General features: G+C 49.3%; 1 protein-coding gene and 1 long non-coding RNA gene across 3 annotated transcripts; one reads left to right on the forward strand and one right to left on the reverse strand.

Annotated features, from left to right (window-relative positions):
- Positions 1 to 14,627: 14,627 nt before the first annotated feature.
- Positions 14,628 to 41,295, reverse strand: RHOT2 (ras homolog family member T2). 2 transcript variants are annotated; one of them, XM_066576730.1, is made up of 20 exons: positions 41,205 to 41,295; positions 34,067 to 34,104; positions 32,746 to 32,804; positions 32,529 to 32,610; positions 31,393 to 31,436; positions 30,327 to 30,380; positions 29,347 to 29,399; positions 29,147 to 29,255; positions 27,971 to 28,072; positions 27,455 to 27,553; positions 27,142 to 27,250; positions 25,678 to 25,798; positions 23,194 to 23,278; positions 21,423 to 21,568; positions 21,240 to 21,340; positions 20,217 to 20,347; positions 19,860 to 19,940; positions 18,785 to 18,907; positions 17,528 to 17,724; positions 14,628 to 15,463 (listed from the first exon to the last, which is right to left on the reverse strand). In XM_066576730.1, exons 2-20 carry the CDS (start codon positions 34,101 to 34,103, stop codon positions 15,346 to 15,348), a joined length of 1,851 nt encoding a protein of 616 aa, XP_066432827.1. In that variant the 5' UTR covers position 34,104; positions 41,205 to 41,295; the 3' UTR covers positions 14,628 to 15,345. The 2 variants fall into 2 exon arrangements, with proteins under 2 accessions (XP_066432827.1, XP_066432828.1); XM_066576731.1 differs by having other exon boundaries at positions 34,092 to 34,104; positions 41,205 to 41,273.
- LOC136577034 (uncharacterized) lies at positions 34,097 to 38,013 on the forward strand. The gene is made up of 3 exons (XR_010786435.1): positions 34,097 to 34,634; positions 36,113 to 36,220; positions 37,200 to 38,013. It is a non-coding gene; the product is annotated as an uncharacterized lncRNA (long non-coding RNA).
- Positions 41,296 to 54,756: the final 13,461 nt, after the last annotated feature.

The following is a 54,756-nucleotide window of genomic DNA, read 5'->3' on the forward strand; positions in this document are numbered from 1 at the left end:
GCCATGTATAAGAGAGCAGAGGGGTGTATAAGAGTGTATAGCCATGTATAAGAGAGCAGAGGGGTGTATAAGAGTGTATAGCCATGTATAAGAGAGCAGAGGGGTGTATAAGAGTGTATAGCCGTGTATAAGAGAATAGAGGGGTGTATAAGAGTGTATAGCCGTGTATAAGAGTGTATAGCCGTGTATAAGAGAATAGAGGGGTGTATAAGAGTGTATAGCCATGTATAAGAGAATAGAGGGGTGTATAAGAGTGTATAGCCATGTATAAGAGAATAGAGGGGTGTATAAGAGTGTATAGCCGTGTATAAGAGAATAGAGGGGTGTATAAGAGTGTATAGCCATGTATAAGAGAGCAGAGGGGTGTATAAGAGTGTATAGCCATTTATAAGAGAGCAGAGGGGTGTATAAGAGTGTATAGCCGTGTATAAGAGAGCAGAGGGGTGTATAAGAGTGTATAGCCGTGTATAAGAGTGTATAGCCGTGTATAAGAGAATAGAGGGGTGTATAAGAGTGTATAGCCATGTATAAGAGAATAGAGGGGTGTATAAGAGTGTATAGCTGTGTATAAGAGAATAGAGGGGTGTATAAGAGTGTATAGCCGTGTATAAGAGAATAGAGGGGTGTATAAGAGTGTATAGCCATGTATAAGAGAGCAGAGGGGTGTATAAGAGTGTATAGCCGTGTATAAGAGAATAGAGGGGTGTATAAGAGTGTATAGCCATGTATAAGAGAATAGAGGGGTGTATAAGAGTGTATAGCTGTGTATAAGAGAATAGAGGGGTGTATAAGAGTGTATAGCCGTGTATAAGAGAATAGAGGGGTGTATAAGAGTGTATAGCCATGTATAAGAGAGCAGAGGGGTGTATAAGAGTGTATAGCCGTGTATAAGAGAATAGAGGGGTGTATAAGAGTGTATAGCCGTGTATAAGAGAATAGAGGGGTGTATAAGAGTGTATAGCCATGTATAAGAGAGCAGAGGGGTGTATAAGAGTGTATAGCCGTGTATAAGAGAATAGAGGGGTGTATAAGAGTGTATAGCCATGTATAAGAGAGCAGAGGGGTGTATAAGAGTGTATAGCCGTGTATAAGAGAATAGAGGGGTGTATAAGAGTGTATAGCCGTGTATAGCCATGTATAAGAGAGCAGAGGGGTGTATAAGTGTGTATAGCCATGTATAAGAGAATAGAGGGGTGTATAAGAGTGTATAGCCATGTATAAGAGAGCAGAGGGGTGTATAAGAGAATAGAGGGGTGTATAAGAGTGTATAGCCATGTATAAGAGAATAGAGGGGTGTATAAGAGTGTATAGCCGTGTATAAGAGAGCAGAGCGGTTTATAAGAGTGTATAGCCGTGTACAAGAGAATAGAGGGGTGTATAAGAGTGTATAGCCGTGTATAAGAGAATAGAGGGGTGTATAAGAGTGTATAGCCGTGTATAAGAGAATAGAGGGGTGTATAAGAGTGTATAGCCGTGTATAAGAGAGCAGAGCGGTTTATAAGAGTGTATAGCCGTGTATAAGAGAGCAGAGGGGTGTATAAGAGTGTATAGCCATGTATAAGAGAGCAGAGGGGTGTATAAGAGTGTATAGCCATGTATAAGAGAGCAGAGGGGTGTATAAGAGTGTATAGCCATGTACAAGAGAGCAGAGCGGTTTATAAGAGTGTATAGCCGTGTACAAGAGAATAGAGGGGTGGATAAGAAAATAGAATGGTGTATATAAAAGAAAAGAGTAGAGTGGTGTATATAAAAGAGCAGATGGGTTTATAAGAGAGCAGATAAGTAGGTAAGAGAGTAGACAGATATACAAGGAGCAGAGTGGTGTATAAGAGTGTATAGTGGTGTATAAGAGAGCAGAGGGGTTTATTGGAGGGACATTCTCATATTCATGGAGTCTCACCTGGAGGCCCCGAGGATCCTGCACCCTGGGGTGTGCCCCTTTGGGCTTCTTGGAAACCTCCCTGTGGCTGTGGCAACCTTATATAAATTGCTGTTTTGTTACGCTAGAAAGGTGATATTGTTGAACTGGAGACACCCTGAGAGGCCGACCAGGAGGGCATGGATCCAGGTGGTAAATTCTGTGATTCCTATGTATATGTTAACGTATATGGCCAGGGGAAGGCAGGAGAAGTTTGATAAGATCTGCGGTGCGTGGGTGAGCTGGTCTGCAACGGTGGGAGAGGGATCTGCCGGAGAGTTGTGAGGGGATGGAGTGAAGAGTACCTGCTTGACCTAAACTCTGTTTTCTATCCTTTTTTATTAAATGTCGCGCTGTGTTGTTTGCGTGGGGGGGGCGGCGGTTGCTATAGTTCTCATTTTTGTTGTTCTTTTCAGACTTAAGGTTTGGGAGCCATTTTCTGTGGTTCTTCTCATGATCAATAATTAATTAAGTTAAAATAAAAATATATAGCTAAATGTTATGATTTATAAGGAATGTACGCACATATGCAAATAATTACGCTCTTTCTGTTTTCATGTACTATGTGGCCCCATTATGATGTGCACTTTCTGTGCCCACTGTTCCTGTTCATTTGTCCATTTTATTCTGGCTAAATAAAGTTTCCTTTAAAAAAAGAAAAGGTAGAGAGGTGGATAAGAAAGTAGAGGAGTGGATAAGTGAGCAGAGGGGTGGATAAGAGAGCAGAGGAGTGGATAAGAGAGCAGAGGAGTGGATAAGAGAGCAGAGGAGTGGATAAGAAAGTAGAGGGGTGGATAAAAGTGCAGAGGGGTGGATAAGAAAGTTGGGGGGGGGATAAAAGTGTAGAAGGGTGTATATAAAAGAGCAGATGGGTTTATAAGAGAGCAGAAAAGTAGATAAGACAGTAGATGGATATACAAGGAGCAAAGTGGTATATAAGAGAGCAGAGGGGGGTGTATAAGAGAGTAGAGGGGTATATAAGAGAGCAGAGCAGTGTATAAGAGAGCAGAGCAGTGTATAAGAGAGCAGAGGGGTGTATAAGAGAGTAGAGGGGTATATAAGAGAGCAGAGCGGTGTATAAGAGAGCAGAGCAGTGTATAAGAGAGCAGAGGGGTGTATAAGAGAGTAGAGGGGTATATAAGAGAGCAGAGCGGTGTATAAGTGAGAAAAGGAGTTTATAGGAGTTCATAGAGGTATATAAGGGTATAAAGGAGAGCAGAGTAGTATGTAAGAGCAGAGGGTTGAATAAGAGATTGAAGGGTACGTAAGTGAGTATAAAGGTGTAGAGGAGAGCAGAGCAGTGTTTAAAAGTGTAGAGAAGTTTACAAGAGAAGAGAAATATATATAAGAGGGCAGAGGACTGTATAAAATGTAAGAGAGACTATAAGAGTGCTGGGGGCTACATCAGATGATAAGGAGTCATGTAGGAGAGCAAAAAAGTACATTAGATTGTAGAGGGGTGTAAAAGATCCACTATATAATACAGCAAATGGGGTATATAATACAGCGGGGTGTTTAACAGATCAGGGGTATATAATAGAGTGTATACACTCATATTCAGTAACATCCCTCCCCTAGAAGTTGTCAGAATCAAATAGGAGATCAGGGGTATATAATGGCTGGGTGTATAAGTGATCAGTGGTATATAAAAGAGGATTGTATAAAAATCAGGGGTATGTAATAGAGGAGTGTATAAGAAATCAGGGGTATACAATAGAGGAGTGTATAAGAGATCAGGGGTATATAATAGAGGAGTGTATAAGAGATCAGGGGTATATAATAGAGGAGTGTATAAGAAATCAGGGGTATACAATAGAGGAGTGTATAAGAGATCAGGGGTATATAATAGAGGAGTGTATAAGAGATCAGGGGTATACAATAGAGGAGTGTATAAGAGATCAGGGGTATATAAAAAAGGAGTGTATAAGAGATCAGGGGTATATAATACAGGAGTGTATTAGAGATCAGGGGTATATAAAAGAGAAGTGTATAAGAGATCAGGGGTATATAATACAGGAGTGTATTAGAGATCAGGATATATAATAGAGGAGTGTATAAGAGATCAGGGGTATACAATAGAGGAGTGTATAAGAGATCAGGGGTATATAAAAAAGGAGTGTATAAGAGATCAGGGGTATATAATACAGGAGTGTATTAGGGATCAGGTGTATATAAAAGAGGAATATATAAGAGATTAGGGGTATATAAAAGAGGAGTGTATAAGAGATCAGGGTTATATAATAGAGGAGTATGTGAGTGATCAGGGGTATATAATAGAGGAGTGTAAAAAAGATCAGGGGTATGCAAAAGATGAGTGTATAAGAGATCAGGGGTATATAATAGAGGAGTGTATGTGTGATCAGGGGTATATAATAGAGCAGTGTATGTGTGATCAGGGGGATATAATAGAGGAGTGTATAAGAGATTAGGGGTATATAATAGAGGAGTGTATGAGTGATCAGGGGTATATAATAGAGGAGTGTATAAGAGATCAGGGGTATATAATAGAGGAGTGTATAAGAGATCATTCGTATATAATAGAGGAGTGTATAAGAGATCAGGGGTATACAAAAGGGGGGTATAAGATTAGGGGTATGCAATAGAGGGGGGTATAAGAGATCAGGGGTATATAATAGAGGAGTATATGAGTGATCAGGGTATATAATAGAGGAGTGTATAAGAGATCAGGGGTATATAATAGAGGGGTGTAAGAGTGATCAGGGGTATATAATAGAGGAGTGTATAAGAGATCAGGGTATATAATAGAGGGTTGTATGAGTGATCAGGGGTATATAAAAGAGGAGTGTAGAAAAGATCAGGGGTATGTAAAAGATGACTGTATGTGTGATCAGGGGTTTATAATAGAGGATTGTATAAGAGATTAGGGGTATATAATAGAGGATTGTATGAGTGATCAGGGCTATATAATAGAGGAGTGTATAAAAGATCATTCATATATAATAGAGGAGTGTATAAGATCAGGGGTATACAATAGAGGGGGGTATAAGAGATCATTCATATATAATAGAGGGGGGTAATAAGAGATCAGGAGTTTATGATAGAGTGGTGTATAAGAGATCAGGGGTATATAATAGAGGAATAGAGGAGTGTATAAGAGATATGGGGTATATAGTAGAGGGGTGTATGAGAGATCATGGGTATATAATAGAGGGGGGTATAAGAGATCAGGGGTATATAATAGAGGGGGGTATAAGAGATCAGGGGTATATAATAGAGGAGTGTATAAGAGATCAGGGGTATACAATAGAGGAGTGTATTAGAGATCAGGGGTATACAATAGAGGAGTGTATAAGAGATCAGGAGTATATAATAGAGGAGTGTATAAGAGATCAGGGGTATGTAATAGAGGAGTGTATAAGAGATCAGGAGTATATAATAGAGGAGTGTATAAGAGATCAGGGGTATATAATAGAGGAGTGCATAAGAGATCAGGGGTATATAATAGAGGAGTGTATAAGAGATCAGTGGTATATAATAGAGGAGTATATGTGTGATCAGGGGTATATAATAGAGGAGTGTATAAAAAATCAGGGGTCTATAATAGAGGGGTGTATAAGAGATTAGGGGTATATAATAGAGGAGTGTATGTGTGATCAGGGGTATATAATAGAGGAGTGTATAAGAGATCAGGGGTATATAATAGAGGAGTGTATGTGTGATCAGGGGTGTATAATAGAGGAGTGTATAGGAGATCAGGGGTATACAATAGAGGGTGGTATAAGAGATTAGGGGTATACAATACAGGGGGGGTATAAGAGATCTGGGGTATATAATAGAGGAGTGTATAAGAGATCAGGGGTATATAATAGAGGAGTGTATAAGAGATCAGGGGTATATAATAGAGGGGTGTATAAGAGATCAGGAGTATATAATAGAGGAGTGTATGTGTGATCAGGGATATACAATAGAGGAGTGTATAAGAGATCAGGGGTATATAATAGAGGAGTGTATAAGAGATCAGGGGTATACAATAGAGGAGTGTATAAGAGATCAGGGGTATATAATAGAGGAGTGTATAAGAGATCAGGGGTATATAATAGAGGAGTGTATAAGAGATCAGGGGTATATAATAGAGGAGTGTATAAGAGATCAGGGGTATATAATAGAGGAGTGTATAAGAGATCAGGGGTATATAATAGAGGAGTGTATGAGAGATCAGGGGGATATAATAGAGGAGTGTATAAGAGATCAGGGGTATATAATAGAGGAGTGTATGAGAGATCAGGGGTATATAATAGAGGAGTGTATAGGAGATCAGGGGTATATAATAGAGGAGTGTATAAGAGATCACGGGTATATAATAGAGGGGTGTATAAGAGATCAGGGGGATATAATAGAGGAGTGTATAAGAGATATGGAGTATATAGTAGAGGGTGGTATAAAGTAGCTGACATAACGACCTTCTCCTGACTGATGCCATGGTCTCCTGTATTGCCTGCAGCCACCGTATCCTCTCCTCGCTGCTGCCCGCACCCTGAAGAGACATTATTATATACTCCTCCAGCTTCACTCTGTGTTTTTCATTATCTTTGCCCTGTTTATTTTGCAGCTAAATACATTCTACTGTTCCCTGCTATCAGCCTCTTCAGACTGATGTAAAGGCACCTTTAGGGCCCCTGCCCACGGGCATTGCGAAGTCCCTCGGCAGATCTCCGCCACGGGAGCTGCCGTCCGGGAGCAGGAGCTGCACACGAATCTCCGCTGGTCAGCCTTATCTGATAGATAGGCTGACCGCCGGGAATCGTGGCAATTCGTAGCATGCTGCAAGTTGCCCACCGCGAGCAGAGAATCGCAATGATTCTCCGCTCATGGACACGGGGCCCGCGCTTTCCATAGCTATGGAAAGCTTCAGCCGGCGTGATTCGCCGGCGGTTTACCGTAGGCGAAATCATGCCCGTGGACAGGCACGCTTACACGGTGCTTTACATGGGAGCCATAGTCGTTCAAATGAATGGAGGCGGAGGGCGCCGGAGATCTCTGCCAGCCTGCATTCACAGTAAGCAGGCAGTCGTTCATAGACGATTACCTACCTGTTCACATGTCCCGACAGGTGAGCTACGAATCAGGCAACTCCGACAAACAAGCGATTTTTCAGTGTCCTGTCAGCAGCCGCTTGTAAAGGTGCCTTAAAGAGACTCTGTCAGCTGAGCTCACGGACTGTAAGTAGGCAACCAGCTAAGTCCGGGGATATGTTATACTCACCTTCCCTATCGTTCCCCCGGTGTCAGCACTGCAAGCTGCCGTTTAGTGATAGGTAGTCCTCCCGTTATACAATTAGAAACGGCAGACTACTTCGCAGCACCTGTCAATGTACTGAGTGGTGGCTTCTAGCGCTGGGAATCATCATGGAGGTAAGTATAGGACCTACATCCCCGGACTTAGCAGGTCACCTACTTTTAGCCCATGAGCTTAGCTTACAGGCCTAAAACTAGCTGACAGATTCCCTTTAGAATCTGTAGGACAGGTGGATACAGTCTACCGCTCCCTGTTATCAGCCATGTCACATGCAGGTCATTATGTTTACACTACGGTCTCAGTGCTATACTTACCAGTAATATGACTTTTCCGCTTCGCAGGGTCATCTCCATGGGGTAGCGGGAGCCCACCATAGGCACACTGACTAATGACTGCACCTGGTCAGGCACAGGATAAATAATGAGGAAAGAACCTATCATAATCTTATTATCTGTACTTAACCCCTTCATTACTCACATTCCGAATATCAATGGTGCCCCAGAGCTCCCCCTGCAGGAGAAGCAGGAAATAGATTCAGATAAAGATTGTATGGCTCATTACTCATTCACATGAACACAATTGTGCGTTTTTTGTATGCCTATATTGGTTGTGCAAAAAATAATATATGGACGCGTGCGGAAAAACACAATGCTTATCACACAGATGCGCATGTAAATACATTTACACCCGTGTGAAGCTGGCCTTAGAGGGAAACTCTAGAACTGTTCCAGAAACAGCGCCCCCCTGTCCACAGGTTGTGTCTGGTACTACAGTTCAGCACCGTTGAAGTGAATGCGGTTGAGTTGCAATACCACATGTAGTCCATAGACAGGGGTGGCGCAGTATTTAGAAGAAAGTTGACATGGTTTCCTAATTTGGGACAACCCCTTTATGTTTTGGATTTCTTACCTCTTTGTCATCACTTCCTCGCATCTTGAAATATGACAGCTTCATCCCTTTAAGTGTAAACTGGTAAGTCCTCCAGTGGAATTTCTGCTTGGGCACCAAAAAAAATCATAATATAACAATGCAGCAAGCTGTCTAGTACACGGGAGGTCCTCACTCCTGCCACAAAGGAGCTGGCAATCTAATTATATGTGGCAACTGCTCTGTCCACATACTTTACACTACAGCACTTCTCTACTACTGCGTTTCCTTGAAAATAAGACACTGTTTTATATTAATTTTTGCCCCAAAAGAGGCAGTGTCTTATTTTCAGGGGGTGCCTTATTATTTACCTCGCAGGCGCTATCCCTCTTGCTGCTCTCTAGGCGCTCCGGCAGTCTTCCGTGTCGTCCTCAGCGCTGAAAGAGCATTCTCTTCCTGGTAACGTGGGTTGAATACCCCGCCTCCAGCATAAGATTGCTGTGATTGGCTCAGGACTGCAGCATCAGCCAATCACAGACATTCAATGATTGACATCATTGAAAAGCTGTGATCAGCTCATCAACCCCGACTGTGATTGGCTGAGGACGCGGTCCTGAGCCAATCACAGCAATCTCTTTCTGGAGGCAGAGTATTCAACCCACGTTACCAGGAAGAGAATGCTCTGCCACTGCTGAGGACGACACGGAAGACTGCCGGAGTGCCTGGAGAGCAGCGAGAGGGACCGGGATGGAGTCAGTGAGTTTTTTTTTTTTTTCATGTAATGTAGCGAAGGCTTCATTTCGAGGAAAGGATTATTTTTAAAGCCCAACCATCCCCCCCAAAATCAGGGTAGGGCTTATTATTGGGGAAACACGATAGGGTACAGCTATGTTCAACTATACTTTACACTGCAGTTCTTCTCAGTTAGGGCGCAACTATATTCAGTTACTCCAGCTCAGTTATATTGTTTGTTGGTAAGTGTGGTAGACTACCGCTTGGTCCACACGGGGCTGTTTTGAAGCGGAATGTCTGCAATGGATGCCGCCATTTGGTGCGGATTTTGAAGCGGGTCTTATTTTCTATTTCTGTGCAGAATTTACCCACTCGTTGAGAAGAGGTGAACTCCGCAGCGGAAAGGGCGATAAAATTGGCATGCTGTGGCATTGAATTCTGCACCACATCTCAATTTATGTGCGGGTTTTAAAAAATAGAAAATTGATTCGCACTCACATGAAACTTGCATGAACATGCAAATGCAATGTGATTTTTTTTAATCCTATAGGGAATAATGGGTGGCAACAGAATAACCTGAAAATAGGACATGCAGTGAGTTTTCGTTCTGGGTTAAGAAAATTAACCCATTGAAACGTCCAACAAAATTTATTGAACCATCAGGGCAGATAATATAGTACATGCAACGTGTTTCGACGCCTAAGGGTCTTCATCAGGTCCAGCAACATTTATTGAACCATCAGGGCAGATGATACAATACATACAATGTGTTTCAAACGTCCAGGGGTCTTCATCAGGTCAAACAAAATTTATTGAAAAGTTAGGGCTGATGATACAATACATACGACGCATTTTGACTCTGCAGTCTTTATTCGGTACCTGATGAAGACCCCTGAAGAGTTGAAACATGTACCTACTGTAGTATCTTCCCTGATCGTTCAATACATTTTGGTGGACATAATTTTCTGGTGTTGGGAGCATTTAGAGAAGCAGCGCCACTACCGGGATTTTTCTACTTGTCATATTGGAGTCGGAGGTAGTTTAAATTCTATGTTACAACTCAAGAGAGATTAAGACTTCTAGCGTATTTCCCCAAAAATCAGACCCTGTCTTATAAAAAATTTTGCCCCAAAAGAGGCACTAGGTCTTACCTTCAGGGGATGGCTTATTATTTTTACCTAGCAGACTCGGTCCAGGTTCCTCCTGCTGCTCTCCACAGCTCTGACGCGCTTTCTGCAGTCCACGGCCGCTATTCAAAAATTCCACCTCCACGAAGTGATGGTTGTGATTGGTTTTTTGACCGATGCTCAGCTGATCAATGCAGCGCTGGATGAACCAATGTGATGGCTGTGATTAGTTTATTCAGCACTGCATTGATTGGTTCTTCCACTGCTGTTCAGCCAATCAACAGCCATCGTGTTGTAGAGGCGGAATTTATGAATTGGCTGAACCGTGGCAAATCACTGCCATCGCATTGGTTCATCCAGGGCTGCATTGATTGGCTAAGTAGCGGACAAAGAACCAATCGTAGCCATAGCTTCTTGGAGGTGGGATTTATGAATCCTGTAACTAGGAACTGATGTTGTATGAGCGGCTGTGGCCTGCAGGAACTGTTTCGGGGCTCTGGAGAGCAGCAGGAGGGACCTGGACCGAGCCTGCTAGATAATGTTTTTTTTTTATGTAGTTTAACTAGGGCTTATATTTGAAGCCTCCCCCCAAAAATTAGGCTAGGGCTTATTTTCAGGGTTTGTCTTATTTTTGAGGAAACAGTCACCTAAAAGGTAAAGATCTGAGTACCTTCCATAGACAACACCTGTGATGCCTAATAAACTGACCCTCACCATATCACCCTTGAAATCCTGAAACCGTGACCTGTTGGGGGCAACTGATGATCAGAGGGAGGAACAATGCATTATGTATGAGCAATTACTCCAATTTAGCCCCATTGTCTGTTAAGGAGTCTGAAATCTACCTTCTGGCTCTTTTGAGGTTTAAGCTGCTTCAAATGGTCCCTTCCCCCATGCTTTCCACTGCAGCTTGACTTGCCCAGATTGGCTGCTTTGCATATAAACAAGCTCCGCAACATGTCAGCATATGCAGAGCTGATTTCCAAGGATAAAATGATTATAACCTACATGGAACTAAACGCTGAGCAAGTAAAGATTACGATCCCCAATAATAATTACAGACTGGCCCAGCGCAGGTCTATATAGCGCGGGCAGCGGCAGGGCACCTCCTGTACATAATCTATGTAGATTAGTGCAGTGTCCGCTCTTCTCATCCCAGCCGTTGTTCCTCACCAGATTTTGCCGCCTCTTCTCCAGAATCCCAGAAATCTCACCGTAGCCCCCCAGGTCCATGTCGCCAGGTGCCGTTGAGTCTCAGCTCACCTGGCACTGACAAGCGGGTATGTGAGGTGGCACCTCCTAGACCCTGCACCAGGAAGATCTTCAGCCACATGAACTTTGCTTTCTTCCTTATAGTTATTGCTTCTATCAAAGTTCACAGTTCTGTCCCTGCTCACCGGAGAGGTAATTCCGTGATGTCACCCTGCGGTCACTGGGATCCGGTTACATAATTGTGGATTATGCAGCCACTTCAATAGTTAAATGATTGATGCCGCCACCGACAGGTTGCGGATTTGGTATAAATTAATGATCACCCCCATTAAGCCTAAAAGGAAACGTTCTCTTAGTGACAAAGAAACAAAATAGGTCCAAAAGCTGCGGTTCAAGGGCCGATGGGGCTATTCTCGTAAAGAATGGCGCTCTGCAATGCACCATTGTCTTGGCTCAGATATGCTGTAATGCTTCCTTTTTCCTGCAAGGGGCGCCTTAAGGGAAATGAGTAAAAATCCCACAGCTCTTGAGATTACCAAGGTAGATTGCTCACTGCTCACTGCCCCTCCTCCCCCTCATATACATTGTACTTCTTTTGTCATTGTTTTTAAGATCTCCGCTTCCGGTCAGTGAATAGGAACATTCTTTACATCTAGAAGCTAAAAACCTGTCCATGTCCTGAATAGCACACATTACAAGAGAGCTAGCTTACACATAAGCTCTCATCCAGGAGAACCGCCGGCTCTCTAGTGCCACCTGTTGGATAGCAACCCCCTGAATCAATGAGGCTTTGTTGTGCAAATTGCTTATGGCTTAATGACTTTGCAGTGCCATTTAATGGAAGGCAGGTGGCGCTGCAGAGGCATTGTATGATTTCCTATTTGCATTCAAGTTTCCCAGAGAGCATTGCATGGCCTATAAGTCTCCTCACTCCTACTTGATGTCTCCACAAGGAGAAACAGTACCACCTTCTAATTTTTAGAGATTTTGCAACATGACTAAGAGCTCTTTTATAGGGGCGCAGAAACACCTGGCAGCCCTCCCAGCGATCGCTCCTGCCATTTACCTCCACCCACAGTAAACAGGCAGATCATAGATCATTGTTTGACGTTTTTGCCTGCACGATCTGAAGATAAGCGAACAAATTATGGCTTGTGCAGTCTCAGCCAGCAGTTACACTGAAAGGTTATCATTTAGATTCCTGCAATCCAAGGAGAATCTGAACGATAATCGTTGCGTGTAAAAGGACCTTAAGGGTCCTGTCACACTGCGTGTAATCGTTGCGGGCGCTCAGCAGTGGAATCATCACAGAAAGTTCACAAAGGCCAGATCCACAAGTAAGGGGTTCAGATCTGCCGTGGCTTTAAACGCTTACGTTTCAAGCGTTGAGTCCCGCGCCATAAATTGGCGTGCTGCGGATTTAGAACCCTCAACATTTTTCAAAAGCATTGCAGATTCGTCGTGGAAGTTTTTTGATCCATGTGAAGATTTTTTTTTAAATCTCCCCCACGTGGCTTGTACTGAAAATGCTGTGGAATTTCCGCCATGTGTAAGGGCCTTAGGGGGCCTAAGAAAACCAATTTCTTGCAACCATCAGGTTGTGGTTGAGATAACTTGAGAGCCGTAATCCGACCTCATACATAACCGTTAGTTCTGATGTGGCAGGGCTAGACTGTAGTCTCCACCCATGTGACCAGTGCTATGGCCCAAGTCATCGTGTACCTCTAGCCTTATGGAAAAGGCACTCCTCTACAGATAGGCTGCAGGGTTATTGCTTCTCATCAGTGTAGAGTAGGGTAGGGTTCTGGTCAGTGGAAGAGGCCTGCGGATGAGAGTCTGCAAGGGAAGTTGCTCCTTGTCAAAACCTGCAAGTTGGCGTAGGGAGTCTGATACACCGCGACAAGCCCTGCACCTGTGTATCAGCACAATATTAATGCTCTCATTTATTATCAGCAAGCAGAGATACTTATCATTTTTAGGTCCAACATTATGTGCCGAGTAATGTATTAATATCTTTAGAGCAGGCGGAAGTTGATTGATTTTTTATTAGTTTTTATCACAGTTCTCCAACTGTCCTGCAAAGATATAGACATACATGATAAAATACTACCTGCAGCCACCACTAGAGAGAGCTCTGCAGATTATATATTGAGCTGAATAACACAGTATACAATCAGTATGCAGTAAGCTCCAGAGCTCCCCCTAGTGGTTGCTGCAGGTAGCAGAATTTTATCATTTATCTTTACGCAGTGTTTTTTGAGCTCTACCTCTGAAGAATGGAGCTCTGACCCCTATAAATATCTATTAAGAAACTCATCGCCACAAAATATTGGACTTATTTATTGTTTAACACCCAAATCCATTTAAGGCCACATTCACAGGCCCATATTATAGGCGCATTTTAGCACCCCTACCATGGACGAGTGGCGCAGCCCAACTGTGGGGCTACTGACCTGAACACACAGCATTATAGACCTGCCAACAGGGCGGGACACTTGTCTGTAATACAGTTGTATGAATGCAGCCTACGACTCTGCAATGCTAGGAAAATGTCCATGGGGTACTTGTCTATACATAATTCAGAAGTCTTGGTTGCTTCGGTGCAGCTGCTGATCCCTGGCTCATCTGTAGTCTGCTGGGGGACCGATGACATCACAGAGATGATGACATGACTGGACCAAAAAGATAAGCAGATGCGGAGCTTCCTTTCTGCAACACAGCCGTGGAGACTACAAAACCACCCCGAACATGTGCTGAGACAGTGTGAACTGCAGAGCTGGGGATAAGGGACCGAACCCAGAGATCTACTAGATCACCTCCACATTCTGCAAGCACAGGTACGCAGCCATCCTTGCCAATGATGGGAGTTGTAGTGCTATCAGCAAAGTGCTAAATAAAATGTGTAAGTGTAAAGCATATCATGTCCCACTGCAGGGAAAAAAATTCATGGAGTCCTCGCAGCACAGAGTATTTTAGGAGGTCACAGTTACATACTGGAAAACAGGAGGATCCCAGCAGCATCGAGTATTCCGGATCGTGCGGGAGATCATGGCATTGTAAAGTGGAAGGAGCCCCTAGTAGCACAGAGAATGCTGATCTCTTAGAAAGTTACTGGGGGATTAGCAGACGTGTGCTAATCTTGAGGGAAGGCAGTGACACATCTGCTAGTACTAGTGAGGACAGGGCTGTATGTGGGGCAAATGTGACGAGGTGATTAGGAACACACAGAGCTACACCGCAGCAGAGTATTGCAGATGATATGTGTGCTGTGCAAAAAAACAATTCATCCTGTGGGAAGCCGAATTCAGTGAGACCCCCCCCCCCCCCCCCCCTAGTGCATTCGTGTATAGCGCTCCCTATTTCTATTGACATAGCCCTTTAACACTTTATACTACTAGATGTGCCCATAGACATCGGGGGGCTGCAGATTTGTGTGTGCAGCAGCCAGATGTTACCCGGGACCCTCAGCGCTCATCACAAGTGATTACAGACGACAGAACATTATAAGTCGTAGATTTCTTTAAAATCACTTTATATAAGTAGATTCTTTAAAGGTGGAACTGTCCGTTCATGTGAGACTGTACACATGGCCAAACGCCACGGAAGACCCTCCGGGACATCGAGGGGCTGCAATGTATGTTAGAGCTGGGGGGCATCAGACCCCGCCAGTACTGCAGACGACTTCTGATTAGTCCATTAGGAAATATGAAAATATATAAACCTGAAGCTTCAGTCACTTTGGTCTTGAGATCACTTGCTCAAAAATGGGAATTCATTTCTAGCTTCACTCCTCCACAGCTGCAGACACTTCACTTACCTTGTACTGATCTCAAATACTGACTTGTACTCCAGACACATCCAAAGCTGCATCCACAAGCCGATGGGCTCCTGGATGGAATCTGGAAACATACAATTGCAGTAAGATGTGAGATCCTGCACCCTCGGCAGAATTCTGAATGCAGCTCTGGCTGTAAGTGGAGTACAAAGCACCATGTAAATCAGGGTCAGTAGAGGTAGAGCAGAGCTCTGACTGTTAGAGGAGTGACCCGACGACGTGTCAGGGAAGAAAGGCTTTAAAAATAATAAAATTAACAACTGGACACGAGAAGTTCACTTGTCAGAGTGTCCCTGTCGTCTGAGCAGAAGGGGTTAAAAGTGACCGGCAGCCGCTTCGCTGGTGGTCACAGTGCTTGTGTGGTAGAGGCTGGTCCGGATCTGCAGATGTATCGCCGGTTATTTGCTGCGGAGTAGAGCTTTATACAGCGTAAACCCCATGACGGCGGCGACGGTGGCTCCCAGCGCCACTCGCAGCCAGAACGACGCCGTGCTGAGATCCGTGTCGTGCAGGTGCCTGCGGAGGGACAAGAAGGAGTCAGGACACGAGGCCACAAAAGCTGAAATAAGGGGAATTTTATTTTAAATGGGTTCTGTCACCAGGTTCATAAAGTTTGCACAGAGCTGGCTGCTCCCCACTCACATCATGCAGATTGACAGTTTTCTCCCCTGATGTGCAAACTTCACGAACCTGGTGACAGAATCTCGTGCAGCCTACAGAGGCGCTATTTTTGTAACCACATTATTGAGGCTCCTGCAAACAGCTTCTCATATCTCAGCTTCCTGAAGCCCCGTGGCATTAGATTTAGTGATCCTTTAAAAGGGGTTGTGCGCGGATATATAATTATCCCCTATGGACAGTAAGGAAGATGACTGTATGGTCAGTGGGGGCCAAGCACTGGAAACACCAGGCATGGAGGCTCTAGTACCCTATTCTACTGCCTCTAGCATGGATACAAGATGTGATACAGGCAGGCATGGAGGCTCTAGTACCCTGTTGTACCGCCTCTAGCTTGGATACAAGATGTGATACAGGCAGGCATGGAGGCTCTAGTACCCTGTTGTACCGCCTCTAGCTTGGATACAAGATGTGATACAGGCAGGCATGGAGGCTCTAGTACCCTGTTGTACCGCCTCTAGCTTGGATACAAGATGTGATACAGGCAGGCATGGAGGTTCTAGTACCCTGTTGTACTGTCTCTAGCTTGGATACAAGATGTGATACGGGTGGGCATGGAGGCTCTAGTACCCTGTTGTACTGTCTCTAGCTTGGATACAAGATGTGATACGGATGGGCATGGGAGGCTCTAGTACCCTGTTGGGCTGCTTCTAGCTTAGATACAAGACGTGATATGGGGCATGGAGGCTCTATTATTCTATTGTACTGCCTCTAGCTTGGATACAAGATGTGATATAGGTGGGCATGGAGGCTTTAGTACCCTGTTGTACCGCCTCTAGCTTGGATACAAGATGTGATATGGTTGGACATGGAGGCTCTAGTACCCTGTTGTACCGCCTCTAGCTTGGATACAAGATGTGATACGGATAGCATGGAGGTTCTAGTACCCTGTTGTACCACCTCTAGCCTTGATACATGTTGTCACACTGGCAGGCCTGGGAGGCTCTAGTACCCTGTTGGGCTGCTTCTAGCTTAGATACAAGACGTGATACGGGGTGATGGAGGCTCTATTATTCTGTTGTACTACCTCTAGGTTGGATACAAGATGTGATACGGGCGGGCATGGAGGCTCTAGTACCCTGTTGTACCGCCTCTAGCTTGGATACTAGATGTGATACGGCGGACATGGAGGTTCTAGTACCCTGTTGTACAGCCTCTAGCTTGGATACAAAATGTCATAGAGGCGGATGTGTTAACTGGGTGAAATCTCTTCTCTGTGTCGTAGAGGCGTCTAGTGGCCAATGAGCTCTACACAAGCAGAAGAAGAGGTCACTACACACAAGGAGCCTCCGAGAGCCTTTTAGCCTTTTATAAGCCAAGGGGGGATAAAACTGTTCATCTAATCCCACCACAACTCTCATCATCTGCATATCTGCCTGAGATGGAACGGCAGGACGGGTTTTGCAACAAAATGACAACTTCTTCTAGGAGCGGGATTGTTTTTGAGTGTATTAAGGCACAACCCCTTTCAATGGAACCTTAAAGCAACACTGCAGGTAAAACAGATACAGGGTGTTATATGGAGTGCAGTGTGGGAAGGCGGAGCATAGCACGGGTATTGTTTGCACATCCTTGTTATGGCTCCACCCCCTCAGACCCAGCATGAAGCACCACACAGTAATTCCTTTTACCTGCAGTGTTCCTTTAAGATTAGAATGGAAGGGTTTGTGCCAAAATAGAAAGTTATTCCCCATGTACAGGATGGAAGATAACTTATAAACTCATAAAGTTATCCTCTATCCTACACATGGGAGATATCTTTACATTTTGGCACAACCCCTTTAACAAGGATCACTAAAACTAACTGCACTGGGACTCAGTGGGATCAGTACAGTATTGTGGGTGCATTTAAAGGGGAAGTGCCCTCATCAGTCCCACTAAGTGATGTCATCCGATACTCACGGAAAGGCAGCAGCCGTGGCTAACTTGTTGTAGATGGTTTTGTCTACCGAGCCCTGGCAGCTGAAGTGGTACGGGGTCGGCAGGCGGTGCTTGTGGCAGAATTCGGTAGGCGAGAGGCCGTGTTGTTGCTTCACTTCTCCTTGGTCCCATTTGCACCCCACAAACATACAGGGTGTCTGACTCTCCATGTAGTGTTGCTGTATGGGAGGAGACAGAGGGGATATATAGTGATCGTTATATCCAGCAGCCAATATTATACATGGGTGCCGCACACCTGCTCTCTCCTGTTCCCATACGTGACGGGCTGCACATTACACGTCTCCGGCATCTCACTCAACGTTTATAGGGCTGGAAGTGAACGGCAGAGCGAGCGCAAAAGCTTGTTTTATGGTGTATTCACACCGCTGCGTGCACAGCAGATTTTGGTGCAGATCTGTAGCAAATCAGCGACATGTAAACGCGCCCTGATGCCTCATGTCCACGGGCAAATTAGGAATTACAATCCGCAGCGTTTTTCCCGCACGCAGCTCCGCGCCCCATAGGGATGCATTAGACACCCGCAGGTAGTTAAATACCTGCGGATGTTATTTTCCCTGCAGGCGCGGGTCCCGCGTGCAGGAAAAAATCCGGACATGCTCCATTTAGGTGCGGGTCTCCCGTGGGGACGGCTCCCGCAGGCTTCTATTGAAGCCTATGGAAGCCGTCCGGATCCGCTGGAGACCCGTACCAGAATTAAACTCACCTGCTCCGGACGGTACGGGTCTTCCCTTCTTCGCGGCCGGATCTTCTTTCTTCGGCCCGGTGGATGTGCCGGCGCATGCGCGCGGTATGCGCTGAGCCGAAGAAAGAAGATCCGGCCGCGACGGAGAGAAGATCCGGAGCGTGCGGAGAGGTGAGTAATTTTTATTTTCAGCGCTCATGTCCGCGGGGCAGGAGGGACCCGCTACTGATTCTCCATGGAGAATCTGTAGCGGGCTTGATTTTCCCCGTGGACATGAGGCCTTACTGTAATTCTGCACAATTTGCACTAAATTGCCGCAAAGCAATGTGGTTTTGCCACAATCTGTGCTGAAATGACACAATTTTGCCTCGAATTGTGCAAAATCATGGCACAAAAAGAGAGTTTGTAGATGGAGCCGCTGTTTGAGAAATCTGACACTGCGCCAAATCCGTGGACTCCAGCCAATTGCAATCTTGTTGCACCAAGTCAGGCTACAGACATCGTTTCCGCTGCCACTGGGAACTAGGGGTACGCACCTTGTAAATACTGGCACAGTAGTTGAAGGATTTGGGGTCACTGACATCGTACATTAGGCAGGCGACGTCACAGGAAGCATCCGACTGCTTCAGGAACTCCGTGTCCACATCCACTTCAAGGAGCTGCAGGAAACAGCAGAAAGTAAGAAACCTCAAAGTCAAATCACAGACCTCCCAATTAAAGGGGTTTTCCCATCTCAGCCAAGGTCAGTACAAGGACGGCCGGTATACATTATAACAAGGATAGAAGGTAATAAACGACAAGGAGCTAAACTGACGAGTAGGAAACTGCTGCTCATAGACTAAGGGAAGAGTCTTGATATGGGGAGGAGCCTAGTTAACACGTCACGCCATGACGGCAGCTGTGGCATGCCTTTCCCATTGGCATATGATAAAACGCAGCATGGAGTGTCTGGCTCTGGGATCGGCAGTGAATCTCTCAACTGCATTCAGTTTTAGGTCAGACTGGTCCTTTGTGACACGACACAATTAATGAGACGAGGCGAACGCGCAGCCGCCGAGGGACCCCGGAGATTGTACTATCGATTTGTGTCTCATAAACACAGCTGAAGTTTCCTCTCTGAAGCCGCGACCACAAAGATTTATAGACTATTTACTCCGCGTTCACATGAGCTGCGAAGAGCAGCCAGGAAGACAGCAGGATAGCGACGGCATCGGGGAAAGTCACCTGTCTCAGCATCTGGAGACCCAACAGAGGGCTCCAACCTGGAGCTGTCCTATATGGTGCACAACTATAACTCCCAGCATGCTCCGACAGCCCCGGGCTGCACTGACCTACTTATGACTCTGTAACTAGGCAGATTTGACATTGCAATGAAGAAGTCCTCAGCCATGTCATATAGGAAAGGTTATGGGTTTTCAAAAGTGGAGCTGAAAATCTCAAAAAATTCATCACATCCTTAAGTACTAAGTTGGCCGGGGTTAAAGAGACTTAAAGAGCTGGATAACATCCCATTGGAGCATTTTTTTCCCTCGAGTTTCCCTTTAAGTATTGGATTTCCACATTGCAACAAAGTAACAGCGGTCAATACAGTCTATTGGCAGCATGACTTACAATGAGGTACTTCTCTTGTCCCGCGACAAGCACCGTGTTGATGGAGTAGAAGGAGGGCGTCCTGCGGGTCTGCTTCTGCTCCTGAGGAGGAAGGCCACAATGTCACTTATGGAATAATGGTGTGCACAAGCGGTGTCACAGATGCCAAGTGCAGCAGATAAGGTCACGATCAGTCTCATCTCTCCCCTGTAATATAGGAGCTTCAGGACTGATCACTGCGGTCCACTAAGGTTCCCCGAGAGCTACCTGATACGTACAGCAGGTGCGTGTTCCCCAATACATATCATATAGATCATATATAGGACGACAGGAAAGGCAGGGGACAGAGAAAGCAGACACGCAATACCCTCCACTTACCTCTAGGCTCTGTCCCAGGAACGCCCGCAGGAAGGCAGATTTACCCGTCCCGCGGGGGCCAATAACTTTACATAGGAAAACATTTCTTTGTGTCTGTCCCTTTTCCAGATCTATCCGCTTCTCCCGGGTCACTACGAGACAAAAGAAGAAATGTCTGGCAATTAATGGCTCAACAACAAGCAGTGGTCACTGCACAAATCCATTATTTAGCAAACCCTTATAACAAAGCTGCAGATTAAAGGGGGGCTCCCACCTTGTAAAGCGACAGGACATGCTGTCATTTATGATCGGTGGGGGTTCTGAGAAAGAAGGTGTCACAATATTAAAGGGGTATTCCTATCTCAGCTTTTCATGGCAGAGGTGGGCAAACCTGGTTGCTCTGTTCTGATCACTTAGTGCCATTTCCTACAAAACCAGCATTGCACACCACACCAAGCTGTTCCCATAGCTCTCATTCACTTTAGGCCGGCTGCACGTGGAATCCGACCTTGTTCCCAGCCGGCGTCCATGCGCGCCTGTATTTCTCTGTACTGCGGAAGAACATGTTGCAATCCACTTTTTTTGCTGCTAGCGGAAATCACAATCGCTGTCTGCTCGTGCGAGCGAACATGCAAATGTTCTATTCTTGCAAATAGATGCAGAATGCCACGGATCATCTGCGCAGGTGACGATCACCGATTCCGCAATCCAAATCTGGCCGTGTACAGTCGGCCTTAACATGAGCTACAGAAGGAAAGCGCTCAGCTATTTCTGTAGGCTCCAGCCTATTGTCCGGTAGCCATGACAGCGATTCCCCATCTCGGCTATGAAAAGCAGCAATGGGAAAAACCCTTAAATTTAAGAATTGCGCCACTTTAAAGTTTTCCCCGCACAGTGGCGTTCCGGGGCACCTGACTGCACAGGAAACTGCAGCCAACCTCGTTCACAGCAGAAGTAGTGCAGGGAACTCAGGATTGGTGGGGTGCCAATGATCATAAAGGGATGACACCCTGCATCTAAAGCCATGCTACTCTCCTGATGTACCTGTGATGGCCTGCGTCTGGCTGTCCTGCTCACACAGGATAGGATACCCCAAATACCCCAGATGTTCCAGGCAGCGATGGACATCCAGATAGGCCACCAACCTGCCAGGAGGAAGCAGAGGACAATGCAGGACATTCACAAAGACCAGAAAAACGTAAATGAGCGCGTAGTCGGAGAACTTACGTCCACTGGCACATGAACCCATGGAGTGGGAGCAGGCCGTTAGCTGCCGTGCAGACTGTACTGCTCAGCTCCGGGCCCCAGGGGATATACGGGAAAACACTGAAAAAGCTCTGAAGCTCCGAGGGACTTAATGCGCCATCTGCATCCTGACGAGAGATAGAAAGAAGTTTAAGAATCACTAGAGAAGTTTTAAACTTTATCCATGGCTGACTGATATCCACTTTTCATATGGAGGCAATAGAGGTGGGGGGTGGGGGGCTTCTTTTAAGGACACCGCTTATCATACAAAGTAGGAGCAGCTGCAAAGAACAGTCCTCGCTCTGACATGCTGCATTAAAGGGATTGTCTCACCAAAGGTTACACCCTATCCACAGGATGGCTAATATTCTACCGCTAAAACCCCCACAATCTATGGAGTAGGGATCTGAAGTGTCCCCCTGCTGGAATGGAGCAGCAGTCAAGCATGCGCACCACCACCATTCATTTCAAAGGGGCTTCTGGAGATAGTCGAGTGCTTCAGCTTGGATATCTCTGATCAACCCATAGAGATGACTGCAGCAGTAATGCACATGCGTGACTATTGCTCCCTTCACTTAGGGACTCTTGGGACCTCCGTTCCACCAGTAGTAGGATCCCCACTGTTCTGACATCTTGTAGATAGGAGATAAGTAGCTATGGTGGTCCAACCCCTTTAAATGAGTTTTACAGGCAAAATACTACTGGTGTCTTATACTGATCAGCTTGAGACTGCCACTCGAAACCCCAGCCAATCAGCTGCCTGGGTGTAAGCTGTTAATGCTGTAATACAGAGGGATCAGAGTGGAAGCCACTGCTGCAAACTGCGTAGTGGCCGGTGCTTGTAACTACAAGCGTAGCTCTCAATGACAGTTGCACCTGCAGTTACAAGGACCAGCCACTACACAGGGGTCGGAGCAGGGGCTTCCACTCTAACCCGTGTATTTGGCCTAATGTCCACGAGCAAATTAAGATTTTAAATCCGCAGCGTTTCTCCCGCACGCGGATCTGCAGGAAAAAATACGGACATGCTCCATTTAGGTGCGGGTCTCCCGCAGGCTTCTATTGAAGCCTATGGAAGCCGTCCGGATCCGCAGGAGACCCGCGCCTGAATTAAACTCACCTGCTCCGGGCGATGCAGGTCATCCTTCCTTCACTGCCGGAAACTTCTTTCTTCAGCCCGGCGGATGTGTGTGCGCGGCACGCAGCTGGCGTGCCGAGTACATCCGCCGGGCCGAAGAAAGAAGATCCGGCTACGAAGAAGGGAAGACCTGCACGGCCTGCAGCAGGTGAGTTTATTCTTATTTTCAGCCCTCATGTCCGCGGGGCAGGAGGGACCCACTCCAGATTCTACATGCAGAATCCGTAGCAGGCCTGATTTTCCCCCGTGGACATGAGGCCTTACAGTGCTGACAGCAGGCACCCGATCAGCTTATCATCCAGGGTCCTGAGAGGCGGACCCCAGCCAATCAACTATCAATGACCTATCTTGAGGACATCGATAGTATTCTCCTGGGAAACCCCTTTAAGGCATTTAATGATGATCAACTGATTTCTAGGCGTCCCCTGTGATGCCATACTGGTGAGGAATATCATCTGATCCCAGTAAATCCCCTGCAGCCAGCTCATCGTCAGGTGAGCCCTTACTAGGAAAAGGTAATCCACACTTTGGACCCCAACCCACTGAAATCTGGTGTTAGTGTCAATCATGCCCAGAAGCTATAGGAATACCAGTCTATGGGTGGTCTGTCCTCACCACGTCGTGCTTGTCAAAGATCTTCTGCAGAAACTGATATCCAAAATGGTTGAGTTCAGTAGAAGAATCTTGGGGGACGCGCAGCCTGAGGGGGAGGGAAGAAGAAACACTTATGGATGAGAACACTAACTAATATGACCATAATAACCCCCACTGGAATGGTCTCCCAGATGTCTGAATTCTCGCTAGCTATGACCCAATTCACCCCCATACTGCCACATAACCAGGCATATTGTGCCCCCATGACCCCGGGAAAGCTGAGTGACAACCCCAGAGAGCCGCAATGCTCCTTATATTGGTTGTCACCCAGCTTTCCCAGAAACACATAACTAAGAAGCCAATGCTATACTTTCATTTTTAGGGAAGAGGATTGTGAAGGGTTAACTCCTAGCTGGTACCGTCTCAGGCGTGTGAACAGACTTTCTCCGCAGATGCTCAATTCAGTAACACGCGCCACGATGGTTCAATAAAATCTGTTCTCGGATATGAGACGGCTGAAGCGGAGGCTGAGCTAATCCCGTAACAAGCAAGTGAAGTAAATAACAGATCCGCAGTGGGAAAAAAAAAATAGTATTAACCCCAAAATACTGGAGGGTCCAAGAAGCTGAGCTGTGAGGAGCTGTTTGCAGGGTCCTCATGCTGTAGAGTTACTTTAGCTGTTATCATTATGGGTAAAAAGTGGCGGGCACCAGTGCATTTAAAGGGGTTTTCCAGGGAGAATACTATAGATGATGTATCCTCAAGATAGGTCATTAATAGAGATGAGCGAGCGTACTCGGATAAGCGGTACTCGCTCGAGTAATTGGCTTTATCCGAGTACCGCTGTGCTCGGGGCTAAAGATTCGGGTGCCGGCACGGAGCGGGGAGCTGCAGGGGAGAGCGGGGAGGAACGGAGGTAAGATCTTTCTCTCCCTCTCTCCCACCCGATCTCCCCTGCTCCCCGCTGCGACTCACCTGTCAGCCGCAGCGGCACCCGAATCTTTAGCCCCGAGCACAGCGATACTCGGATAAAGCACATTACTCGAGCGAGTACCGCTTATCCGAGTACGCTTGCTCATCTCTAGACATTAATAGTTGATCGTCTGGGGTCCGGCACACGGGACCCCGACCAATCAGCTGATTGTGGCCCGCTGACAGCGCCACAGATAAACAGAGGTCAGAGCGGAAGCAGGGGAAGTCTCTGCTATGACCTCTAGTGGCCGACGCTATTAACTGCAAGTGCAGCATTTATTGATTTCAATGGGAGCCATGCCTGCAGTTACAAACGCCGACCACTTCGCAGAGGTTATAGCAGAGACTTCCACTGCTTCCACTCCGACCTCTGTGTAATTGCGGCGCTGTCAGCATGCGTCCGCTCAGCTGATCGGTTGGGATCCCGATCGATGGACCCCAGCCGATTAACTATTGAGGACCTATCCTGAGAAAAGCCATCAATAGTATTCTTCCTGGAAAACCCCTTTAATTCTCTAACATAAGAAAAAAAAAAGAATCACTGCAAACAGCTCCATATATCTCTGCTTCCTGGACTCTGCAAGAATGGCACGAGAGTGGGATGTTTGTGTTTAAAAGGGAACCACGGGCAGTGTGAACTCAGGACAAGTATGTACAGCGCATCCGTGTAGTTTCAGAACAAACATGCTTTGAAGTGCGACTCGGGAGGGAACAGAGCTGCGAGTCGGAGGGTCGGGCTGCACCAGGTTCTCCCCACCTGCATTATGCAGACCGACACAACAAAAGGGAAAAAAGCTGGCAGACTGCATGATGCGGGCACGAAAGCCCAATACAGCCCACCCCTTTAAATTAAAGCTCTGTTGCAGCTCCATTCCGGCATGTTTATTCTGAAACCCCCGAGGCTTTTCAGAATTATGCATACACAGATGTGCTGTACATACTTGGGTTCACGGTGCCTGTGCTTTGGGCAGCATGACCCTGATGACAGGTTTCTCTTAAAGTGGTGGTCTCATTACAGGTTACACACCATCCACTGAATAGAGGTAAACGTGCTAAAAGGTGGAGATCCAATGACTAGGAGCCCCATGGATCCTAAGGCTGCAGCCCCGGCTGGTTCTGAAGCATGGGCAGCAGAGGACCTGCATGTGCTCCTCCGCTCAACTCAATGGTGATGCTAGAGATAGCCACGGTCACAAGTTCTGCAATTTCCAGCAGTCCCACGGAAATGAATGGAACTGAGTTATGTGCATTTACTCACACTTCAGATTGCACTGGGGATCACTGGGGTCCCAGCAGTAGGATCCCCACCAATCAGCAAGCTTTTTACCTATTCAGTTATCCCCATCCTATGAACATACTGTGTATGCAGTCTTAAAGGGGTAACTGCAACAGAGACATTGATGGCATATCTCTGGGTTACAGCTGCAGGTCCCACCTATAGAACAAGGGTCTACGTAGTGCAGTTTAAAAGGACTGGCCCCTACAAGTGGGGAACACCTTTGACTGCAGGCAAACCCAGAAGTCCGCACTCACGGAGGGTAGAGGTAGTCATCGGTAAGCTCCAGTGTATCGTCGTATCCAAAGCGTCGCAGAATGGTCCATGTGGTCTCATGGCGCCCCCGCTGGATGAAGAGGGTATTAAGGAAGAGGAAGCCTGTGTATAAGGCAGAAATGAGAACCCTTTTAAGTACATTGATAAACTGAGGGAAATCATTCAGGTAGTGCTTTACTGCACAAGCATCAAGGCCTCTTTTCACTTTTTTTTTAATTCACTCTCATTATGCAGCTATACCTTTCCCTATATATATATATATATATATATATATATATATATATATATATATATATATATATATATATATAAATATAATGAGCTACAGCTATCTTGGTTAGTTATTTCTGTCTCAAACTTCTAGCCTCTTCTAGTCCTATCACAGTTACAGATGATGATCACACAGATATAACAGAGGAGATCACAGCTCTTTCCCCTGACTGTATACTTATGGTCGGTAGCTTATTTAAAGGAGTATAGAAGGTAATGGTAGTTGAATTGTCTCCCAGCAGGCACAGAGAATACTGCTTCTAGCTAATGCATCACAGGATTGATGTGAAAGTGAAACCAAAAAAATTTCACCATCAAGATGATGCCTGATAAGCATCAGACAGGGGGCTGCACTGCATGGAAGTAGCTGCAATACACAGAGGAGACCTCCAGAGTGTGACAGACAATCAGGTGAGGATTGGAAAATGTGTTTTTCCTGGAGTGGACCTTTAACTTTTTTTTTTAGTGTCTGGGGAGTCTATGTACTATAACAGAAGCTGGCATTAATTATAGTGCAAGTCTCATAGCTAGGCCAGATTTGACTTTTTTGGTGTGCCTCTGGGCTGGTATTGCAGTGAATTCAGTGGAAGCTGTGCCTGCATTACCATCCTGAGCCACTGCAACAGAGTTTTCAATGGGCTGGATAAAAGCTGATCGTTGAGGGTCCGCAGCAGCAGACCTCCACAGATCAACTACTGATGACTGACCCTGAAGATACGTCATCAACAGTTCAGTCCTTGAAAACCTCTCTAGCTCTTACCTATAAATGGTCGGTTACTTTTCAAACATTTCATTACTCCGACATATAAAATATACAACGAAGTAATTTTCATTCTCCGGCCATTTTATGTCTACAGCTCTTGTGCAGACCTATGTGTCTCCATGGTAACAGACTACAAACAAACCCAGTGTAGTCTGATCCTGCAGTCATGTGTTATTCCACTATCTCTGCCCTTCTGGGATCAGACTACACAAGATTTGTTTGTAGTCTGTAACCATGGAAACAAATATCTGCATAGAAACTGTAACAGAAGATTTTTAGATAAAACTATTGCTAAGTTACTTTTGTTTGTTAGAGGCATTGGAGCCATAAAATAGCTAAAGTATTCCCAGTGTTTAAGCCAAGTCTTTATATAGTCGTATATCATCCACTGTCCCACAACAGCTGTTCTCACCGTTTAGCGTTAGCCCGTTGTCCCGCACTCCGTCTGCTGTGTTCTTTCTGACAACCATCTTCACATCTTCCATGGCCTGAGGGACCAAGGGGTTCCCAAAACAGGACTGCTACCTCCCGAGAGACAGGCGAGACACCAGTCAGACACAAGATAAACGAGGAGACTTATATAACAGATGAAGGGCATATAGAATGTGTGTGTGTAGGGGGGGTGGGGGGTGGAGCATCTGCTGTATAATGCACAGAACCGCTCAGCTCTGCGGTCAGGGGATGCTGGGGGCACCCAGGGACCAGACTTGACTCTTTAGTAATACCTGGAAATAGTTCAGCTCATCATCGCTCAAGATCTGATTGTTGTCCTGGTCCGAGATGGTGAAGATTCGAGTCAGAGCTTTCCTGCACTGCGGTCTGAGCTGGAGGGAAATCAGATGCAATCCGTCAACACACGCTGCCCAGAAAATCCCCACCCTAACCTATGTGAATATTCTAACCCTGCCTCTGGCTGCCATATTGCTAGTTCTGTCCTCTCATAGCAGGAAGCAGCGAATATAACCAATATATTACTTAGGGCAAGGAGACAGAGGATTTTATAGCTATATTTATGTCATCTATAGGGGTTAGAGCAGCAGATCACGGAGGATGTCCCCACACGTCACCTGGTGCAGAGACCCACACATGTCACCTGGTGCAGAGACCCACACATGTCACCTGGTGCAGAGACCCACACATGTCACCTGGTGCAGAGACCCACACATGTCACCTGGTGCAGAGACCCACACATGTCACCTGATGTACGGACTGTTGTGCCCTGCAGTTGTGGTGCCCCGTACCTGCTTCTCCTCTGGGTCATACAAGGGGGCTGTGGGGTGAAGGACAGCTTTCTGGGCGTAGTAGAAAACTTCAGAGATGTTCTTGAGGTTCTTAGCGGAACACTGAAGGAAGAGGAAAACTGTATGTGGCTCATATGTATAAAACAGCTCATATGCACTGAATGGCCCCTTTATTTGAGCACCGGACCCTCTCACAATTGGCGCTTCCCTGTATGCAAATTAGCCCTGTGACCCGGGAGTGCAACATAAAACTATAAATCCAGCGACCCTAATGACTTCCAACGAGGCCTGATCCTTGGTCCTAGACTAGCTGCGGCTGGGATTTCACTGCCTGGTGGGGTTCTCTCATGTAACGGTGTGGAGAGAATACAGAGAATGACGCGGTTGAGAAAAAGCCTCCATTGGAAGGGAATCCTATGGAAAGAACTCGTCGCCGAAAGGGGTCAGAGGAGGATGTCAGGAATCGTTTTGACCAACAGGCGCTGCACAGTCATGAGCAGCTGAATACAATACTAGGGCTCTACTAACGTGTATGAACGCATAATCTGCCATTTCTCATCAAACATGGGCTATAACAGCAGACGACCAGGTCAGCACCATTGTGTCTGAGAAACAGAAAGGTTAGACTACAGTGGAGAAAAAAAAAAAAATTGTATCACTGAGCAGCAGAACAACATCTCCTGGTCAGATGGATCCAGATTTCTGTTGCCCCGTGCTGATGGGAGGTCAGAATTTGGCACAAGCAGCATGAACCGATGACCCATTCCTGTCAGCTGGTCAGAACATGTTAGCACCTCCATCTAATCTGCAGAAACTACAAGAAGCTTCCTGTCCGCAGGGGCCGGTATTCCTGCAGGATGATTTCATCACCTGTAGATTCTATAAAAAGATGAATAGTGGCAGCTCTGAAGGCCAAAGGAGTCCAACGTGTTACTGGATGGGGGTCTAATAAAGGGCCATTCAGTGTATATCTGGCAGAATACAGTGACATATACACTTCATTGCTTATGACAGCAGTATAAGATGTAGATCACACACAGCCGCACCACTAGCTCACCACAAGAGCTGCAGCAAAAACAGGTTCCTACTTGGTCAGTTTGCTGCAGTTTTGCATAGACCCTCTATGGACACCCCTGATGCTGTACCACGCTTCATTTCTCCCTCTCCGGGTCTTACCTCCACGCAGGTCTCGATTTCTGAGAACTGGTTCATAATTGGCAGGATCGATTCCATGGAGCTGCCGCATTGTAGGTCAGACTTGTTCCCCACAAGGATTATGGGAAGCCTGAGGTGGGAGATAAAGTGTGAGATCTTAGTTGGCTGCCCAAATGTTCTGCATCAGCTGGAGAGTCAGAGGGTTGCAATAGACAACGTACCGCGAGTTTCGCTCTGCATGGCCGTTCACAAGAGGGATCCACTTAGAGGAAATCTGGAGAGAAAAATCGAGAACTAGTAATAGGGCTGAAGTCAAAGTCCCGTTAAACGTGCAGATATTTGCCTGAGGTACACGGGTATCTCTGATGCAGCAGTGCAGAGTTGCATGCTCTGTATATAAACATGATTACACCAGTCCAACACTGCAAATTCCACAAAGGCAAAAATCACATAATAGTATTCTGTGCTTCCTGTAGCCACCACTAGGGGGAGCTTACTTCAGATTACATATAATTCCCGTTCAACTAAATGGGGCTCCCCCTAGTGGTGGCTGCAGGTAGCAGGAATTTTAAAATGTAAATGTGTGCAGAGGATTTTGAGCTCTGTATCAGACAAAGGAGCTCTGGCTGCTGTGAACATATATTAAATGGGTTTTCCCATTAACTACATATATTCCCTATCCACAAGATAGCGGTTAAATGTCTGATCACTGGGGGTCCGACCACTGAGATGCACCTGAATGCCTCATATGAGACCAGTGTACCCGAATGTCCCATATGAATGAAGCAGTGATGCACAAGCCCAAGCATTGCTCCATTCACCTCTGTGGGACAGAAGTGAATGGAGGCTGCATTTGCACTACTCCATTCATATGAGGCATTCAGGTGTGCAAATCTCAGATCCCGGGGGGATACAAATCTCTAGTAGGAAAATCTCTTTAGTGTGCGTTCATACGGAACGGATTTGGTGCAGATTTTTCCCAATGGAAAAGCCAACACCAAAATCCACATTATTGGATTTTCTGCTGTAGAAGATCAGCACCAAATTCACTCCGTGTGAACGCACCCCAAAGAGATTACTCTGCACAGAATGCTGGACTCGGAGATTAAAAAAAAAGAGTCAGGGTCACTTTAAATTTGCTTCCATCAACTCTTAGATAGGCAAGTATGAAGGAGCGCAGCTCTGAAGTCATCTTTCTCACCTTCTCAATGGTGTGGGACTCTGAGACATCGTACACGATGCAGACAACGTTTGCCTGTCGGAAGCGATAAACAAGAGTCATTAATGGAACCAGCGCACATTAACATCGGATGATCGCATTGGCAAACAGGGACACGGGCAGCATGAAGGATCCGGAGCGTTTACTAATATACATGCCGGATGTTTCTTTAGTACATAGCATCGTTTCCCGTTCTCCCTTGTAGAGCCTTGTACATCTCACCCGCCTGCAGCTACCACTAGAGGGTGCTGTGTACACAGTTGTACACACACACAGCCTAAAGATCGCCCTCTAGTGGTAACAGAGGTTGGAAGCAGAGGAATGGGACTAACAAAAGGAAAGCAGAACAAGTGTATTAGGAAAATGCTCCAAATCCTGCTCTGGTGGTCTCTAAGGACCCTTCTACATGGCCTGTAAAACAGTCATTTTGAGCCAGCAGCAATCATCAAGACCGGCACTTGTTTGCATGACTTTACAAAAGCCGCTGCCAGCAGTTTGGGGGACGAACAATCATTAAAGGGGTTGTCCCATCTTGGGATTTAAACCTTGGCACCATCCTGCAGTTATGACAGAGGTAGCCGCACATGCACGCCACTGCTCCATTTACTCCAAGGACGACTACGGGAGATGGGCAAGCGCTTGAATTTGCCTATCTCCGAGGGTCCCACTGGAGGGGTGGTGTGCATGTACCCCCACTGCTGTCATAACCGCAGGACACGCTGGGAGTGATATCACAGGATAGTGGCAGTTGGACCCCCACCGATCAGCAAGTCATCCTCTAGTCTGCGGATAGGGGATAACTTACCAAGATGCCAGTGGACATGAGGCCTAAATAACCCAATCAGCGCAGGCGCTAAATTCCGCTCGCTCATTGGCTGATTGGGGGTATTTTTTACCCCTGATGATCTGGAAAACGAATTCTCAGGTGAACGTTTTTGCCCAATAATGTAACAGGCCCTTTAGATATAGAATGATCAGTCCCATTAACATCTATGGCACCTATGACAGGGGCGGATGGGGGTGGCAGCACGAATGCCGCTTATTTCACCTTGGCAACCTCCTCCCGGAGCTCATCTTCCGTCTGCTCCATTTCTAGGAATATAGAGAAAAGGATGTGAAGAAATGATACAACAAGCAAAGACGTCCGCCCCACCGCCGGTCACAGCATTACCTTATAACCCCCCATCACGGGGGTAGAAACCCCCCCAAATGCTGCACATAGTACAAGTTATGCATCCTTCAAAGATGAGTGACTGCATTACAGTTTGGAATCTCCCTCCTGTCTCTCTAATGGGCTAATGCTGCTGATCTGTCCCTCCGCCATGCTTTACATTGCACCTCTGCTCTATTAATGCACAGGTGTGTTATGCGACTCAGGCTAAGATGCATTCTCTATTCGGGTTGGAGCTAACGAGAAATCCTCCGTCTGTCAAATAAGAGGCTTCTGTGCCATCCCTCACCATGCTTTACACTACAGCGCTGATTTCCATCACAACAAGGACAGAATGGAAAGTAAATGAGTTGTGTTCTTCTCATGAAGAAGTCGGTACGTCTAATCCCAGTGATCATAGTGCAAGGGAACGTCAGATGAATAGACAAGGGTCTCTCCGTTCTTGCAAACAGAAGAGGGTCCCAAGCAGGAGACCCTCCCATCCCATGACAGCCATGTGTCCTGATGGGACCAGCCCTTTAACTGATGCATATAGACAGAGGGGATCTTTTCTATCTGTTGCCGGGGGTTTTACAAGAGATTACTTCCCCGGGACTATAACTAGTGTCGCTGAAAGGTTAAAGGGGCTGTCCCACTGCTAGGATCCCCACCGATCACGAGGGCCACCAAACAAATGGAGCCACTTGTTTCAGAGGGTCTGCCCAAGACAGGTGATGCCACTGAAATGAATGGAGCGGTAATATGTATGTGTGACCAAAACTACTCCATTCATTCTGGAAGCTTCGGGGGCCCGATAAGCTGATCGGCCGAGTCCTGAATGGCGGACTCCAACTGATCAAGTACTGATGACCCATCCTGAGGATGGATCACCAACAGTATTTCCCTGGAAAACCCCTTTAAGTCACTAGTAACAGCCCCCGGACCACCACCCACACACCACGGTCAGCGATCCACACGATTACACTGGTAACTGCATGCATAGAAATCCCCCAGCCATCTGGCCCCTGCAGTACCGGTGGTGTCCACGATGTGTGTGGGGACTCTTTCAGGCGTCACGTCTGCCGGGATGGTGATCTCCTCGGCGCGGGCCGGAACCTGCAGAGATCAGGAGATTATTAACTGCTCTCAGGCCATGCAGATCTCCACCTAGGGCGGCATGCTGGGAGTTGTGGTGCCCATGCAGCGGATAGGTCAGAGAGAAGAGGATGATGTAGCTTGCAGCGCACGCACCTCATCCGGGAACTCTTCCCCCACCAGCGCCATTATCAGAGACGTCTTCCCCACTTGGGCTGCGGGACGAGAAAGAAGAGAACAGCTTAGTAAGACGTCTGCAGGTGGAGCAGCATGTAGTGCAGGGATACACGTAGATCAAGGTCGGGCCGGAGAGGGGCCCGCACAGGCCGCCGAGGGGCCCGCACAGGCCGCCGGCACTTTTTATTCAGATTGTTGTACGAATTCTGATATAGTTATAGGTTTACGGCATCCCATGATGCTTCGCTCTATAAACCAATCATTGTCAATATCTGGGGTCTTCATCCCCCCCTGTAGACAGGGGTCATCTTAAAGGAGTAGTCTACAGGATATAAAGTGGCCCTCTGGTGGGAGGGGCTTAGTAATACGATTTAGCACTCTCCCTCTGTGCCGTCACCCTCCAGATCCGCCAATTCTGACGACCTCTCTTCCAAGATGGCAGCACTGCTCCCTGATTTGGCAGCAGTGGGCAATCAGAGCAGCACGTGGCGCTTCAGACTACCAATCCACGGCCAGGGATCGGTGCACAGAGTAGTAGTCATGGAAAATTAAAAATGGGTCCCAGGAAGCAGCAGCGCCGGAAGACGAGGGGTGATATTACTGCTGGCCGAGCACACGTTGTGCCGGACGTCAGGTGACCGCCACAGCCAATCAGAGGCAGCTGTGTCCTGCTCCGCACTCCTGGCATCACGATGGTGCCCCGCTGTGAGCGCTGATGCCCGGAGAACGGGAGGAGACGCTCTGATTGGCTGCAGCGGTCACCTGACGGGGATCTTCTGCCATTCCCCGGGGAGAGGAGAGGTAAGTACGGCTACTTTGGTTACTTTATTACATGATCAGCTGTTTGAAAACGCCCTTTTATACTCGGACAGCCCCCCCCCCCACTGCTCAGTAGCGCCGCCAGCCCTGCAGCCAACTCCTCTCTGCAGTCACATCCAAAGCTGCAGCAAGAATGTAGCTTCATGTCAGCAGAGCACAATGCATTATGGGGGTCAAGTGACTGAAAGGAGGTGGAGCTAAACCACAGATTATGATGTGGACCCCCGTATAATGCTATGTCCAATCTACAGCTGCTGTGGAACTACAACTCCCAGCATCCTCTATCAGTCTGCAGCTAGCAGGGCATGCTGGGAGTTATAGTTTACAGCAGCTGGAGCCCTTGCAGGATGTGCTGCAGCAGCTCGGGCAGGGACACGAGGAGCCGCTGAGACAGAGGTGACATTGACTGCAGTAGCGGCAGACCTCTCAGTAACCCCGGAGCAGAGCCCGTCACCCGTCCCCGTATCACCCCCTCTCTCACCCTCCCCCAGGAGGAGGATCCTCACATCCCGCTTCATGATCCCGGCGGCATATTACCAAAGGAGGCCTGAGTTCTCCTATGGGGCCGATTCAGCCAATCAGCTGGCTGGAATCGGCACCACGTGACACAGCGGCGTGCCCGCGCATTGCCGTGCACAGGATTGTGCTGCCTGAGTTCTCCTGTGCGGCCGATTCAGCCAACAGCGGCGTGCCCGCGCATTGCCGTGCACAGGATTGTGCTTTGCCCGCGCTTTCACATGCTCAGTGCCTTGCCCGCGGTTTACATGCCACTCGTGTGTGCACAGACAGTTATTGATTTGGCAGGTATTTTTTGTGCTTTTTGGCAGTTTTTTTTTGTGCTTTTTGGCAGTTTTTTTTTGTGCTTTTTGGCAGTTTTTTTTTTGTGCTTTTTGGCAGTTTTTTTTTGTGCTTTTTGGCAGGTTTTTTTTGTGCTTTTGCCAAAGGTGATTATTTCTTTTGCGCACGTGGATTTGCCAGTGGAAGTTTTACATCTTTTGCGCAAGTGGATTTGCCAGCGGACGTTTTACACAGGACTACTAAAAGCCAAGGTAAGCTGCTGCATCTGCTCATTTAATTGCGCTTACTTCCCCTGCGCGCATTGGCGGAGAGGCGGCCAATTCTGCATGCCGCTGCATCCGCGCATGCCGCTGCATTGTCCACGAGCGCGATCCCCAGCATGCCGCTGCATTGTCGCCGCGATCCCCAGCATGCCGCTGCATTGTCCACGAGCGCGATCCCCAGCATGCCGCTGCATTGTCGCCGCGATCCCCAGCATGCCGCTGCATTGTCCACGAGCGCGATCCCCAGCATGCCGCTGCATTGTCCACGAGCGCGATCCCCAGCATGCTGCTGCATTGTCCACGAGCGCGATCCCCAGCATGCCGCTGCATTGTCGCCGCGATCCCCAGCATGCCACTGCATTATCGCCATGCCGCTGCATTGTCCACGAGCGCGATCCCCAGCATGCCGCTGCATTGTCGCCGCGATCCCCAGCATGCCGCTGCATTATCGCCATGCCGCTGCATTGTCCACGAGCGCGATCCCCAGCATGCCGCTGCATTGTCGCCGCGATCCCCAGCATGCCGCTGCATTGTCGCCGCGATCCCCAGCATGCCGCTGCATTGTCGCCGCGATCCCCAGCATGCCGCTGCATTGTCGCCGCAATCCCCAGCATGCCGCTGCATTGTCGCCGCAATCCCCAGCATGCCGCTGCATTGTCGCCGCAATCCCCAGCATGCCGCTGCATTGTCGCCGCGATCCCCAGCATGCCGCTGCATGCATGGTCGCCGCTGCATTGTCCACGAGCGCGATCCCCAGCATGCCACTGCATTGTCGCCATGCCGCTGCATTGTCCACGAGCGCGATCCCCAGCATGCCGCTGCATTGTCGCCGCGATCCCCAGCATGCCGCTGCATGCATGGTCGCCGCTGCATTGTCCACGAGCGCGATCCCCAGCATGCCGCTGCATTGTCGCCGCGATCCCCAGCATGCCGCTGCATTGTCCACAAGCGCGATCCCCAGCATGCCACTGCATTTTCGCCATGCCGCTGCATTGTCCACGAGCGCGATCCCCAGCATGCCGCTGCATTGTCCACGAGCGCGATCCCCAGCATGCCGCTGCATTGTCCACGAGCGCGATCCCCAGCATGCCGCTGCATTGTCCACGAGCGCGATCCCCAGCATGCCGCTGCATGCATGGTCGCCGCTGCATTGTCCACGAGCGCGATCCCCAGCATGCCGCTGCATTGTCGCCGCGATCCCCAGCATGCCGCTGCATGCATGGTCGCCGCTGCATTGTCCACGAGCACGATCCCCAGCATGCCGCTGCATTGCTATGTGTGGAGACGCGGTTACCAGAGATTTGTGCGCTGTGCGCTGCTACGTGTGGAGACGCGATTACCTGAGATTTGTGCGCTGTGCGCTGCTACGTGTCGAGACAACACCCAAGATTTGTGCGCTACGTGTGGTGAGTACGTCACCTGAGATTTGCGTGACGCCACCTGACGCAACCTGTCTTTTTTTGCAGATTTGTGCGCCTTATTGCAAAATAACGTGTGGAGAGGATCCTGACGTTTGGACGCGTTTCGAGAAGAATTTCGCTTCGCTCGGACACCATCTGACATCACTCAGCGAGGTAAGCTGCTGCATCTGCCAAATTTTTCATTGCTTGCATATGCTCATGTGTACATGCATGCGTGCCTGTATGCGTACATGCATGCATGCCGTATGCGTACGTGCGTGCCTGTATGCGGGCATGCGTGCCGTGTGCGGGCATGCGTGCCGTATGCGTGCGGGCATGCGTGCATGCCTTATGTGTGCATGCCTTATGCGTGCATGCCTTATGCGTGCGGGCATGCATGCCTTATGCGTGCGGGCATGCCTTATGCGTGCGGGCATGCGTGCATGCCTTATGCGTGCGGGCATGCGTGCATGCCCTTGTGCGTGCGGGCATGCGTGCATGCCTTGTGCGTACGGGCATGCGTGCCTGCCTTGTGCGTACGGGCATGCGTGCCTGCATGCATGCCTGTATGCGTGCGTGCATGCCTTATGCGTGCGTGCCTTATGCGTACATGCATGCCTGTATGCGTGCGTGCATGCATTATGCGTACATGCGCGCATTATGCGTATACGCATGCCTTATGCGTACACGCGTTCCTGTATGCGGACATGCACGCGTGCCTGTATGCGGACATGCACGCGTGCCTGTATGCGGACATGCACGCGTGCCTGTATGCGGACATGCACGCGTGCCTGTATGCGTACGTGCGTATGCATGCATTTATGTATAGATGCACGCATGCGTGTACATGCATGCAGATGCACACATGCATGCAGATGCACACATGCATGCATAGATGCACACATGCATGCATAGATGCACACATGCATGCATAGATGCACGCATGCATAGATGCACGCATGCATAGATGCACGCATGCATGCATAGATGCACGCATGCATAGATGCACACATGCATGCATAGATGCATGCATAATTCTTCTGACCTGGTTGGGGGAGTAGTGGTCATTGTAAGTGGGTTGAGCGGATCTAGGAATCAGTAATACTGGTGGGATGTGACTGTTAACCTGCTGATTTCTCGTCATTTCCTGCAGATCTGACGTCCTTGAGAACGGGAAGGCTGCCAGACAGTGAAGAGACCCTCGTCGTTCAGCAATCTTTAAACCCTTCTTTTAATGCACTGTTTTTTCCCAGTGACTCCCTTGTTTTTAATACGCTTTTTAAAAAAAATAATTATGACGGAGGATCCTGAAAAACTGCGCAATATTTTACTGCAATGCATTAAACAGAAAAGACCCATAAACACAGCGGCCTTTTGTCTATGTCACAAAGGCTGCTAGGTGTCATAATTAAGGATGAGCGAGTATACTTGCTAAGGTACTACTCGTTCGAGTAATGTGCCTTAAACGAGTGTCTCCCTGCTCGTCCTTAAAGATTCGGGGGCCGCCGTGAGGGAGAGCGGGGAGGAACGGAGGGGAGATCTCTCTCTATCTCCCCTGCGACTCACCTGTCAGCCGCAGCGGTCCCCGAATCTTTATGGACGAGCAGGGAGATACTCGTCTAAGGCACATTACTTGAACGAGTAGTGCCTTAGCGAGTATACTCGCTCATCCTTAATTATGACACGTAGCAGCCTTTGCAAACTTGGATTGGTGTAGGAAAACTAAGTGTTCCTCAAAATTCTGAAAAGTAATGTTAAATTTGTACGTCTCCTAGATGGAAAAAATAAATGTACAAAAGTTTTAAACCGTGCTTCCAGAATAAAGTGTACAGATGGAAATCTATATGTTCGCAGAGATTTGTACAGAATGTTTGCACTTATTTTATATATGACATTTGACAATGTGAAAAAATGAAAATTCAAAATTGTGCAAAGTAGCAATTTTAATAAATATACACAACTTTTAACAGTCCTTTTTTACTACCTAACAGAAGTACAACAAGGGGAAGAAAACAATGTCACAGTCACTTGGATATGCAAAACCTTTACGGACTTATGATATGTCAAGTGGCACATGTAAAGTTCCAAGTTTTCAGTCTGTCACTAAGACGCAAACAGGCTTGTTCTCTAAGGGGATAAATAGCTTAGTGTATAAACTGTGAACCGACTAACGAGGGACAGTGAGCAGCATCACATGCAACCGGACAATCTTCATCGTACTGCTCCATCAGATCCTGATGATGGATTTCCATAGCAGGTGATGGGCCATTTCCAGCTTTTAAGCGTCCTCCGGAGCCAACATCTGGGAACTTCTGGCTCTCTGGTGATTCAACTCTGTGGTTGTGAGCACCGGAAACGGTTACCACAGTGCAGTATTCTGACCAAAACGTATCAGCTGACCTAGAAGGAGGAAGAAAAAAAAAATTAACCCTGCCTGCAATTGGCTTCATTCCGTGGGTTTTCCTAGTTCTTGCACTGTCCCTGCTTTTCTTCACTCCTACTTTAATAGATAAAGACATCGTATTTGGACAATTGGTATGTTTCTCCGAAGGTTTGTTCAGTTAGTGCAGATTAGGTGCAGCATTGTGATGGAACCTGTACGTCTGCTAAAAAAAGGAATTAAATGCTCAAATCTAATGTAATGTCTTTTTCGCCCAATAAGACGAATTTAACACAGCAAGTGTGTGTGTCTGTGTGTGAGAGAGGGGGTGGCTGAGTAAGTGGGTGAGCATACATGCATGTATACATACATGCACGCATACAGGCATGCATGCACACAGGAACGCGTGCGTGTACGCATACAGGCACGCGTGCGTGTACGCATAAGGCATGCACGCATAAGGCATGCATGCACGCACATAGGCATACATGTACGCATACAGGCATGCATGTGTGTACGCATACAGGCATGCGTGTACACAGGCATGCGTGTACGCATAATGCGTGTACGCATAATGCGCGCATGTACGCATAAGGCATGCACGCACGCATACAGGCATGCATGTACGCATAAGGCACGCACAAGGCATGCACTCACGCATAAGGCACGCACGCACGCATACAGGCATGCCCGTACGCATAAGGCATGCACGCATGCCCGTACGCATAAGGCATGCACGCATGCCCGTACGCATAAGGCATGCACGCATGCCCGTACGCATAAGGCATGCCCGTACGCATAAGGCATGCACGCATGCCCGTACGCATAAGGCATGCACGCATGCCCGCACGCATAAGGCATGCACGCCCGCACGCATAAGGCATGCCCGTACGCATAAGGCATGCGCGCCCGCATGCATAAGGCATGCATGCACGCACGCATAAGGCATGCACGCATGCATAAGGCACGCATGCCCGCACGCATAAGGCATGCACGCATGCCCGCACGCATAAGGCATGCACGCATGCCCGCACGCATAAGGCATGCACGCATGCCCGCACGCATACGGCACGCATGCCCGCACGCATACGGCACGCATGCCCGCACGCATACGGCACGCATGCCCGCACGCATACGGCACGCATGCCCGCACATAGGCATACAGGCACGCACGTACGCATACACGCAGGCACGCATACAGGCACGCATGCATGTACACATGAGCATATGCAAGCAATGAAAAATTTGGCAGATGCAGCAGCTTACCTCGCTGAGTGATGTCAGATGGTGTCCGAGCGAAGCGAAATTCTTCTCGAAACGCGTCCAAACGTCAGGATCCTCTCCACACGTTATTTTGCAATAAGGCGCACAAATCTGCAAAAAAAGACAGGTTGCGTCAGGTGGCGTCACGCAAATCTCAGGTGACGTACTCACCACACGTAGCGCACAAATCTTGGGTGTTGTCTCCACACGTAGCAGCGCACAGCGCACAAATCTCAGGTAATCGCGTCTCCACACGTAGCAGCGCACAGCGCACAAATCTCTGGTAACCGCGTCTCCACACATAGCAATGCAGCGGCATGCTGGGGATCGTGCTCGTGGACAATGCAGCGGCGACCATGCATGCAGCGGCATGCTGGGGATCGCGGCGACAATGCAGCGGCATGCTGGGGATCGCGCTCGTGGACAATGCAGCGGCGACCATGCATGCAGCGGCATGCTGGGGATCGCGCTCGTGGACAATGCAGCGGCATGCTGGGGATCGCGGCGACAATGCAGCGGCATGCTGGGGATCGCGCTCGTGGACAATGCAGCGGCGACCATGCATGCAGCGGCATGCTGGGGATCGCGGCGACAATGCAGCGGCATGCTGGGGATCGCGCTCGTGGACAATGCAGCGGCATGGCGACAATGCAGTGGCATGCTGGGGATCGCGCTCGTGGACAATGCAGCGGCGACCATGCATGCAGCGGCATGCTGGGGATCGCGGCGACAATGCAGCGGCATGCTGGGGATCGCGCTCGTGGACAATGCAGCGGCATGCTGGGGATCGCGGCGACAATGCAGCGGCATGCTGGGGATCGCGCTCGTGGACAATGCAGCGGCATGCGCGGATGCAGCGGCATGCAGAATTGGCCGCCTCTCCGCCAATGCGCGCAGGGGAAGTAAGCGCAATTAAATGAGCAGATGCAGCAGCTTACCTTGGCTTTTAGTAGTCCTGTGTAAAACGTCCGCTGGCAAATCCACTTGCGCAAAAGATGTAAAACTTCCACTGGCAAATCCACGTGCGCAAAAGAAATAATCACCTTTGGCAAAAGCACAAAAAAAACCTGCCAAAAAGCACAAAAAAAAACTGCCAAAAAGCACAAAAAAAACCTGCCAAAAAGCACAAAAAAAAACTGCCAAAAAGCACAAAAAAAAACTGCCAAAAAGCACAAAAAAAAACTGCCAAAAAGCACAAAAAATACCTGCCAAATCAATAACTGTCTGTGCACACACGAGTGGCATGTAAACCGCGGGCAAGGCACAATCCTGTGTCCACACGAGTGCATGGCAAGGCACTGAGCATGTGAAAGCGCGGGCAAAGCACAATCCTGTGCACGGCAATGCGCGGGCACGCCGCTGTTGGCTGAATCGGCCGCACAGGAGAACTCAGGCAGCACAATCCTGTGCACGGCAATGCGCGGGCACGCCGCTGTGTCACGTGGTGCCGATTCCAGCCAGCTGATTGGCTGAATCGGCCCCATAGGAGAACTCAGGCCTCCTTTGGTAATATGCATCCCGGCGCCGTCGCCAACATCGACTTCCGGGTGTCCAGGCGGACCGCCAGTGACAGGACTCCTCCACTTCCGGCGTCTCTGCGGCAACGTCTACGTCACTTCCGTCCCACGCTTGTAGCGCGAGTGACAGGCGTCAGGTTACCGTGGTAATGGGAGGAGGGGCGGGGCTGAGACTTTGAGAGAGCGCGTAGTACGCAGGCGCGCACTGACAATGTGATCGCGCTGTTGACCTGCAAATATCCATAGTCCACAACCTGATTGGTTGTTTGGGTTGGCTGATTCACAACCTGATTGGTTGTTTGCGTTGGCTGATTCACAGTGATTGGTTGTTTGGGTTGAATCGAGCAGAAGTGTTGTGGAATATAAATATATGCCTCCCTCCTATTCACACAGGCCGTCAGCCACAGCGCCATCTAGTGGCAGCTTCTGATGCTGCAGTGCAGTTTTTATCTGCGGGACTTCTTCGTTGTATCGGACCTGCCGACGATTCTGGACGCCATGCGGACTCAGAAAATCCGCAGCATTTACAGACGCTGCAATGTGGATGAGCTTTTCAAAATCGCCTTCTCAGGCTCGTATCACACGGGTGGATTTGCGCATACAAAATTTGTGCAGGGAATACGCAGTGACTAGATCCCATGAAATTCAACGGGTTCGTTCACATGCGTGTATTTTGCATGTGCAATGTTGGTCATACACAACATGTTCTATTTTCCTACCCATTTGCACAAAGAAACAGAACATATGGGACTCATAATAATTAGCATGGCCACACAAGGGCGTATTTGCGCAGACAATTCTTTGCGTACGCAATACGCAGTGATTAGAACCCACTGATCTCAATAGGTTTGTTCTCACGGTCGCCATTTACGCATGCATTTTGCTTGCACGAAAAAAATATGCTCTATTTTTGTGCGCATTTGTGCCCCAAAAGTTTCCTGAGGAGTCAATGGGAGTGCGCAAATGTGCTCATTTGTACGGACAGCTATGCACATACCCGAGAACTGCGGCACCTCGTAAGGCTAATTAGCCTTTTAAACCAGGGCGGAGGCGATTCCCACAACCGTGTGAACGAGCGGTGCGTGCGCGAAAATGCTTTGTATTTGTGCAAGCATGGGTGCAAAGAACACTGCGCATATACGCTGCGCAGGTGCAAGTGTTTCTGCACATACGCCCAGGTGCGGCCGCCCTTATTGGCTGGGACCAGGGCAAAAAGTACAGTACAAAACACAGAGGCACACGCAAAAACGCAACGCAAGCACAAAAACGTGGCGCAAATACATATATAAATGTGTATACGCCCATGTGACACAGACCTCACAATTTAAGTCCGCACCGTGTGAATGAGATGCCGCGTATTCGCGGTGCGGACGCTACCTCTGAGCGGGCGATAGCCACCAAAATCTACATATAATTCGCACCAAATCATGCAGATCTTGCTCTCTGGAATGTCTAATTCCTTCCCGTCTGGACGCATTCCAGTATGTTAACCCCTTCGTGACCGGCCTTACGCTTTTTTACATAAGTCACTAATGGGCCTTATTCTCATGCGTGCGCCTATTTACGCCCATGTAAAAAAGTTTGTACCTTACTTAACCTGCACGGTACATACCCGGAAGGAAAGGGTTGGAGTCTTTGAATGCAGCGATAGAATTTTTTTTTTCAAAGTAGCAAAAGCTTAAAAAAATAAAATAAATTTGGTATTGATATAAAAAATGACAGAATTGCAGATTTTATTAATCTTGCCTTTGAAAAAAATGAAATAAAAAGTGACCAAAATGTTACATGTTCTCAAAAATTGGATAAATGAAAACTAGAGTTCATCCCACAAATAACAAGCCCTCACCGAGCTCCGTAGGTGAGGACGGCCCTCATAATGCAGAAACACAGGAGGAAATCTACAGAGAAAAAAAGAGCTTGCTGAACATCTGGAAAAAAAATAAATAATAATGCCGCCTGCCCACGGGGGTTGCTTTTTAACGCAAGTGGAGAACATGTAAAGTCACCGATTTTCCACGATTAACCTATCATTATGATAATTAAATCTCGGCATGCCGCGATTTTCTTATGCAAACGGAAAATCGAGGCGGATTTCTGCTAGTGTACATCAGGCTGCGCTTTCCATAGTTATCCTATGGAAAGTTTTTCATGCGTTACCCGCGTGCGAATTATCACCACAGATAATGGAATGAAGAATAGCCCATGGACAGGAGGCTAAAGGTGGAATTTCTTTTTTCTCCGATCCCCTGCCCTCCCCCCTCTCCTCTGCCCCTACAAAAAAAAAAGTTTTTCTTATACAGTTCCCATAAATGAGGCTTATTGTATAATCTATAGTAAAATGTGATGATTTGTGATTCAGCGTTGAGGATCTGGAATGCCTCAGAGAAAACAGAAACCCATCAGACACGTCCTGCCCAATACAAAGAAAGTAAAATTACTGCGAGCAAGAAATGAGATCAATGACTTAAGATTGAGCGGGGAAGAGCCCGGACATCAAGGGCCGCAGAGACCCCAGAACTGCATCAGGCCTGAAGAGGAAGACAGCGCCAGTGCACCAGGGGCGGCGGGCAATCCAATATGTTGCTGACAGGTTTTCTATATGATCCTCACAATGACTATGACAGATGATTATTGATGAATGGGCCTGCTATGTATCACTGTCACACTAAGAAATTTAATATAGAGCCTCCTAAATGATTTTCAAAAATGGTGGATGTTTTTCTTTATGTCTCTTAATTGGACCAACACAATAAATGAATGTTTCTAAGTATGAAATAGCATTAGAAAAAGGTTAAAAAGACACACAATTAGTATCATCATGTTCGTAACAACCCAAAATATAAAATTATCGCAATATTTATCCAACATAAAGGGGTTTCCAGGACTTTTTGATTTTTTTCTACAGGGGTACATAGCTGTTGATCAGCTGACTCCTGGCGCCGCTGTCAGTAAAGAAAGTGCAGGAAGCAAATCCCGCTGGCCATAGTGCAGCAGCCCGGGTTGGTATTGAAGATGTAGCTCCCAATGTAATACCAACCCAGCCCGCTGCGCTATAGACAGCACCATCTGCTTCTTGCACTTTCCATAGTGACTGCAGTACCAGGAATCAGCTGATCGGCTGATCGGCGGGGAACCTGAGCAACAGACCTCACCTGTCAACTGTTAATGACCTGTCCTGGTGGCAGAATATTAATAGAAAAGAATCCAAAAAGTCACAGACAACCAATTTAAGATAGCAAGAGAAAATAATAAAAAAAATTATTATATATAAAAACACAATACAAAAATAGAAGTTTTTTTCTTCTCCCCCCCCCACCAAAAAAAAGTGGTCAAAAAGTTTTATGGATCAAAAAAATAATTCCAATAAAAGTTACATTTCATCTTGCCAAAAAGCTCAAGCCAGGGACAGCTCGACCCACGGAGAGCACGACCCACGGACAGCATGATCCCCATGGACAGCACGATTGCCACGGACAGCACGATCTCCATGGACAGCACGATTGCCACGGACAGCACAATCCCCAGGGACAGCTCGACCTATGGACAGCACGATCCCCACGGACAGCACGATCCCCAAGGACAGCACGACCCACGGACAGCAAGACCCACGGACAGCACGATCCACGGACAGCATGACCCACGGACAGCACGACCCACGGAGAGCTTGACCCGCGGACAGCACGACCCACGGACAGCACGACCCATGAACAGCACGACCCACGAACAGCTCGACCCACGGACAGCTCGACCCACGGACAGCTCGACCCACGGACAGCTCGACCCACGGACAGCTCGACCCACGGACAGCACGACCCACGGACAGCTCGACCCACGGACAGCTCGACCCACGGACAGCACGACCCACGGACAGCACGACCCACGGACAGCTCGACCCACGGACAGCTCGACCCACGGACAGCACACCCCACGGACAGCTCGACCCACGGACAGCTCGACCCACGGACAGCACGTTCCACAGAGAGCACTACCCAGGGACAGCACGACTCACGGATAGCACGACCCACGGACAGCTTGATCCACATACAGCACGACCCAGGGACAGCTAGACCCAGGCACAGCACGACCCACGGACAGCTCGACCCCACAAACCGCACGACCCAGGGACAGCACGACCCAGGGACAGCTTGACCAACGGACAGCAATACCCACAGACAGCATGACCCACGGACAGCATGACCCACAGACACCATGATCCCCAGGGACAGCACAAACCAGGGACAGCATGACCCACAGACAGCTCAACCCACGGACAGCTCGACCCACGGACAGCTCGACCCACGGACAGCTCGACCCAGGGACAGCACGACCCAGGGACAGCACGACCCAGGGACAGCACGACCCAGGGACAGCACGACCCAAGGACAGCACGACCCAGAGACAGCACGACCCACGGACAGCACGACCCACGGACAGCACGACCCAGGGACAGCTAGACCCATGGACAACATGACCCACGGACAGTACGACCCATGGTCAGCGTGATCCACAGAGAGCACGACCCATGGACAGCTCGACCCAGGGACAGCTCGATCCGCGAACAGCACAAACCGTGGACAGCATGAATCACGGACAGCATGAACTCTTTAAATAAACAAAATGTGCCCAGAAACACTAAGATGAGACAGCACGACCCAGGGACAGCTCGACCCAGGGACAGCACGACCCAGGGACAGCACGACCCAGGGACAGCACGACCCAGGGACAGCACGACCCAGAGACAGCACGACCCAGAGACAGCAAGACCCACGGACAGCACAATCCACGGACAGCACGACCCACGGACAGCACGACCCACGGAGAGCTTGACCCACGGACAGCGCGACCCGCGGACAGCGCGACCCACGGACAGCACGACCCACGGACAGCACGACCCACGGACAGCTCGACCCACGGACAGCTCGACCCACGGACAGCTCGACCCACGGACAGCTCGACCCACGGACAGCTCGACCCACGGACAGCTCGACCCACGGACAGCTCGACCCACGGACAGCACGACCCACGGACAGCTCGACCCACGGACAGCTCGACCCACGGACAGCTCGACCCACGGACAGCTCGACCCACGGACAGCACGTTCCACAGAGAGCACTACCCAGGGACAGCACGACTCACGGATAGCACGACCCACGGACAGCTAGACCCAGGCACAGCACGACCCACGGACAGCTCGACCCCACAAACCGCACGACCCAGGGACAGCACGACCCAGGGACAGCTAGACCCAGGCACAGCACGACCCACGGACAGCTCGACCCCACAAACCGCACGACCCAGGGACAGCACGACCCAGGGACAGCTTGACCAACGGACAGCAATACCCACAGACAGCATGACCCACGGACAGCATGACCCACAGACACCATGATCCCCAGGGACAGCACAAACCAGGGACAGCATGACCCACAGACAGCTCAACCCACGGACAGCTCGACCCACGGACAGCTCGACCCACGGACAGCTCGACCCAGGGACAGCACGACCCAGGGACAGCACGACCCAGGGACAGCACGACCCAGGGACAGCACGACCCAGGGACAGCACGACCCAGAGACAGCACGACCCAGAGACAGCACGACCCACGGACAGCACGACCCACGGACAGCACGACCCACGGACAGCACGACCCAGGGACAGCTAGACCCATGGACAACATGACCCACGGACAGTACGACCCATGGTCAGCGTGATCCACAGAGAGCACGACCCATGGACAGCTCGACCCAGGGACAGCTCGATCCGCGAACAGCACAAACCGTGGACAGCATGAATCACGGACAGCATGAACTCTTTAAATAAACAAAATGTGCCCAGAAACACTAAGATGAGACAGCACGACCCAGGGACAGCTCGACCCAGGGACAGCACGACCCAGGGACAGCACGACCCAGGGACAGCACGACCCAGGGACAGCACGACCCAGGGACAGCACGACCCAGGGACAGCACGACCCAGAGACAGCACGACCCAGAGACAGCAAGACCCACGGACAGCACGATCCACGGACAGCACGACCCACAGACAGCACGACCCACGGAGAGCTTGACCCACGGACAGCACGACCCGCGGACAGCGCGACCCACGGACAGGACGACCCACGAACAGCACGACCCACGAACAGCTCGACCCACGGACAGCTCGACCCACGGACAGCTCGACCCACGGACAGCTCGACCCACGGACTGCTCGACCCACGGACAGCTCGACCCACGGACAGCTCGACCCACGGACAGCTCGACCCACGGACAGCTCGACCCACGGACAGCTCGACCCACGGACAGCTCGACCCACGGACAGCACGACCCACGGACAGCACGACCCACGGACAGCTCGACCCACGGACAGCACGTTCCACAGAGAGCACTACCCAGGGACAGCACGACTCACGGATAGCACGACCCACGGACAGCTTGATCCACATACAGCACGACCCAGGGACAGCTAGACCCAGGCACAGCACGACACACGGACAGCTCGACCCCACAAACCGCACGACCCAGGGACAGCACGACCCAGGGACAGCTTGACCAACGGACAGCAATACCCACAGACAGCATGACCCATGGACAGCATGACCCACAGACACCATGATCCCCAGGGACAGCACAAACCAGGGACAGCATGACCCACAGACAGCTCAACCCACGGACAGCTCGACCCACGGACAGCTCGACCCACGGACAGCTCGACCCAGGGACAGCACGACCCAGGGACAGCACGACCCAGGGACAGCACGACCCAGGGACAGCACGACCCAGGGACAGCACGACCCAGAGACAGCACGACCCAGAGACAGCACGACCCACGGACAGCACGACCCACGGACAGCACGACCCAGGGACAGCTAGACCCATGGACAACATGACCCACGGATAGTACGACCCATGGTCAGCGTGATCCACAGAGAGCACGACCCATGGACAGCTCGACCCAGGGACAGCTCGATCCGCGAACAGCACAAACCGTGGACAGCATGAATCACGGACAGCATGAATCACGGACAGCATGAACTCTTTAAATAAACAAAATGTGCCCAGAAACACTAAGATGAGACAGGTGATATGGAAAAATACATATGGTAACAAATGGAGTCAATTTAGTTTATATGAAGCAGTGGAGCCTTTGCACACAGATTATGACATTAAATGAAAGATTGCACAGCAGTCCAGTAGAGGAGAGACAGATCAGTCAAATTCAGATTGAATGGAGCAATGGAGTGTAACATACTCATACTATTGTCTTCCATGCATTACCATTTAGGGAACATTGCATAGACAGATTGGGGTAGATCGCCATTTATAAATATACTTAAATCAGTTGAGGCACTGATATCAGCCATGTTAGTTATATACCACTAAGCAGCCGGGAGGGGCCATGGCTCCCCTGCCAGCATTCACTCAGGAGTGCTGCTAGCTGTGCTGATCCCGATGCACACTGTGACGTCAGTGTGCAGCCGGGATTCTCCTCCCCTGATGTCTCCTACTTAGTTTCGCGAGAGCAGAGGAGGAGGTGTCCGGCAGCACACAATGACATCACAGCGTGTACGTGGGATCAGCGCTAAGCAGCAGCGCCGAGGAGGTAGGAGTCTAGGAGGTAAGTATATGGATCTCGGGAGGGGGGAATGCCCTTACTGCTGGGGGCTGCTGTGGGATTTAAAATGACATTACCTCCTAAAAAAATACTCCTGACCCCCATCAGTGAATACATTAAGGGGTATAGTTTTTAAAATTGTGCCATTTGTGGGGGTATCTATCATTCTGACTCCTATGAGCCTTTAATGCTCAGAGGATGTATTTTTTTACGTCCCTGAGAATTAAAGTCCACTTAGGCAGGACGTAAAAAGGCAATGTGGCCGTCAGTAAGGGGTTGAAGTAACACATGCCAGCTTTCCAAAATTTGGCTTGGTCATTAAGGCGCAAACAGGCTTGGTCACTAAGGGGTTAAGAAACAAGATAAATATCTTGTTATTTGTATAGCGCCAACTTACTCCACAGCACTATCAGGTAATTTATCTATTACCCCCCCCCCCCCCCAGCAAGCTGGGTTCTCATTTTGCTGACCTCGGAAGGATTGAAGCCTGAGTTAACCTTGAGTTGGCTACCTGAACCTATCAGAGATTGAACCTGCAACCTTCAGGTCATGAGTGAGAGCTTAGGCCTGCATACTGCTGCCTTAAAGGGATTGTCCCGTGAAAGCAAGTGGGGTTCAGCACTTCTGTATGGCCATATTAATGCACTTTGTAATGTACATTGTGCATTAATTATGAGCCATACAGAAGTTATTCACTTACCTGTTCCGTTGCTAGCGTCCTCGTCTCCATGGTGCCGTCTAATTTCAGCGTCTAATCGCCCGATTAGACGCGCTTGCGCAGTCCGGTCTTCTCCCTGGTGAATGGGGCCGCTCGTGCCGGAGTGCTGGTCCTCGTAGCTCCGCCCCGTCACGTGTGCCGATTCCAGCCAATCAGGAGGCTGGAATCGGCAATGGACCGCACAGAGCCCACGGTGCACCATGGGAGAAGACCCGCGGTGCATCGTGGGTGAAGATCCCGGCGGCCATCTTGCTAATGTAAGGAAGAAGTCGCCGCAGCGCGGGGATTCGGGTAAGTACTAAACGTTTGTTTTTTTTTAACACATGCATTGGGTTTGTCTTGCGCCGAACGGGGGGCCTATTGAATAAAAAAAACCCCGTTTCGGCGCGGGACAACCCCTTTAACACTCTGCACCAGCTTGAGGACTGGGCGAAGATATGACCACTGCTGTCTCACATAGGCTACCCTTTGTAAGCCTCATCTATGTGCAGGTCTAATACTGATCTCCCCAGTATGGGGTAGGTGGGTGTACTACCTCCTCCGTATAGAAATCTGACCCTCTGCATGCTGGGGGTTGTAGTGCACGCCAGCCCCTGGATCTTGTATCTGTGTACCAGTTAGGCCCCCTGCATACAACTGGGTTTGAATTGTGGAATCTGCGATTGTCTACGGCGCGGACGATCCGCGGCATTCTGCACCAATTCAAACTAGTGGAACATCAGCACATCCCCGCACACGAGCGGACAGCGACTGCGATTTTCCAATCGCCAAGGAAAAAAATCGCAACATGCTCCATTTTCGTGTGGGCTCTGCAGTCCAGAGGGATGGCTTCAATTAAAATAAACATTGCAGAAAGGTCGCAGGACCTGCATCATCACCTAGCGACGGCGCGAGAAAATTTGTACTGCGTAGGTCCAATGGCGAGCCGTCTGGACCATCAGCAATACAGAAAAAGACGACTGGAAGGTACGCAGGATTGCCGGCCGCGATCAGGGCCAGATTCTGCTGGGGGTTTTCGCATACGACCGGTTCATGCGTGGGCGGCCTAAGGCTACCTTCACACAGGTGAGTGCGATATCGGACAGAGAAACCCAGCTAATATCGCGCTTGTCAACGTGCGTTTTATCCGTGGTTGTTAGGCGTTTTTCGCGCAAAACCACCTCACATCACTTTAGGCAGGTGTTTTCCATTGATTTCAGTCAAACACATCGGACGGCGCACAATGCGTCTGAATGTCCAATTGAAAACAATGAGCGGTGCGTTCCGAGGAATGTTAAAAAAAGGCGATTTTTTTTTTACCTCACAGCATTGTTGTAAAGGGGAAATAAAGAAATAAAATGGCTGATGTGTATGGCTTCATCCAAAAGAATAGCGCTCACATGCCCGCGAGGTTTGCGCTCATGTGCATCTCGCACAAGTTTTGAGTGTTGCGATACACGCGAATATGAACGCCATTCTTTTGACTGCAGTCATACACGTGAGCGATTTTTGTTTCTCACAGCAATGCTACAAAACAAATCATGGCGGCATGTCCTATGAGTCCGCGTTCCTCGCATCGCCTCGTCCATTGTTTTCAATGGGGCCTTAAAGACGTTGCCTGGCACTCGTAGGCCCCCGGTGCACGTGAAACACGCGCCGGGGGACCGCGACATCACAGGAGTGGTGTGTTATTGAATCAAAAACACCGGGGATCCACGTGTCAAACGCAAGGCGGTGAGCGCGATATTGGACCGCGGTTCTCGTCCGTGTGACTGTAGCCTAAATATGGCCGCTATATGGCTGCTGGCAGGGGTTAACTTGCAGTGCCCCCTGGCAAGTATTTAAGGGCATCTTCACCACCAGTAAATTATCTTTTCACAGCAGAAAAGACCTAAGCGGTGCGGATTTGCCACCATTTTACTTGTGAAAGTGCTGCAGATTTTAACCCTTGCACGACATAAATAGTCCTGATGTGGATTTGTCGTACACACGTTCTGCGCATGTGAAGGACATATTACACGGGCAGCCCGTGGTGAGTCCAGGATACTTCTGTATTGCGGATCCAAGAATGCGGTGGAAACATGGTGGTGTGCGACAGACCTGTAGGGGGCACTAAACATCTCCTGTGGACTCCAGTCTAGCAGAGATGAAAGCAATCAGAGACGGAACTCCTGCTGAGAAGCCAGAAGTCTGGAGGGTTCCGCAGCGACAGAGGAGATTAGGCAGGGAAGAGACCCCATCCGGTCCAGCCGACAGATAGACCCCCATCCGGTCCAGCCGACAGATAGACCCCCATCCGATGCATCCGGCAGGCAGACCCAAATCCGGTCCAGCCGGCAGACTGACCCCCATCCGCTCCAGCTGGCAGACAGACCTCCATCCGGTCCAGCCGGCAGACAGACCCCCAGCCGGCAGACAGACCCCATCCGGTCTAGCCCGCAGACAGACCCCCATCCGGTCCAGCCCGCAGACAGACCCCCATCCGGTTCAGTCGGCAGACAGACCCCCATCCGGTCCAGCTGGCAGACAGACCCCATCCGGTCCAGCTGGCAGACAGACCCCATCCGGTCCAGCTGGCAGACAGACCCCCATCCGGTCCAGCCGGCAGACAGACCCCCATCCGGTCCAGCTGGCAGACAGACCCCCAGCTGGCAGACAGACCCCATCAGGTCCAGCCGGCAGACTGACCCCCATCCGGTCCAGCCGGCAGACAGACTTCCCCATCCGTTCCAGCTGGCAGACAGACCCCCATCCGGTCCTGCCGGCAGACAGACCCCCAGCCGGCAGACAGACTCCATCCGGTCCAGCCAGCAGACAGACCCCCATCCGGTCCAGCTGGCAGACAGACACCCAGCCGGCAGACAAACCCAATCCGGTCCAGCCGGCAGACTGACCCCCATCCGGTCCAGCCAGCAGACAGACTTCCCCATCCGGTCCAGCCGGCAGACAGACCCCCATCCGGTCCAGCTGGCAGACAGACCCCCATCCGGTCCAGCCGGCAGCAAGTTTATGGAGAAGTTGTGGCCACAAAATATCAACAGAAAAAAAAAATTCTGCCCCCATAATGTTATTTTACAGTGGACACAGGTGTGCGAGGGCGCTGTGTGCGCTGCAGGATGTCCTGTGGTTTCTATTGGGTCCATTTGGGAATACAGATGATTTTTTGATTGCTTTTTATTCCATTTTTTCTTAGAGACCAGGTGACCAGAGAGTACAAGTCTGACGCTGTGTCGCTCACCACGAAGGATAAATAATGCCCTACTTTGATGAGTCAGACTTTCACGGATGCCGCAATATCACGTTGTTTTCCAATTTTGATTTCTTTATTATAAATAAGGAGAGTTTTTACATTTAAAGGGGTTTTCCAGGGAAATACTATTGATGACCTATCATCAGGATAAGTGATTAATAGTTGAGAGGCCGGGGTCTGTCGTTCAGGACCCCGACCAATCAGCTGGGTGGGCGCATGCTGCCAGCGCCGCAACTACACAGAGTTCAGAGCGGAAGTGGCCGGCACATGTAACTGTAGGCATTGAAATCAATGACAGTCGTGCCTGCAGTTACAAGCGCCAGCCACTATACGGCGGTCAGTTCGGAGGCTCCAGCTCCGACCTCAATTATTGCGGCACTGACAGCATGCACTCACACAGCTGATTGGTCGAAGTCCTGAGCGACAGACCATGGCCGATCAACTATTGGTGACCTATCATGAGTATTTCCATGGAAAACTCCTTTAATTTTTTCCCCAGCCCCTAGAGGGAACTTCTGCTCATTTGATCGCTCCTGCAGTATAATGCAATACCATAGTATTACATGATATAGTAGGTGACGCCCACAGGTGCTGATTGGCTGATACACACTGTCACTTTTCCCACTAGGTGCCCATCTTCGCTCCGGAACCTGCTGCAGTGTCCCCGCTAGCGCGGTCATCTGTGGCGGCGCTCCCGACCCCGCTGTGAGGCTAGAATGCAGATCTAGTTCATATATTCTACCAGCAGGAGGCGCTCACGCTCAGTTTTAATTTTATTTAAAAAAAAAAAAAAGAAAAATTCCAACTTTACCTTGAAGACCATAAAATACCATAATTGGAATCCCCTATAAGTAAAAGGTCCAACACATTAGAAGATACAAGAGTGGGAGAAATACCAGCAGCTGTAAACCGCTGATCGGTGGGACTGCAGGGAGTCGGTCTGGGTGATCCATCGATTGGTGGTGGGATGCCGCTTGGGATCCCGCTAAGTGACAACAGCAGTTGGTCGACAGCTGCCATCACTGAATATTAGGCACAGCGCTATACGCTTCATAGTGCTAGTACTTGGTATTACAGCTCAGTTGTATTCACTTGGATGGTCTCAGCCCCGCTGAAAAGGGCATCAGGTGTGAGAACCAGCAGCCCACCATCCACCTGTGCATCCCAGGTTGGGTGCAGTAACGCTGGCATCCAACAGGTGGCGCTGCACAGCTATTGTTCCATCTCCCTTATTCCCACGTTTGTTAATCCTCTTTCATCCAGTGCAGCAGATCCCCCGAGTCTCCACACCTCCTCCCGGCCCCATCTACTGCCAGAGGCCCCTTGCTCTTCAGTGCCCACCTCAGCCAGCAGCCATGTGCCTACAAATCCCCCAAGTCTCCACACCTCCTCCCGGCCCCATCTACTGCCGGAGGCCCCTAGCTCTTCAGTGCCCACCTCAGCCAGCAGCCATGTGCCTACAGATCCCCCTAGTCTCCACACCTCCTCCCGGCCCTATCTACTGCCGGAGACCCCTAGCTCTTCAGTGCACACCTCAGCCAGCAGCCATGTGCCTACAGATCCCCCGTGTCTCCACACCTCTTCCCGGCTCATCTACTGCCGGAGACCCCTAGCTCTTCAGTGCCCACCCCAGCCAGCAGCCATGCGCCTACAGATCCCCCGAGTCTCCACACCTCCTCCCGGCCCCATCTACTGCTGGAGGCCCCTAGCTCTTCAGTGCCCACCTCAGCCGCCAACCACATTTCTGCAGAAGCCCCGAGTCTCCACACCTCCTCCCGGCACCATCTACTGCCGGAGACCCCTTGCTCTTCAGTGCCCACCCCAGCCAGCAGCCATGTGCCTACAGATCCCCCGAGTCTCCACACCTCCTCCCGGCCCCATCTACTGCTGGAGGCCCCTAGCTCTTCAGTGCCCACCTCAGCCGCCAACCACATTTCTGCAGAAGCCCCGAGTCTCCACACCTCCTCCCGGCCCCATCTACTGCGGGAGACC

The sequence above is a fragment of the Eleutherodactylus coqui genome, chromosome 8 (assembly GCF_035609145.1).
Source record: "Eleutherodactylus coqui strain aEleCoq1 chromosome 8, aEleCoq1.hap1, whole genome shotgun sequence".
Classification (NCBI taxonomy): domain Eukaryota; kingdom Metazoa; phylum Chordata; class Amphibia; order Anura; family Eleutherodactylidae; genus Eleutherodactylus; species Eleutherodactylus coqui.

Coding starts and splice junctions, on each gene's coding strand:
- RHOT2 (XM_066576730.1), bottom strand. CDS start 34,103: ATGAAGCGGGATGTGAGGATCCTCCTCCTGGGGGAGG. Junction 29,400..30,326: donor AGTCCCACACCATTGAGAAG/GTGAGAAAGATG, acceptor TTTTCTCTCCAG/ATTTCCTCTAAGTGGATCCC. Junction 15,464..17,527: donor GCCACGGCTGCTGCCTTTCC/GTGAGTATCGGA, acceptor GTCCCTCCGCAG/GCACCTGCACGACACGGATC.